This window comes from Grampus griseus, assembly GCF_964374135.1.
Source record: "Grampus griseus genome assembly, chromosome: 5".
Lineage (NCBI taxonomy): Eukaryota > Metazoa > Chordata > Mammalia > Artiodactyla > Delphinidae > Grampus > Grampus griseus.
Window position 1 is genome coordinate 117,761,369 of NC_138998.1, and position 72,089 is coordinate 117,833,457.

Consider the following 72,089-nt stretch of genomic DNA (forward strand, 5'->3'; position numbering starts at 1 on the left):
ATTTACAACCTTTAGCTTGGAAGTTGGAAAAAGAACATCTGATGCCCTCTTGTGGCCAATAATTTTTATAAAGTGATTTATTCTTTTTCATTGAAATCCAGTCTAAGCTAAGAGAATAATATCAAAATATCTATTCTATTGCTTTCTAAAAAATATTGCTTACACACTATTATTAACAGTTTAAGGGTAACTATTAGAAACAGTGTAGTGTATCTTTCCAACCCCCTATCTTGCTCTTAAAAGCATGTGTCCTTTAGTCATACTGCTTGGGTTCGAAGCCCTGCTCGTTTAGGTCACTGGGAAAACTTAACTTGAATACTCTGAGACTCAGTTTCCTTGTGTGTAAGGTGAGGATAATACTAGAACACACAAAAGTTTATCATCAAATGGAAAGCACTTAAGTACCTATCAAATGGAATTTCATTTTGCTTGATGAAATGCTTTATAAACATGTATGCAGGGCTTCCCTGGTGGCACAGTGGTTAAGAATCCACCTGCCAATGCAGGGGACACGGGTTCAGGCCCTGGTCCAGAAAGATCCCACATGCCGTGGAGCAACTAAGCCCGTGTACCACGACTACTGAGCCTGCGCTCTAGAGCCCATGAGCCACAACTACTGGAGACCGTGAACCTAGAGCCCATGCTCCACAACAAAAGAAGCCACCACAATGAGAAGCCCATGCACCTCAATGAAGAGTAGACCCCGCTCACTGCAACTAGAGAAGGCCCACGCGTGCACACAGCAACAAAGACCCAACACAGCCATACATAAATAAATAAATAAAATCTGTTAAAAAAAACAAGTATGCATATGAACTATTAATGGTTAACATTATCCTGTGATAACCTACCTAGATTCTATTGCCCTCACTTTTTGTACCTATTTTCATCCTTCATACATCTTATGTAAACATAATAAAATTTATTGAGCATTTGATATTTGCCATGTATTGGAGTGTTTTATATTAATCATCTTATTTCATTCCATGATAAACCTATCAAGTTCTATTACTATCCTCACTTTTTGTACCATTTTTACCCCTCACACAATATGGTGGACATCTTTCCACAACAGATACAGATCATTCTTTTATTGGGCTCATGCTCTTACATAGTATAAATGAATTATAATCTTTTATTATATAAAAAAAAGGCTGCCCCCATTGTACATTAATTTTTATACATTTGTGAAAGTATTTCCATAGGCTATCTTCTATATATATAGCATTTGAATTACTGGGTAAGAGAATACATACATTAAAAAAAATTTTTTTTTTTTTTTTTTGCGGTACACGGGCCTCTCACTGTTGTGGCCTCTCCCGTTGCGGAGCACAGGCTCCGGACGCGCAGGTCCAGCGGCCATGGCTCACGGGACCAGCCGCTCCGCGGCATGTGGGATCCTCCCGGACCGGGGCACGAACCCGTGTCCCCTGCATCGGCAGGCAGACTCTCAACCACTGCGCCACCAGGGAAGCCCCCCAAAAAAAAAATTTTGACATTGTTAAATTGGCTTCCACAAAGAATGCAAGCCACTGTCTTTTCAATATCAATTTGTTAGGTGAAAAATGGTATTTCGTGGTTTCAACTTATACTTCGTCATTAGTGTGCCATTAGCACCTCTTTTAATTTTTTAGCCATTTGTATTTCTTTATATATATTTGGCTCTGCTAAATAATTTAATTATATGTAGAAGCTCTTTGTATATTAAGAATACTAATTCATTTTCTTTTAAACATTCTGTAGAAAATTTCTCCCTCTTTGGAGTTTGTCTTTTTTTAACTTTTCTGAAGATTTAAATTTACTTATTTATGGCTGTGTTGGGTCTTCATTGCTGCGTGCAGGCTTTCTCTAGTTGCGGTGAGCAGGGGCTACTCTTCGTACTCTTCGTTGTGGTACACAGGCTTCTCATTGCAGTGGCTTCTCGTTGCAGAGCATGGGCTCTAGGTACACAGGCTTCAGTAGTTGCGGCACACAGGCTCAGTAGTTGTGGCTCACGGGCTCTAGAGCACAGGCTCAGTAGTTGTGGTACACAGGCTTAGTTGCTCTGCGGCATGTGTGATCTTCCCAGACCAGGGCTCGAACCCGTGTCCCCTGCATTGGCAGGTGGATTCTTAACTATTGTGCCACCAGGGAAGTCCCAGAGGTTGTCTTTTTAAGTGTATTTATGTTTTTTAATATGCAATTAAAAATTTTTTTCAATTCCAAAATGCCAATTTTTCTATCTTCACGGGGAAATTTTTCCTAAGCTAAAAGTATGAATATCTCCTTCCATATTTCCTCTCAGTACTTTTATAGTTTCATATTTTACATTTTGTCTTTAATCTATCTGGAATTTATTTTTATGGTTTGAAGTAGGAATTTAACTTTAAAAATGGCATAGCCAGGGCTTCCCTGGTGGCGCAGTGGTTGAGAGTCCACCTGCCGATGCAGGGGACGTGGGTTCATGCCCTGGTCCAGGAAGATCTCACATGCCGCGGAGCGGCTGGGCCAGTGAGCCATGGCTGCTGAGCCTGCACGTCCAGAGCCTGTGCTCCACAATGGGAGAGGCCACAACAGTGAGAGGCCCGCGTACTGCAGGAAAAAATAAAAAATAAAAAAAATAAAAATTGCATAGCCAAATATAGTTCACAATTAAGTTTTTTATTAGTGAATTATTTTCAATTTGAAAAGCCACATTCACCATACAGTAAACTTATGTATCTAAATGTTTCTGGTTCTGCACTTGTATTGTTTCATTGGTATATTCACTCCTATGTTATATTGGGTTGGCCAAAAAGTGCCTTCCGTTTTTAAGTAAAAATAAAAGACACATTTTTCATTTTCACTAAGAACTTTATTGAACAACGTAGTCACCCTTTTGTTCCACTACCTTCTGCCATTTTTCAGGCGACTGCATAATTCCATCTTCCCAAAACTTTTTATCTTTTCGAGCAAAGAACTGTTCCAGGTGCCTTTTACACTCTTCCAGGGAATTGAAATTTTTTTTCTATTAAGAGAATTTTGTAAAGACCTAAATAAATGGAAATCTGAAAGTTCAGTGTCTGGTGAATACGGTGGATGAATCAGAACTTCCCAGCCAAGCTGTAACAGTTTTTGCCTGGTCATCAAAGAAACATGCAGTCTTGCGTTATCCTGATGGAAGATTATGCGTTTTCTGTTGACTAATAATTCTGTACGCTTTTCGTCAAGTGCCGCTTTCAGTTGGTGTAACTGGGAGCAGTACTTGTTGGAGTTAATTGTTCGGTTTTCCGCAAGGAGCTCGTAATAGAGGACTTCCTTCCAATCCTACCATATACACAATATCACCTTATTTGCATGAAGACCGACCAGCCTTTAGTGTGGTTGGTGGTGGTTCATTTCACTTGCTCCATGATGTCTTCTGTTCCACATTTATTGCACAGTATCCACTTTCCATCACTCGTCATAGTTTGTTTTAAAAATCGGACGTTTTCATTACATTTAACTAGAGAATCGCATGCGGACATATGGTCAAGAAGGATTTTTTCATTTAACTTATGTGGAACCCAAACATCAAAGTGATTAACATAACCAAGCTGGTGCAAATGATTTTCAACGCTTGATTTAGATATTTTGAGTATGTTGGCTATCTCCTGCCTGGTATAACGTTGATTGTTCTCAATTAATATCTCGATTGCTATCAACTTCAACTGGTCAACCTGACTGTGGAGCATTGTCCAATGAGGAATCTCCAGCACGAAACTTCACAAACCACTTTTGACAGGTTCAGTCAGTCACAACACCTCCATACGGTGCACAAATCTTCTTTTGCGTTTCAGTTGTGTTTTTACCTTTCTTGAAATAATAAAGCATAATAGGCCGAAAATGTTGTTTTTCTTCCATCTTCAATATTAAAATGGTTACACAAAAATTAACCAATTTTGATGTCTTTTTTTAAATGGATGCTGATATGACAGCTGTCACATATAATCTAACAAAATTGTTTCGAATGAAATTAAAAACAACTAAGTGCTACTAGAGCCATCTTATGGAAAAAAGCGAACGCACCTTTTGGCCAACCCAATACTTTAGAGTATATATTGATAAATTACTTAAAAGGAAGAACACTCCCTGTCCATTGTTTTTTTTTAAAAAAAAATTCCTGGTTATTGAGAATTATTCTTCTATGTAAACTTAAAATCAGGCTTTCAAGTTCCACTAAAATTTCAGTGGGATTTTAATTGATTTATATTGGCTTTACATATTAATTTGAAAAGTAAAGTTTTTTTTATAGCATTGTATCCATTTAAATATGGCATATTCTTCTAGTCAGTTATTTTTGACTTTAGGCAAATTCTTATAAATTTTTCTTCTCTGTGGGATGCACTTCCTTCTGTTGTTAAAGTTTATTTCCAGGTATTTAATACCCTTGCTTAGTAACAGGGATTTTTCTCCCACAAAGTACTATTTAAAATTTTTCTCATGAAATTAATATATATCATATATTGGAACATTGGAGAAGTATGTAATACAACCAGTTTATTACAAGCATTTATTTTGGAATATTTCCTTCTAGAAATATTTGTATGATCAGCAAATAAAATCAGAAATGTACCAGATGGTCCATATGTGCAATTTGGTTATCAGTGATGTATAGTATTTGTATTTGCTAAAAATAAATCCACTGAACTTGTCTTAAATTGAGTGCTCTTTAAGAAATATTTGTCCTTTCACTTCTCCAGTTACAAAGTCATAATAGTATAAATATCTGAAATGTGTAATGTAGGAAAATGGAGGTTCTCTGTATCTGCCCCCCACCCCCGCCTCTGAGAACCCTACTTTTAACAATTTGATGTTTATTTTCCAGACAATATTGGCGCTATCCTAGATGTAACATTTCTTTCCCCACTTGGAGTATTTTCCCAACTTTCAACATTTTATCCCACGTCATTAGAAATTGATGCACTTTTGTGTGTGTGGCTACATGGTATTTTCCACAGTATTTTCTTGAACAGATGTTCAAATTTAACTGTTCATCTATTGGGTTTTTATTTTTGCTGTTTACAAACATTTTGAAATGAACACTTTTACATAGGTAACAGCCCCTTGTTTTCGAGTATTTCTGTAGATACATTCCTAGAAGTATATTTGCTTAGTCAAAGGATATGCATATTTACATTTTTAACTGCCCTTCAAAAAGGTTATACTCTTTCAAGCCTGTACTAACACTATGTGTGTGACTGCTTCCCCACACACTCTCACCAACATTGGGCATTTTTAATCTTATGATTATCAAGATAAACCTGCTTTAATTGCTAGTGAAGTTCACTTAACAGTCATGACACTAAAATTATGTATAGAAGTTAGCCATTAAACCTTTACCATCTTTAATGCAGGGATATTGTGTTTCCCGTAGAGCCTTACAGTGTTACTGCTTCACAACTGGGATACAAACTCCAGAGAATACATGAGAACATCATATACCACGTCAAATCAACAGATGTTTGATACTAAGAAAAAAAGAAGTCCTGTGATAAACTTGGGCCATACTAATACCACTAACTCTCTTTCCCTTGACCAATCATTGGTAGTTTGCTTTGTCATCTCAATCCTCAATCAGTTGGGCTGTAGAAATATTGCAATTTGATTTAGAGTTCAAGCGAATAAAATGGCTGTCAAGTTATTAGTCAGCCCCTTTTCAAAATATCTTAATAGTTTGTGAAAAGGAACTTCGTCAAGGCTTTATTAGTTATTAATCAAGATACTCTGATGTCTCATATTCGCACTCAATATAATTTTTGCATCTGTTCCTTTTTTTCCAAATCTTGGCTTGATACCGAACCTTTCCTCAAGTTTTAAGAGTTGGTAGACTTTATAGACTTTAGTTGGTAGACTTTATATATGGTAGACTTTACGAAGTCCAGCTTGGATTTAAGTCAGGGCTTCATTACTTAGCTCTCTGTGATCTTTAGCATTTTTAGCTTCTCTGAGAGCCTTTATCTTACCTGGGATAATAATGGTACGCACCTCAGGGAGTTATTAGGATTAAATAAGTTGTTGGCATATAGTAATACAAATTTTTTAAACTTACTGTTTAATATTATCTGTAAAATGGATAGAATGGTTACTCTAGCAAGGTAAATGCACATAAGTGATTTAAAGTTTTTTTCCTCTTCCAAATCACCAAATAAGAAATCACTTTAACAGTGTAGCTGAGTAGAAGCCAATATAAATGTGTTAACATCTTAGTTTGAAGTCATTGAAGTTTACCAGAAAGTTAAATACTCTGAGATAAATATTACACTAAAAACCCAGAAATAAGCACTTTGGTATTGATGTAATATAACTTACCAATTTATATTTTTCTCTTATTTTTGATATTTCCATGTCCAAGTTTAACCTCTAAATTTAGAGCTTTACAGCTATGGCTACACATATAAAATAAAATGGAGAATTAAAACAAATTATCATTCAGTCACAAACCACTCCTTCTTCAAACAGCCTCATAACACTGTCAAGCTGAAATTATGCAGCAACATTTTGTCTTCATTAGAGCAGTCCTGCAGTCTGAGGGAGACAGACTTAGAGATGTTACAACTCCTAGAGTCCTAATTACTAGTTAAAAAGTTTGACACACTTTGAACTGCATACTTACTAGACTGAGTTTAAGATGTAGCTTCTGAAAGAAAGATGGTTTTATTTCATTAGGAATGGATTGGAAAAGCTATATTGATGAGAGCTTTCTTTTGCTTTAAATAAATTTTGGAACAAGGTGACGTGGATAGTCAATAAAGGGCAGAATCTTCTACAGGTAACATATCTAATATGCAGTCAACTTCAAAATTAGCATTTTTCCTGAGACACTCTGCCATTTAGTTGTCAACACTAATGAATAAGAGATTTAGGAGATTTTTATAGTAATCTGATGTGGAAAGAAAGGTGTAGCTGGCTAGGTACTACCGAAAATATTTCCCTCAGCAATATAGCTATTATGCTTCTGATTTTCCCAACAGACTTATAACTATGACATGTGCAAACTAACAGAACAAATGCTATCTGCTAACTCCATGATAAAAATACTTGAAACTTGCCACTTTTACAATTGCCTAGGAATCTGCCATTATCACCCAAACTCTAGGATCTATAAGGGAACAGTAACAAATTTTTTTTTTCCAACTTAAATAAAACTAATCTCCCTTGTGATGCCAGTTACCCCTAGGAAAATATGCTCGTTTGAATAAGCATTCACTATAAATCTCAGGGAAAAAAAAGTAGATATGGTTTAGAAATATATTAAAAGTTGCATATGGCTTATCAAAGAGTACAATAACATTAAAACCACAGGCCTCTAAAGTTTAAAAGTAAGTTTTCTGTTGAAGTTGCAGACATTTTGAATTCCACATACTTCAAACCTTTGAGAGCTATGTATCCTTACGATTTGTGCACTTTTCTGGTAGTCTGTACATCAACAGAATTTATCAGCAAACACAACAGAAATATCTGGAACAGCCAAGGACATCCAATGATATATTAGCAAGTTGTGATTTTTCTGGTAAGTCAAGTAAGTTAAGACTAGAAATCTAAAGATGCAGGTAATGAGAAAACATAATGATCTTTTAGTTTTTAAAAATTTACCTTCGGGAAAAAACCTAAATTCTTATATCTTTTTTTCTCTTTTCGTAGTTCAAGTACACTTATGAGACTGCTGGCATTACAAGTGGTATAAATATGGACTACTGAAGAATCTGAAGTACTGTACTATTTGGCTTTATTTTAGACCTCTAATAAAGACTTTAACATGTTGAAAAAAAGCACAAGGCAGAGATTAGCGTAGCTATAAGAACATTTCTGCTTTATGCCATGGCACTAGGCGTATAAGTCAGATGTCATATCAAAATTTGTACAGGCCAAATTCTTGGTTAGGAAAATCCTACGTATAGTGACTCTAATGGTTGAAAGATGTTTCATTATATTTATATTTTCAGTTATCTACTACTAACAAACTTTAGACGTTTTATATGAATCTTTTGATACTATAGCCTTTGGGAAAGGTATGGCTAATAAAAAGTCAATTTTTTAAAGAAAAGTTAAAATTGTTAGTTTTATTCTTTGCTAAATATTTAATTAAACATATGGAAGTGAGATACCCTTTGCCCTTTCTCCCTTTTTATGCACAGAACAGAAGCACACATTGTCATGCCTCAAACTACTTTTTATTTGCAACTACATGATTTCACGCAATTCTTCTAAACAATGACATAAAATAGATTTCCTTGTGTATAAATAACTTACATACTCTCCATAAAGTAAATGCTCAAAGGTGCTAGAACAGATCGTCCACTCCTACAGTGTTCTCATATCCAACAGAGTTGATGCACAATATATAAATACTCAAGTCCAATATTAAAAACTCAGGCACTTGACTAACTTTAATAAAGTTTCTCAAACTATATCAATATATCTAAAGTGCATATATATTTTTTAAGAAAGATTATTCTCAATAACTTCTCTATAAAAATAAGTTTGATGGTTTAGCCCATCTAACTTTACTACTTTGAGTATGAACTTTTAATATGCAGTCAGGCTTATTCTACCTTCTCTCAACATGACACCAACAGAATCAAAGCAGCTAGTGAGGTGCTAACATGTGAGGATTAATCCAGTGATTCCGGTCACAATGCATTCCAGGAGGAGGTACCCATGTTACTGGAATTGGGCGATATGGTTTATTCTTCCTTCCCTGATTTGGATAACCAAATGGAACAGGAGGAGGGTAGTGACTTTGATGACCATTCCCTCGGTACATTCCTGGTTTTTTTCTGGGTAAAGGGTGCCACATTGGAAGAGGTGGGAATATCACCTCTGAAATCTGTAAAGAAGAGAAAACAGTAAGTTAATAAAAAGAAAAAATTAATCATGTGTTATATAAAAACTAGGTGACCTTCCAGATTACTCATTAAAGAAAAACAAAATCACCCACCCACAACCTTAAGAGTAGGTCTAAGGCACATTCCTACAATCAAGTCTAAATATGTTAAAAACCTCAAATATAATAGGTGATCAATCAGCGTTTTTCCACTAAATGAGTGAAAATGAATAAACTCAAATACAGCACTCTAAAGCAACCGGATATTTTCTGGCTATTTCAACCAAAGAAGATAAAAACACGGAATGAATAGAAGCTTGTAAGGACACATCATGTTTTAGACCACTGGTTTCCACAGCTGGCTAAAGAGTCACCTAAGAAGCTTTTAAATACAGAATGTTCATGCCCCAGCCCTGGTCTACTGAACAATATTAACAAAACTTTAGGAAGAAAGGCCAAGTATTTTGATGACCCTGCAGGTGATTCTAATGTAGCCAGTTCAGCATTTTGGAAAACAGTCTTAGGTCATCCCATAAGTCAAGTGGGACATCAAGTTCACATCATTCAAAATGTTATCAGCAGTTTCAGACCTCTCTGCTCAGAATGCCACACTCTGTGACTATGAGTTTCAGAGTTCTCTGATTTCTAATCTGCTCTTCCTAGTATAGGCATTTAAAAATTTATATTCTGTGTAACAGCACTGCATTCATGATAGAAAATTCAAAAGGTACAAAATTGTTTACAGTGGAAAAAAGTCTCTCTTCTTTATGTGATTACCAGCTACCCTCTCAGAGGCAGCTGACACTAATCAATTGTTTGATCATCTTTAGAGATATTCTGTGAATATACTTGGCATACATCTATGTATACATTTATAAAAACTCACAAAATTCTGTATACTGCTTTTTGCACTTGATAAATACATCTCAGAGACATTCATCTCAGTACATAATGACTTTTTTTGTCATTTTACAGCTAGACAGTAATGCAATGACTATGCCATAACTAAATTAACTGGTGTCTTGTTGATAGTACATTTAGGCTGCTTTCAGTCTTTTAATATCAAAAAAACAATGCACAAAAGCAAACGAAACAATGCAGCAGTGAATAACCTTAGCACAGTTAATTCTTGATTATCTACAATAATGGGGAAATAAAGAATTTAGAGTTCAAACTAATTGACCTATACTACAAACCAGTAGCAAAGTGGAATGTTTTCATTTCTTTGTACATTGGGGTGTTGATAAGCTTTTAAAACTGTCAGAAAGACACAATCCCACAGATAACCACTGTTCTGATTTTTATCACCAGACTGAGTTTTCCCTGTTTGTGAACTTAATATAAATGGAATCATGTGGCATGTATTCTTTTGTATCTGGCAAAAATTTTTTTTTGGCCACACCGCCTGGCTTGTGGGATCTTAGTTCCCCAATCAGGGATCAAACCCACGCCCTCCGCAGTGAAAGAGGGGAGTCCTAATCACTGGACCACCAAGAAATCCCCGGCAAAATTCTTTTGCTCAATCAGATATTTTTTAGGTCCTTCCGTATTGTGTCTATTATTAGTTCTTTCTGTTTTAATGCTATTATCCTACTGTGTGAATGAATACACAATTTCCTCCCATTCACTTGTTAATGGGTATTTAGGTTGTTTTCCTTTTTTTAATTAAATGATTATGAAAAAAGCTGTTATAAACATTCTAATATGAGGCTTTGTAGATATTTGTTTTTTTCATTTCTCTTGTTAAATACTTAGGAGTGGAACTGTTGGGTTATAGGGCAGATGCATATTTAACTTTGTAAATGCCAGTTTTCCAAAGTGGTTATACCATTTTACACTCCCATCAACAGTTTATGAATCCAGCTGCTTCACATCCTTGCCAACATTTGGTATTGTCAGACGTTTTAATTTTAGCCATTCTGGAAGTAGTGTTTCACTGCAGTTTCAATTTGAATTTTCCTGATGACAAATAAGGTTGAGCACCTTTTTCATTTGCTTACTGGCCATTTATATAACTTCTTTTGTACAGTGTTTATTCTCATCTTTTGCCCACTGTTTTTAATTGGATCATGTCTTTTATTATTGATTTATAGGAGTGATTTTTAAAGTATATTCTGGAAACAAGTCCATTGACAAATATATGTATTAAGAATATTTTGTCCCAGTCTATGCTTTTGCCCATTCGTTTTCTTAATGGTTTCTTTTTATTTATTTATTTATTTTTATTTATTATTTGGCTGTACTGGGTCTTTGTTGCTGCGCGTGGGCTTTCTCTAGTTGCAGCGAGCAGGGGCTACTCTTTGTTGCAGTGTGCGGGCTTCTCATTGAGGTGGGTTCTCTTGTTGCAGAGCTCGGGCTCTAGGCACAAGGGCTTCAGTAGTTGTGGCGCATGGACTTAGTGGCTCCACGGCACGTGAGATCTTCCCAGACCAGGGATCGAACCCGTGTCCCCTGCAATGGCAGGTGGATTCTTAACCACTGTGCCATCAGGGAAGTCCCTCAAATTAGTTTTCTAATGTATGGTATCAGGTAGCAGTTAGGTTCACTTTTTTTTTTTTTTTAATATATAGATTATCCAATTGTTCCAGTACTAGTTCTTGTATACTTACCCTACTGAATTGCTTTGGCACTTTTATTTAAAAAAAACAAAAACGAAATTGTACATACATGGGTCTACTTCTGGACTCTCTATCTGTTCCAATAATATATTTATATATCTTTAAATCATTATCACACTATCTTGATAAACATAATGACTTAATATTAGTGTGAGATCTCTGAATTGATTCTCCTTTCTTTAAATTTTATCTAGAAAAAGCCTTTTGGGATTTTGATTGATAGCAAGTTGAAACTATAATCAATTTGGGGAGAAATAACATAATTTTCATTCTTAATTAGTAGAATTATCTCTGGAGGTTCCTTTCAGAAAACACAGACCCCCCCTCAGAGAACAAAGCTCAGAATTACTTTGCCCATACTTTGATAACCTCTTTTTTAAGGCTCTTGGTAATGCCAGGTTCAAGATGGAAAAATGTATAGGTAAAAAAGATTAAAGTGGACCATCTGCACCAGCTTTCTACACAATGATTTTAAGAACTATGCTTCTCAGTCATGAAATGTTTTGTAAGTGAATATAATGTCAAGGAGAAAAGCACATAAAGGACAGTTCAATTTCTATGCCTTTCTGTTATAATTTTATCCTAATAGTCTTTCAACATAGGGGAAAACAAATACAATTTAATTTTAAAAGAAAATCTAAAAATTAAAGGTCAATTTACTTGAAAAAATTAGCAGCAATCACTTCAATTTGGAATTTACATTCTTGCTTTGCTGTGTAACAAATAAAATTCTTGAGGTAAAATTAGCACACACCTGAATGAATTCCAGGCAATTTAACAGCTGTAATCTGTAGTACATAATACATCATACAGAGGAAAAAAATGTCCAAAATATTTATGGCCATGGTCTTAAAAATGATCCCTGAATTACAAATATTATGTCTACTTATCTATATAGGGAATCTCTTGGGAAGAATATAAAAATAACTGGTAATGAAAACCTCCATGCAAGGGCACAAGACTGGTCATTGTGGGAAGAGGAGGACGTGTCACTATTATACTCTTTTTTTTTAAAATAAATTTATTTATTTATGGCTCTGTTGGGTCTTTGTTGCTGTGTGTGGGCTTTCTCTAGTTGCGGTGAGTGGGGGCTACTCTTCATTGTGGTGCGCGGGATTGTCATTGCAGTGTCTTCTCTTGTTGCGGAGCACGGGCTCTAGGTGTGCAGGCTTCAGTAGTTGTGGCACGTGGGCTCAGTAGTTGTGGCTTGCGGGCTCTAGAGTGCAGGCTCAGTAGTTGTGGCACACGGGCTTAGTTGCTCGGCGGCATGTGGGATCTTCCCAGACCAGGGCTCGACCCAGTGTCCCCAACATTGGCAGGTGGATTCTTAACCACTGCACTACCAGGGAAGCCTCTATACTTTTTCATACTGTTTCAACTTTTTGTTTTGGTTTGTATTTTTTTTTAAAGCAGGTGCATATGTTATAATATACACATATACATATACCCCTAAGAATGTGACAATCTTCAGAACTAAGCTTCCTCTCAAGCCTAAGAAGGGTAATTCAACAATTAAAAAAAAATAGGGCTTCCCTGGTGGCGCAGTGGTTGAGAGTCCGCCTGCTGATGCAGGGGACGCGGGTTTGTGCCCTGGTCCGGGAAGATCCCACATGCCGCGGAGCGGCTGGGCCCGTGAGCCATGGCTGCTGAGCCTGCGTGTCCGGAGCCTGTGCTCCGCAACGGGAGAGGCCACAACAGTGAGAGGCCTGCGTACCGCAAAATAAATAAATAAATAATTAAGAACTCAAAAATTAAGTTATACTGAAAGGATGTTCATTATATAAATGTATCCTGGATTTAAAGGTTCAGTTTCTCATACTCATGATACTCTGATTTCTTACTCATTAAGGTCTAAATTCTCATTTTAGCCCAAATCAAACCCTACCAGAAACCTGGTATGTTTAATTATGTCTAATTAAGTCCAAATTAATAAAAATAGGTATATTTAAAAATATACTCAAAATTAGAAAAACTACACGTACAGAATAAGGCTCAACTCAAAGGACTTCTTTAAATTTTAGTATTAGTAGCTATATGACTCTTTAAATGTTAAAGCAAAGAAAGATATTGTTCTGGCTTGAGTGAAAAATTAAAGAATAATTTAGTGAGGTTTCTCTTTAATCATAGAAAGGGAAAGAACATGAAAGTTAGGTACAAATTGGAAGTGTTAAAGGCTACAAAAAAATGAGTAGCTATTTTTGAATGCAATAAGGATTTTTAAAACATCAGGAATGTTTTATCACCATTATTTTTTCTATTGTTTTTACAATGTATTCATCCCACTTATTTAGTAAAGCAGACCTTTGATAATATGACTCAGGATGCCTATTTCATCTCAGAGGTAGCAGCTTCCCCTTAGCGTGGGAAGGCAAGAACTGTGATCCAGAATTTCAACTCAGAAACTTTGGGCAACATAAGCAGGACTACCTAGAATGCCCTTGCAAGCCTTGCTCATGACCTTCAATATGGAGCCACTTCATAGTTACCTGGTACACGGGGCTGGGGGTCGCAGCCACTGAATTGGGTTTCACTTCTACTTCCTTACTTGTTTCTTCATCTGAAGAAGAGGACCCTGAATGATAATCAGAGGTAACCTTATCAAGGGCCCTGGTCACTTTCTTGGAAATCTCATCCTTGTTCTCATCCTCATTTTCAAAGCTGGCAACAATGAATGCGTTGTTTTTCTCTCCATACCTAAGAATAAAAAAACCAAAAAACTTACACACCTTGAAGTCACATCAACAAAGCAAGGAATGTCCACAAAAACAACTGAACAGGTCTGGACATGCCATCAGTTCCAGGCAAAGAAGGAACTCTCCCAGAACTTGATTCTACATCTATAGTATCCTAACCCAGCTCCATGCCAACAGGCAGGCCACAATTTTCTACTCCTGGTCTATTAAAGTACAAATAAAAAGTGACCTCATTCTCTTTTCCAATTTTCTTTTCTACTGCCTCCTGACAAAAATAGTTGTCTACGATATCAGAGAAACTCATTGTTTTGATTACATTTTTGTACGTACCACTGAAACTGGCCATACAGAACTTTCTAACAAATTTTTAACTGACCCTTATAACAGATCCTAGTAATTCAAGTCAAAAATCAACCAGACATTTCCTATGGGATTTACTTTTACCATGATTAAATAAAAAAGAGGCCTCTATTTCCTATATCCACACTGACAAAAACGAGAACTGAGGCAACTGTTGAAGTACTACTGTTGAGGAAAATAAAAGGATTTTGCTTGAATTTTTCTGCTGATTTCATAGAGATTCCTATGATAAATGCTTACCCCTCATCTTATTTTTTTAAAATTAAGCAAATGTTTTTATCCTTCCAAAACATTTTTAAAGCTTTGATCTAAGAAAAATAATTGTCAGAACATGTAACTTCGGCTGTTGGGTACTAGAAAAAAAGGAAAATAAATTCTGAAATGAGGGAAAATAGCACAACACACAGTAAAACTAGGAGTTTTCATTGAGAGGACAGAGGAGAAACCCACAAATCCATTCAAATAGATTGCACAACATAAACAATATGAAACAATTTCTAGGAAGTTAGGACAAAGGAAATGAATTGTTAAGCAGTCTTACATAGCATGTAATTAAACAAAGTGATTCTAATCTTAAAAAATATAAAAACATCAACAGAAAATAGGGTTAATTGACTATGATGTCAATTAATTTCATTCATGATAATTCTTATCTCAAATTATTTCTGAATCAGGATTATATCTACAATTAAGTAAAAGGCCTAACTGCAACAAAGCCTTTGAAAGTTTAAATGGCCATCAAGTAGTCTCACAGGTGAGTTCTGTTTCTTTCAACTGTGCTATCTTCCGTTCTCATAGGCTGGATGAGGCCATAAATGCAATCTAAATATGGTACATAATTTCCTTTTCTATTCTTTTTCAGTCTCTCATAAAAGGAGTTGCTGCAGGATGGTGGAAAGAGCACTAGACATGTCTCTGGTTCTGTTCTGTCATTAACTAGCTCTGTTACCAGGAGCAAGTTATTTAATCTCTCCTGGCCTTAGTTTCCTATCTGCAGAATGAGGAAGCTGAAGATAGCTGGCTAGTGGTTAGTCTTCAGCTGGTGATTCTTCTTAGAAGATGCCTGAACAGTGGGAAGGGTTCTTCACAACACAGAATTCATGAAGTATAATTTCAAGATTACTTAGCCTTGGGTTGTAGCAGTGGAAATCTACCCCTTGGTCCTCTCCAGGTTTAAAGACGCAACAAATTTCAATAAAATCAAAGGTTAATTCATATATTAATACCAGCAGTATTAACAATGGGCTTAGGCCTACCTTCAGTATTGCCCATTAATGGAGTCAAAATTCAAGCAAAACAGAAAGGCAAGAAATTTGAGAAAAATCCCTGCCTCTGTAGAAACAGAAACCTAATCCAAGGGCAGACATCTAATGATTGAAGGATCAGCTTTATTAACTCAGGTTTCTTCGACACTCAAGCTCAGTTAGGTTCTGCATTTTTCCCGTGGTAGTATTTTGGTATGAGGGCTCTCTTCAGGGTAAGTGAAGCTACTTACTATATTACTGTACATTAGAATGTGCAGGTAATTCCTCAGAATTCGTAATGGACAACTTTTAAATTTTCCAAATTTCAATGACACACTGCTAAAACATTCAGGTCTACTGAGTTAATTTGAAACAAATCAATAGTATCTATTGCTCTTTATCAGGAAAAGAAAGGATTACAGAAATTACAAACAAAAAAAGAAGTGTAGAATATTGAGTAGATAATAAAGCTGCCAGCTATTTGCAGGCCTTCTCCTTATAGGATCTGTTGTCTATTCAGTATCTTCTAAAATATTTCACTTAGTGAAATATTTGTAACTATATAACATGTTGCACTCTTCCAATATTTATCCTGATGGAATAACTATGAAGAATGTTCTCTTTGAGTGCATTTCAATTTTTTTCATAACCTTAGTCTTTAGTATACCAATGAGTTATTATTTTTAATGACTCAGATATTTATTCAATTATATAACTGCTATATCAGCTTTAATTTTCAGAATAGTTCCAGTTTTGGTCCAAAAGCACTAATATCTCAGTCTCCTCTATTAATTTATAGCAATCACCTCTACCCAATCACTAACAGGTCTTTCTTTCTGGGATTTCTATCATTACTGAATGAGCACTCATATTCTGAAAATATCAATAATTTCTATTAACTGTGAAAAACCTCACATCATAGCCACTTTGGGGCAAAATTCTGATCATATATAAAATAATTAGAAGGCTACTGAATGCAAAGATTTTCTTATATTAACAAGATTAAAGCACAGGAATTTTTTATTATCTGGCATCATCAAGTAATGAAGTATCCACTTAAGTAGAATGTCCATGTAACTAAAGCTTTTATCTTCAGGTGCCAAGATGTAGTTTAAGCATTTCAAATAAATATGTCCAAAATGTTTATATAATTAGCCAACTTCTTAAACATCCTTGGATATGGAAACTTTTCCCTAATGACTTAAGATCGTTGTATTAAGTATTCATTATTTGATGTTGTGATAATACATTTGGGTCAACTCTTTTGCTTTTTTGTTCCTGCCTCTATGTCAGACTATTACTTTTTTTTGTAGCTTTATGACAACAGTATCCTGGGGGATTGGTTCCAGGACCATCCCTTCCTCCATCCAATGCCAAAATCTGTGGATGCCCAAGTACCTTAAATAAAATGGCATGGTACTTTGCATACAACCTATGCACACTCTCCCATACACTTTAAATCATCTCTAGATTACTTATCATATCTAATACAATGTAAATGTTATATAAATAGTTGCATAGCATGGCAAATTCAAGTTTTGCTTTTTGGAACTTCTTTTCCGCCCCCTCAAATATTTTTGAACTAAAGTTGGTTGAATTCATGGATGTGGAACCCTCAGATACAGAAGGCCAACTGTACTAGGAACAATCCCCTTTCAAATGCCACATAATTTTTTATGGGCTGAAAAACTACACAACTAACTTAAAAGAACTGTGTGTTAAGTAAGAGTAAGTCATGATCAAAGTGTGGGCCTCATATAAAGTAAACATTTCAATATAGTAACTTTGTGATAGCTATTTCTTGTATACTGAGGTCTTCTGCAGGGATTCATTCAGTGGTCCAAGTCTATAAAACAAAGTCTGATCCTGGCCTATGGTAAGTGCTTAATTAGTCCCAGACTCTAAAAATGTTTGACCTTCTTAGACCAAAAATTGAGGTATCTTGCTCTTCCTTTTTCTGAGAAATAAGTATTGGAGAATCTACTACCTACACCCGGTTTCCCAAAGCAATAAGCTTATATAAGCCACCAGCTTATATCAAGCAGCTCCAGGGTGGTCCAGAAAATTGTTGCAGGATTACCATGTATTTTTCCAACATGTCTTCACCACCACTTTCACTGCTGGAGATCAGGTCAAAGGCTATGACCACCTTTGGAACATATTAGGGTTGCATCAAAAAGCACCTCTACTATAATCAATGCGTGAACTGTACCTCTAAACCAAAGAGAAAACCCTAAAGGAACAGCTGTAGGAAATTACTCACAGGGGTTCCATGCATCTATTTATCCTGTTCCTCCTGCCTGGAAATGTCCTTCCAACCTTGTCATCTAGTCAACTGCAACTCATCCTTCCCCACTCAGCTCAAGTATCACCTACTCTACAGTCAGCCCTACTTATCCATGGGTTCTGCATCCATGCATTCAACCAACCACAGACCAAAAACATTTGGGGAAAAACAATCCAGAAGTTCCTAAAAGCAAAACTTGATTTTTTTTCAATTCAAGCAACTATTTACATAGCATTCACATTGTACTTACAACTATTTACACAGCATTTACATTGCATTAGGTACTATAAGAAATCTAGAGATGATTTAAAGTATATGGGAGGTTATGCATAGGTTATATGCAAATACTACACTATTTTATATAAGGGACTTGAGCATCCGAGGATATTGCCTCTGTGTGTGTGTGTGCATGTGGCCGGGGCGGGGGCATGTTCTGGAACTAATCCCTCACCAATACCAAGGGCTGACTATAGTCTTTCCTGAGGCAGTGACTTTCTCCTTTGTGCCACCAACTACTGCATTTTGTACATAATTCTATTATAGCACAAATCACACTCTGTTGTAATCTGCTTATTCTTTCTTCTCCCTTATTACACTCTGAACTACCTGAAAGAAGAATGTCACTTTCATTTTTTAAAAACCTTTCAACTAAGAATGCCTGGTCCAAAATGAGTATTTTTATTTTATTTATTTATTTATCTATTTATCTATGGCTGTGTTGTGTCTTTGTTGCTGCGCGCGGGCTTTCTGTAGTTGCAGGGAGCGGGGGCTACTCTTCGTTGCGGTCCACGGGCTTCTCATTGCAGTGGCTTCTCTTGTTGCAGAGCACGGGCTCTAGGCACGTGGGCTTCAGTAGTTGCAGCACTTGGGCTCAGTAGTTGTGGCTCGCAGACTCTAGAGCACAGGCTCAGTAGTTGTGGCGCATGGGCTTAGTTGCTCCACAGCGTGTGGAATCTTCCTGGACCAGGGCTCAAACCCGTGTCCCCTGCCTTAGCAGGCCGATTCTTAACCACTGCACCACCAGGGAAGCCCACAATGAGTATTTTTAGAATGAAGTTCAATTAGATTTCATACCTAACACTCACCTTTTACAATTCTGCTCATTAGGAGATGAGAAATAATTTCCATTATGAAAATAAAACCATGAAAATATCACTCAGCCACTTAAAAACCAAAAAGGGGGAGGGAGGCAAGAGTAGAAACAAACAGAAACAGAAATCAACCAAAAGTTAATATCCAGTATTATTTGGGATTAGCATCTTTCCTAATTTGAAGAGGGGAAAGACAAGGGCACCACCAATGAAAGGAGATATAATTGACCTATAGGGAGTCTAGGTGTCTAAATTCTACAATAGCGTTCTTGGTAAAGCTCTAAAAAAAAAAACCCTGCTCTGTCAGTTTTTGAGTTCCAAGAAGAATAGTTTACAAAATTCACAGCTGAGAAAGCCAAACAACCAGCTCCTGGCTATAAAAATACATGTGTAGGCAGTACCTGAGAGAATTTCATAAAATCAGTTCCAGCATGGTAATCAGTTAAGCTGCCAAACTCAAGAACTCACCGACAGCACACCTCACATGGGTCCACCCATAGAGTGAGTTCCTTTGGCAAGCCCAGGTCACTGTACAAAATGCAGCTGTTCTCACAGGCTTTCAGGACATCAGGATCAACTCTCTGAAACTTATTGACACGAATGCATCTACAACAAAGTGGAGTAATGTTAATAGCTTTAAATAAATGTAAATCAGAAACTTTGTTATATCTATTAGTTTTTGCCAACATGAATTTAAAAAAATAAAATGAACCCTGGCAAAGAACCCAGGAATATCTATCCTAAATAGATAATAAATCTGAACTAAAGGCAAAGAGGCAGCAGCATCAAGACTACCCAGCCTGGTGGAAAGAAGAGTCTGTGTGAGCACAGGGGAATCACTAGAACTGGCTCTACTTCATTTCACACAGAAACTACTCAATCTCACACGTACATTAAATGAGCAAGGAGTATGAAAGTTGCAAGAAATTACTTAGAGCTTTGAAGTAAAAGTTTTAATAGGTCAAATTCCTATATAACAAAATCTCCAACTCACAAAAGACCTCGACCAATGGTTCAAATAATATTTGGAAATTCTTGTGACAAGTTATGATCTGTTGTTACCTTGCTTAAGAAGGGTATCCTATGCCTTACCTATAATTGTTCTCTAAATACCGAATCAGTCAAGGACACAGAACCATTCATACCATGTACTTAAGATTAAAATATAATCCAGGGACTTCCCTGGCAGTTCAGTGGTTTAGAATCCGTCTTCCAATGCAGGGGACGCGGGTTTGGTCCCTGGTCAGGGAACTAAGACCTCACACCGCAACTACTGAGCCGGTGCACTCTGGAGCCCGCATGCCGTGATGAGAGAGAAGCCCGCGCACCACAACAGAAGATCCTGCATGCCACAATGAAGATCCTGCATGCCACAACTAAGACCCGATGCAGCCAAATAAATTAATTAGAAAAAAAATCCAAAAGTGTTATTGGCTTATTTCACTTAACCTCTGTTACTCGAGTTTTCCTTTTTTTTTTTTTTAAGTTATTGAAAGAGAGAAAAAAATTCTAAACCACTAAAGACTGTTCCTTTTTTTTTTTTTTGGTCGTACCACATGGCTTGCAGGGATCTTAGTTCCCCAACCAGGAATCTAACCCATGCCCACAGCAGTGAAAGCACAGAGTCCTAACCACTGGACTGCCAGGGAATTCCCATCTGTTCCAATTTTTCTAACCTAAGAAATACCATTCACAGCTACCTATCAGAATGCTCAAAGATGGTTCTCAGTATGAATGCAAAAATACCTGTTAAAGTAAGTATTCTGCTTAGATAGAGAAACGTTAGCTACAATGAAAGTATTTACTGCCTACAACTAAGAAATCAATCAAGAGAACCCAGGTTTTAGTACGAGTCCTGAGTACTAGTATTATTGGGTGAATTTAGATTAAGTCATTTTACTTCTTCAGACCCCAAAAATATGGAAAATATAAGTTAATTGACAAATACTGATTATATCACTAAATACAATACTGTAACATCAACAGAATATACTATTTAAATTTTTTTAAACTTTAATTATTAGTTAATTTCAACTTTCATTTAAAACAGTGAAAAAAGTTCTCATTAGGTAACAGCTAATATGTATTTCTAAATAATAATAATAACTCTTTTTGAAGGTTTACCATGCAATAGAGAGTCTTCTGAACGCTCTGCATGTACAGGCATACCTCAGACATTGCAGGTTTGGTTCCAGACCACAGCAATAAAGCGAGTATCTCAATAGAGCTAGTCACACAAATTTTTGGTTTCCCAGTATATATAAAAGTTGTATTACAGTACACTGTAGTCTATTAAGTGTGCAATAGCATTATGTCTAAAAAACAATGTACATAGCTTAATTAAAAACTACTTTATTGCTAAAAAATGGTAACCATCTGAGCCTTCAGCAAGTCTTTGTAACAGTAACACCAAAGATCACTGATCACAGATCACCAAAACAAATATAATAATGAAAAAGTTTGAAATACTGTAAGAATTACCAAAATGTGACACAGAGACACAAAGTGAGCAACTGCTGTTGGAAAACTGGCACTGACAGCCTTGCTCAATGCAGCTGCACAAACCTTCAGTTTATAAAAAACGCAATGTCTGTGATGCGCAATAAAGCAAAGCACAATAAAATAAGGTATGCCTATGTTAACTTTTTAAATTTTCACAATGATCCTGTGAGTTAGATACTATTTTCTCCACTGTAAAAAAGAAAGGAGGCAGAGAGAGTTTGAGTAACTTGCCCAAAATTACACAGCTAGAAAGTAATGAATCCAGAGCTCAGATCCAGACGAGATGCCAAAGTTCACTTTATTAGACAACCCTATTATGCCTGTACTTATCGTAACATCACCGTTAACAATTTAGCGAATTCAGAGTAAAAAAAAATATTTTAAGCCATGTAAGATACTCTTTATTCCTTTCTATAAGATGGTCCTATGTTACAGATTCTAATGTTGTGTAGGTTGATTCAAAAGTCCCACGTGCACCAGGATCAAAAGCAATTAAGCGTAAGGTAGATCTTAGATGTATGTGTTTGTTTTTTTTATCTACAATGAGGGAGATGTAGGCTCTAAGCTTAAAAAAATATATGTAAATATAGATGCTTAAATAGAGACTCGCTTCAACAAAATTTGCATACCTTACATATTTTTATGCTATTTTTTTCAGTCTAGATACTGCAACGATTTACCCATTAACCACTCTTCAAAAACAAGATTTTAAAAGCTGCATAAAAATAGTCCATTGTTTACTTAATGTTGACAGTGTAGCGCTTTCCAAGTTTTTTGCAATTATAAAGTGTAAGAAATATCCATATTCATACATATTTGTCTGCATTTCTGATTATGCTTCTAGAATAGATTTTAGGAGATTTACTTTTCAAAGACTGTGAATATTTTTATAGATCTTGATAATGTTACCAAATTGCTCTTATTTGTATAAGAGAAACATACCTCCCTGCAGAGAAACATACTAATTTATAAAAACTTTAGAAGAAAAAGAACTTTACGGATTGAAGAGTCTACTAACTCTGGTTAATCCTATAGTCTATTCATTTTTATAAAAGAAACGACCCACAATTAACTCTAATAGTTTTCTACTTCAAAGACGGCTTCAAAATGACTCAATAATGATACTTCTGATTATATGCCAATTTAATCCTGTGGATAACTTTTTTCCTCAAGTTTTCAGAATTAATGGAAATAAAATTGTACACTGTCTGACCTTTAAGCATTTACTTGATAGTGTCTCCTTTTTCAGTAATAGTACGGTGGCTTGGCACTTCCAAAAGCCTTAGTCCAATGTCAATTACATCAGTGTAAAAAGCTTGAACAGCTCTAATTCACAAAAGCTGTTCACTCTATCAGAAATGAAGATGTGCAGAAAAAAATTAAGAGAATCAAGTGAGAGGATAAAAAACAGTAACTTGAGTGCTTTATATAGAACATCCACATTTCTACTTTCACTCACCACATTTTCCAATATACTAGGAAACCTCTTTGGATAGAAATGAAGAGGAAAATATATCAATTACTTTGATTCTTTTCTTTTCAACAGATCATATGCTCACCTGGCTTTTAGCAAATGAGAACTAAACAAATCATATTTTCACCTCCCTTGCACACTCCGTGAACAGTCTTACACTTTCAAGAGCTCAGCGACTGAAAGGAAGTTCTTTTTACTGTGAAGGGCTGATTTGTGGAGGAATCTTTGGGGACAGCAATATGCATAAATAAAAGAATTTCTGTATTCATGATAGTCACAACTGTTCCACTTTTATTTTTTTGGTCACATCCACTAATGGGGCATGGTTTGAACAGCTGAGTTTAGCAGAATATTCTCAACTCAGGTTCCCAAGTAGTCACATAAATACTAAAGAGTGAGCATGCCAGGACATGTTTTACAGGAGGCTGCTCTTCTTTAAACTGTAAATGTAACTTATAAACCACAGTACAAAAGATAGCTGGGAGTGAGAATTGCCTTCACTCTCAGAGACAAGGCTGTGGGAGGACTGTGGTATACAGAAAGCTCATAAGAATTTAGGGTCAGTGAGACCTGAATTCAAATCCCAGAGCTAAACTTACCAGATGTGAATCATAGGTAAGTTACCTTCATCTATAAAATGGTTACAATGGCTTCTACTACAACGAATTATGCACAGTACAAATGAAATTATTCCTGTGTCAAGAACATGTTAGGTGTCTAATAACCTTAGTTCTAATTTGCCAAAAAACTTCTAACACGTAACATGTAATTTACTTTTAAATACAAGGAACTCATTTCCCTCAACCCTTACCATGCCCCCTTTTAAGTGACAGTTTTAGGGGTTCTCTACAATTGGGAAAGCCCTCAACTACCTGTGATACTTAAAGAAAAACACTCAGGAACCACACTATGACCACAAGACTAACTCCCATGAGCCTATACTATTGGCCCCCCAAGTCCAGGCAGTGGGACTCGAACAACGAATACTTGTATTTTAAAGTGAATAAGGAAAAAATAAAACTGACACACTCCTGAGCTGGGTATTTTGCAGATAAACTGTGAAAGGCATGGACTGGACACACCCATCATTCCTCTGGCCTGGCACTCATTTGAGGAGCTGATCAGCCTCTTCATTTAGTCCAATCTAACTGTCCAAGCTATTCCTTTACCTGTAGGCCTGTCCTTTTGATGGTTTTTCCGGATACCAGTGATTTTTATATTTTTCTTGAAGTATTAGAGTCAATTTCTCAGCAAACCTCTCGACTGCTTCTTTTTTCAACTTATCGTGTTTTCGAACTAGCCTTGTGAAAAAGAAGACTACGGCAGCAATTTCGTTCTTCATCTTTCCCTGCAAAGATAAAATAGTTTTTCTCAAAAAACCAAAACATCAAAACTTGAAGATAAAGCTCTGCAAAATATCCCTCCTTTACAGCAGCACCCCTTCCTCCTCCTAATTTTATCTTGTTTCACTGGTTCATATCTGGAGTAGGGAACAGTCACTAATTTATGCCATAAAGACCTTATTATAAAATACTGTTCAAGAGTCTTATCACCTAGCTTTGTAAAGGAGTTCAGTAAAGAGAGCACACCAAATTGCTCCTGTTAGCTAAAATAAAATCAGAGATATCACTCAAAGAGAAGCATTACAATGATACCATTATATAGTTTTTACTTAAATGTGTCAATATTTAGCTACAATAATTCAAGTTTAAAGTTCTATAAAATAACTTGTATTTTAAAACATAAAAAAGTCCACTTTAAAATCCAGTATTGTAGTCACTACTTTGGCAGTTCCTAAAAAGGTCATATATATAGCTACCATATGACCCAGCAATTCTACTCCTAGCTCTATACCCAAGAGAAATGAAACCATATGTTCACACAAAAACTTGTACACAAATGTCCACAGAAACATTATTCATAATAACTAAAAAGTAGAAATAAACTAAATGTTGATCAACTGATAAATGGACAAATAAAGTGTGGTATATTATTCAGCAACAAAAAGAAATGACATACTGATATGTGCTACAACATGTATGAAACTTGAATACATTATGCGAAGGGAAAGAAGCCAAAAGACCAAATACTGTATGACACCAATTATATGAAATGTCCAGAATAAGCAAATCTATATAAACAGAAAGTAGATTAGTGGCCTAGGGGTAGGAGGATGGGGGGGAAGGAGTGATGTCAGTGAGTATAAGATTTCCTTTTGAGGTGATGAAAATGTCCTAAAATTGACTGTGCTGATGGTTGTACAACTCTGTGAATGTACTAAAACTGAAGACCTGTACATTTTAAATGTGTGAATCGTATAGTATGTGAATTATATTTCAATAAAGCTGTTATACACAAAGAAAAAAAATCCATTATCGAGCTTCTGTAAGCACTCTTTCAAGAACAGAGATATATTTACCTAAAAAATATGACCAAAAAACCCCAACTCTATCAAAACATATTTAAGAGAGTGGAAATTCAGGGTCATTCACAGAAAATCTAAAAGAAATAATCGGAGATTCAGCTGCATATTGGAACTGCCTCAAGAAGGACTCTTTTTAAATGACAGATCTGATTTATCACTGATTAATGCATAAAGGCAAAAACCTTGTACTGGGATTGTTTCGATGTATATTCTTTCTTTGCTTGATGAGCTCATTCATTTGGCTGCTGTAAGTAACTTGGAGTTATTCAGATGCTGCGTTTATTAAGCAACATCACCTTTTCAGAGCCAATTATTAAAGACATACAGCCCCTGTTATGTTTAGTGCAAAAACTGACCAACCCAGCCTATAGTTTGTGTTCTTTCACATTTAAAAAATACAGCTGATTCTGTTAGCTTCCTTTTTCTTTTCTCAAAGTTGCTCTTAAAGTCCGTCTTCATAAGATTCCTTTCCTCCTTGTGCAAATTCAAACAAGGGACCTCAGTGTGAAATAAATTCTATATGTTATTTGAGAGGTGTGCTGGCAGCCATGGCCACCCTGATGCTAGATGGGAAGACACCCAGACCTTCCTCCTGGAAACCCTAGAATGCCAAGTCTACCTTCTATGGCCAGCTGCACACAATCCCAGCCCTCCACAACTGCTGTGCAGCCTCCTCCTGAAAAAAAGTCAGCAATTTCCACTTATAAAGCTATATTTATGCTCCACCACCTTATGATGGAAAAGAAAACCCACTGCAATTTAATACATGGTTTGGGATGAAACTTGCTGATGGAACTCCATTAGCCTCCACACCACCAAAGAAAACTAGAAAGGTACTCAATCCCTAACTAGCTCATTCTCCTTATTCATTAAATTGGCCAACTATGTTCCACATATCTGAGTTTTGTTTTCCTTTTATTTTTTCTTCTTTGTTTCATATCAAAAAATAAAAGGAAGAAAGGAAGGAAAAGAACCACTTAGTGGTGGCTTTGGGTTGTAACACAAGATGAGTCATATGGAATTACTTTTTTTTTTTTTCAGTTTGAGGGAATGATGCCTGGAAGAGCTGAGAATTTAACCCACCTCCACCGGTCAGTATTCTAGGAGTACCAAAAGGGCAGCCCTAGAGGGGAGAGTTATGAGGTCAGGGAGAGAGAAACCAGAAGCCAGCAGGGCCAAGAAGCCCTTAGGCGCCCCGAGTAAGTCGCCGCAATTCCTCCACCCACACTCGGAGCGAAAAGCTCCCATTTTAAACATCGCACGGTGACGTCATCCTCGGACGTAGTCACCGAGGCGGCTGCCCCTCAAGTTCTACTTTGTTCCACAGGGTCCTCTGCTCACGGCGGCGGGGAGAGAACCCAAAGGAAAACCCAGTCCTGCCTTCCAGGAGTTCATAACTTTGTACTTTTCCCTCTCTTGTAACGAAGAGCTTCATCGCGGCCGTTTCTAGAAACAAGTATTTCTCCCGACAGACGTTCCCAAGGTTGAGGAAGGGGGGGTGGCGGGGGGAGGTCCCGGCCGCGGGGGGTGACGAGCCCTCGACCAGGCTCCGCGGCGACACAAAGCGGGCTCTGGACCGCGAGCGACAGGATTCCCACGGGGCCGGGAGTTGGGCTTTGTAAGCCCTCCAAGCCTGCTGCTCGGCACTCGCGCTTGGGTTTGAAGAGCGCCGGGTGAGTAGGCACCAAACGTCCCCACCCACTCTTGGAAGAACGGCCTGCACGCGCGTCCAACTTCTGCAATCGCGGGTTTTCCTGAGTTAAGGGGGCAGCGCCCCGAGCCCCCTTCCCTTCCTCCCGCGAACAGCCTCGCAGGGTCCGCAGCCCCCGGGAAGGCTCCAGCCTCCGGCAGCTCCGGGTTCAAGGACCGGGCTCCCCTCAGGCGCGACTCCCCCCCGCCCACCCAGACAGCGAGCCGGATCCCCGGCTCCAGAAAACCCACAGACGCGGAGGGGGAGGGGGCGTGGGCAGGCGCAGGGCTGTCGCCCACCGCGAGCAGAAGATAACGCGCGGTGAAAACGTGGCAGGAGCCTCGAGGCGGCGTCTCCTCCGTCGCGATGCCGCTGAGGGTCCCGCGGAAACGCTCGCGGGCCGCCCCCCTCCGTCCCCAGCCCTTCCTTCGCGCCGGGCCAGAGCCGATGCAAGCAGGTTCGACCCCGCACTCCTCCTGGTTCCCCCGCGCGCTGCCCGCCCGCGAGCCTTCGACGTGGCCGCAAAGGCGCCCGGACCACCCTCCTCCCGAAGCCCTCAGCCCCGCCATGTCCGCCTCCTCCCGGCCCGGTATCCTCACCGCCGCCGCCTCCGCTCTGGGGCCACAGATTCCCTCCTGGCCGGGAACCGAGGGCGCCGCCTCAGCTGGCCGGCGCTCGGCGGCAGTGAGCGCGGCGAGCCTAGTCTGGCGCGTGCGGCTCCCGCGTCGTCGGGCGGGCGAGCGCGCGCTGAGAGGGCGGGCTGGTGGGCGCGCGCGAGCGAGCGAGCGAGCGAGCGAACGCGGCTCTGAAGCGGCGCGCGGGGGGCTCGCGGCCCGGAAGAGGGGAGGGGCGATGACCCGGGAAAGGGATGGCGCCGCGCGGGACCGGCTCGCGCTCCTGGGGGGGAGGAGCCAGAGGCAGGGCTTCGTCGACGTCCCGCCCCCAAGGCTCCGGCCTCGCTGTGCGAGCCTCGAAGCGCCTTCAGTCTTGCGACGCGCCAGCGGAGCTTCAGGTCAGACGGCGAGGGCCGCAGCACCGCGGGCTTCCCTCCTCGGGAAGGAACGGCGCTGAGAGCCGAGCGGACCCTCGCCAGCCCGCCCTACCTGCTGCAGCGTCTTCGGGGGTCGCGTGGGCCACTTCCCCTCTGCTGCCTAGGCCTCTGCTTCCCCCTCTCGTTTCTCCTTGTCGCCCTGCGCCCTGACACCCTCCGGCCGGGAGGGCGAATACTAGACCCTGCTCTGTAGAGGTCCAGTTCTCTAGACCTGGGGCTTCGGGGGCGGGTTGGGGGGCGTGGGGGTCTACACAGATCAGACGGAAGGCGGACTTTGCCTTTGTGGACTGATGCTCTTCCTTGCTGTGATAGTTACGGGCACGTCAGCTGTGCAGCTGCCTTGTGATCTTTCAGTTTGTTTCGAAGTCCTAGTTGGGCCCCTCCCTGGCCGGGCTGGTGGCTCCCTCAGAGCAGGGACTGCCTCCTGTTGACCCTTGTGTCCCAGCTTGGCACTGAGTACAGTGTCTTGCACAAAGGAGGGGCTGCAGGGATGTTGGCTGAATGAAACCTTCAGAGTCCAAGCTTTCTATTTCCCAGCCACTTCTAGTCAAGGACTTCCAGATACAAAGCTTAATCTTTGAACAAATGTGGAAAAGGTACGTTAACTTAATGAAAAAAAAGAGGAACATCTTTCCAACCTTTTGTATTGAACTGGCGCCACGGTATTAGTTTTGTGAAAGCACTTTAATACATTAAACAGGCCAGAAAAAGACAAGATATTTCTACTTTTTTTTAATTAAAAGAGAGCCAGCTTTCACTGTTTCTAGCCAAAACATATTGTAAATTACTCAAGAAATGATTGTTCAAGTTATACGTTGACCAGATATTTCACTGCCTGCTATGCCTGGGAGCATGTTTTCAGCTCAGTTCTATGAATATTTAAAATTTGTGTTACTGATGGTGAGTATAGCCTATTTGCAATTCAAAACGTTAATGCTTTTAGCAGTAAAAAATATGCAATTCCCAAACCAGTACAATAAACTTTATTTGTATTTAAAAAAAAAAAAGTATACTGTTCTACCCAGAGCTACTCACTGGTCAATTTAAGGAGGATACTTATATTCACACCCTAGTCTATTCTAGGAGATATGAAGGTGTTTTCATTCTAATCTCATAACAATCTGATTGAGGTTATTTTACTGATGAAGGCTTTTCTCTCTACAATTTCATAAAATAGCTAGGCAGGGCTTCCCTGGTGGCGCAGTGGTTGAGGGTCCGCCTGTCGATGCAGGGGACGCGGGTTCGTGCCCCGGTCCGGGAAGATCCCACATGCCGCGGAGCGGCTGCGCCCGTGAGCCATGGCCTCTGAGCCTGCGCGTCCGGAGCCTGTGCTCCGCAATGGGAGAGGCCACAACAGTGAGAGGCCCGTGTACCGCAAAAAAACAAAAATAGCTAGGCAGTGACAAACACTACTCAGAATTTGTCCAGAAATTTCTAAAGCTCAAGATTAGTATTTTGTGTGATGTTTATAAATCTGTGACCCGCATGGCCCAGTCTTACTTAGAGCACTACTGTACTCAAAACACACAGGCAAGTACCTGAAACCTAATTTCAAAATACAAAAAATTCTTATAGCCTAGGCACTTCGAAGCAGGTAAATAACAAACAAGGGATCTTAAACACTTCTCTTTTCTCTCTCACCCACTGTTCTCACACAAGGTAGCTGCTTGTGTGCCTGTCTTTCAAAACGCCCTACTCTTCTCCAGTCCTGGCTGCGTGCTTTAGATCTTTCCCCCCAGCTCTCTTTCCTCCTAATTCAGAATCACACAAGCCCAAAAGAATTGGTCTCAAGTCAGGACCCTCCTCTTTAGGAGGCTGGAAAAGGGGAGCAGAGCTGATACAAACAGTTACCCATTAATATGGATTTTTCCTTTGACAGTTTCTTTCTTTTCTCAGTTAACTCTAAATGTTCACTAAGATCGTGTGTTAATAGATGTAGTTTGCTTTTAGCACAGGCTGTTTCTTTGGAAAATGAGCCACCTAAATAGGGCAGGGCCTCTATAATCCCATACATCCTGTGGTTGTATCACAAAGTCACAGAGACCACGACTCAACAATCACCAAAATCTATGACTAGCTTCCAAAATCAGGACTTATTTTTTCACTAAATGAGTGTAACTCTTTCAAATCTGTTATTCCTTTTGAGCTCAGAGAAGGTCAGCATTGAAAACAGAACAGTGTCAGGCAACACCTTCTCAATCCACATGCGTCAAGTTTGAATCTGAATACAAAACCATCCACTTTTATAGTGGACAGAGAGAGTTCTGTTATGTAACATCAGGGGAAAGTGTGCAGCCTTTGGGGGCCTCTGGAGGTCTACCAAGTGGGATTTAAGACTTTTTAATTCTAAAAACACTTCAATGTATTTCTTCAAAAATTTCCAGGACCTAACCACCTGGATAAATTAAAACAAACTAAATCTATAATACTTTCTTTGCTTTGACTTCTTCAATATCCACAAACTGGCAGTGGTTTAAAAAAACATAAGCATAAAGAAAATTTGTAATCTTCATTATTTTCTCCATTACATCATGCAATAAAACTGACTTCCAAGAGTCGCAGCAGAAACTCTCCTGATGAATGAAGCAATGGAAACTGGGCAAACCAACCTCTTATATTGAGTTGCATTAACTCTTAAAACCCTCCTCCCTGCCCCCCCCCAACTATAGCCCATCTTTTTTGGAAGAAAATGTTTTCATTAAACTTCTCAGTTTCTTTATTGGAAATTGGTTAGGATTTGTCAATTCATATGAACTAGCTTAGGCAAATGTATACGTTATAGTACTTAGGTAGGCTGTACACTCTGGACTCAAATAGAACTTCGTACTGGAAACCTCTGGTGTAAGATTTCCATGCTTGCCAGAAGAGGTGCCATTGTTGTTGGGTTCCTTTGACAATACTCTCTTGTTCTTCATACCAACAGAGAAACAGACTTCCATTAATTAGTATATAAACTCCTACCCTTATTCAGTATAACAAAAGTAAGAATATAGATATATTCATTTAGCAAAACATTCAGAAATATTGTAAAAGAACTGCTTAGAAACACAACTGTGTTAGAGCTCTCTGGATACATATATGGATACAGAGATTTATTTTAAGGTATTGGCTCATTCAATTGTGGAAGCTGGCAAGTCTGAAATTTGTAGGGCAGGGGGCAGGCTGGAAACTTACACAAGAGTTAAAGTTGTAGTCTTGAGTCCAGAATCCATAGGGGTGATTTTTATGTTAAGGTGTTGAGGAAGGAATGGTATTCCTTCCACTGTGGAAAACCTCATTTTTTGCTCTGAAGGCCTTCAACTTGTTGAAGCCCACCTACATTATTGAGGGTAATCTCCTCGTTTAAAGTTCATTGATTGTAAATGTTAATCACGTCTACAAAATACCAATCACAGCATCATCTAGACTAGTGTTTGACCAAACAACTGGGCACCATAGTCTAACCAAGTTGACACATAAGATTAACCATCACAATGACCTTCATTCAATAGTATTTCCTCAAAGGCATGTGATAAGTAGGTTTAAAAAGATAGATCCCTTAGTGAACACTGTAAAGCATGCTTTCAATAAGAAAACAACTCCCTTTGTTTTTATTTTTCTTTGCTCTTTTCAGTCAGTTGTGTGGTGATGGGGATGGTTGGGGACGGGGTGGGGGAGGGAAGATTGGATGTTGGTCTTCAGGTGGCTTCTTCTGCTTAATATTAAATATTTGTGCTAGAGTATTGGGGACAGTGTGTCCATTAGGGAGGATCAAAAGATGAACAAATAAGTTGCTCACAATCTAGTGGGAGTTAGAGACGTGAACAATCTACCTTACATATTACAAGTTGTACTATATTGATAAATTAAGTGCCACGGAAAGGTATAAAGGCAATAGTAATGTAGGCATAAAAAAGGTTTTGGATGTGATTGGGCTCCCAGCTAAAAGGAAGTTTCACAGACTTGGAGGGCAGCATTGCAAACCTTCCTTAATACTTTTTCAGTACAGGAAGGTGGAGGGGGAGATGCCATACGCATAAGGAAATTGCTCCCAAGGCAGTCAGTCCCTTGATGCGGCAACATCAGTTGCACCACAGAGATGGCTAGAGTTAATCAAATTCACACAGCAAGTCCTGACACTTGATGGCTTAATTAGGGCGATTATGGGTAAGCTTTAAAAAATCTGCTTTGTCAGCAGATGATCCAATAGATGTTACCATAAAGAGCATATTCCCAACCCACACCCAGCCCAGGAGAGGCTCAAAACATGGAACTAAAGTTAGTACATTAATATTTTGTGATGTAGTTGGAGAAAATATTTTGTAATTGTGTTTATAGGAGTATTTTAGGTACTTTAGATAATTGCAGCAGGTCAGGAATTTTTCTATCTTGTAGGAAGATTTCAGCAACTCTTTGTGATACAAAACGTTATATATATATATATATATATATATGACATATATGTATATATACAGATATATATTTAGATGTATATTTGTAATACATATAGATAGATATTTATGTAACATACATAACATACATAAATAAATAAAAACTTTATCTCTGAGAGAAAGAATAAGACAGAGAATGAAAGAGTCATGATACAGAGAGAAAGATTTATGACAGAGTTGGGTTTTTTTTTAAGTGTTTTAATGTTTTTATACTAGCCTAAAGTGCTCACGAATACTTATTTTTTTTTTTCCCAGAAGGAAAGTTGGTGAGAGTAATAAGCTAGCTATGTCCCCTGCATTGTCAGGTGGATCCTTAACCACTGCACCACCAGAGAAGTCTCCAATTTTATTATTTTTAAGGCAGGTAATTCATTAAATACATAACTAAATATTTTTAAAATATTTTGGTTTGTGGGATTGTTCATTTATTTGTGTTTACAAATCAGAGAAAAAAAATACGATCTAGGAGAGATTTTCAGAAAGGGGTAAGCCGGGAGGTACTATTCTTCGCTCTTTACACTCTTTTCCATGGTATTTGAACTCATCATCTTAAGGCTTTGAACACCGTTGATGTGAGAGTCCCTAATTAATAGTTCCAGTTCCAGACAATCCTCTGAACTCTAGACTTGTGTATCTAACAGCTTAATGAACATCTCCACTTGGATTCTGATTGGCATTTCGTACATAATAAGTCCCAAGATGAACCCTTCTCTGCCCCTGGTCCCCAATCTTCCTCTAGACTTGCTCCTCCTGCATTGTTTGTTATCTCAGTACCACTCTTCTACCCTTGGCTCAAGATGGTTTGGGGATCAACAATGACTCCTCTCTCCCAAGCATGCCATAGGCCATCTATGAGCAAATCCTCTTGACTCATCCTTTGATTTTCTACTCTTTTTTGACCCACTCAAAGGGCAGTTTTATATAGTTCAGCCTAATGTACCCAGAACCCGACATCCTCTCTCTCTTACAATTTCCCCAAGTTTATACAGTTGTGTGAACTATTGCAACATCCATCTAACTGGATTCTTATACAGGGTAGTTCAAAATGATCCTTTTACAACGTAAGTTTGATTATGTTATGCCTGCCCCAATCCCCCACTGACTCCCCATTTCACCCACAGTAAAAGATAAAGGCCTTACAATGGTCTGCAAGACCCCATAGGAGCTGCCCCCCCTTGTTCACCTTCTTCCAATCCACCCTTTCATCTCCTATTACACTCCCCCCTCATTTCAATCCATTGTCATGGTCTATTAGTATTCTATTGCTGCCATAACAAAAGGCCACAAATTGCCACAAACTTAGCAGCTAAAGCAATACAGATTTATTATTTCATAATTCTGCTGGTCAGAAGTTCCTTTGGTTTAGCTGTTTTTTCTGGTTGTTAGCAGAATCTAATGCTTCATGTTTATAGGACTGAGGTCCCTGTTTCCTCTCTGGCTGTCAGCTAAGGCCTCTCTCTGGTCCTTGCTCAGGGGACTGCACATCTCAGAGCCAGCAACAGTGTGTGGCATTATTCTCACACTTGGAATTTCTCTGATTTCCTTTTCTGCCAAATCTCTCTTGCTGCCAGAGAAAGTTCTCTGCCTTAAGGACTCATGTGATTAGATGGGACCCACCTGGATAATCCAGGATAATCTATTTTAAGGTCTGGAACTTTAATTCTATCTGCAAAGTCCCTTTGCCTTAATATAATATAGCAAATTCACAGGTTCTGGGAATTAATCACATGACATCTTTGGGGGACCGTCATTCCGCCTATCAGAGGGCCTCTTGGCCAAGCATGCTTCCATCTCAGGGCTCATATACTTGCTGTCCTGCTACCTGGAATATTCTTCCCCTGATAACTGAACAGCTCATTACATCTGTTCAGGTCTCTGAACTAAAGATCTGTTATAACCATATCCTATCAGCCTCTCTAAACAGCCTTTAGAAGAAATCCCTCCTTACTCTTTTTTCCCTTTAGCCTTTTTATTTTTTTCTTTTTCTCACCAGTACCTGACACAGAATATAATCGTTTACTTGTCTATTATCTGTCTCCCTCTACCAAGTCCCTTGAGATGAGGGACTTTGATTTATTCACCATTGGCTTCCCACTACCAACAGCAGTTCCTGGCACATGGTGAAATGTTCAATAAATATTTGTTGAATTAATGAAAATCACCAAGAAAGCCCCAGAGGCTTCACTCCGTTAATCACGTCTGAAAAAAATTAGTCAACTAACTCTGAATTGACCTAATAGAAGAACTTAAAAAAAAATCTTATTCATAAGAATATCGTTAGTTTGTCAAATGCCTTGCTGAAATCATTAGTTGTAACTTCTATAGCATCTCCCCATCTATCATAAAAGAAAACAAGGAGCTTGACGTTCATGTCCTTGGCATACCTAAACTACCTCAAAGTTTTCATCTCTTCCATCGCTAAGAGCTGACAAGCTTTTTAATAATCTGTTTTAAAATCATGAAAGAGCTCAAGTCTGTAATTTTCAGAACCCACTTTCTTCCTTCTCTCAAAATTGGGATATATCTCATTTTCAAATTCTTTAGACTTCTCTTATTTTAAATATTTCCTCAAAGATGATTGACAATACACCCTCAATCTATAAGTGACTCTATGATCCGAGATATGAATCCCCTCAAAGTTACCATTCCTTCTTTTTCTTTAACCCCCACCATCCCACCCCAACCCTCTGTGAGGTTTGTTTTGTTTTTTCTTATTTAAGTTTGCTTGGGGCAAAGTAGGAACACAAAATGAAATTTTGAAGATTTTGCTGTCTGTCTCCATCTGCAGCTGAGCAGGGATCTGAACTCTTTCTCTGGACTTAGCTAAACAGCTGCTTGAGAAGTATCAGCTCATCCTGACAGCCTTTCCTTCACCATTGTTGAGGGTTTCAGCTGATGTCTTTTTTATTTGTAGCTGATCCATCAGGCAGCACCTTGTGCAGTCTCTTTTGTTTCCTATGCATTTTCTCCTTTTCTTTCCTCTTGGATAATATTATTGATAACATGGGCAGAAAATTTTAGAATTTCCCCTTCCTCCTGAGCCATTTTCTAGTTTAGATCTGTGTCAGTGCAAGTATACCTCTCCTTCTGAATTAAAAGACTTTCAAAAAAAAAGTTTTTTGAGCCCAAGTGCAAGCAAGAGGATGTGCTATATACAACAGAAAACAACTTTGAGTTGTTTTCTAAGTGTGCTCCCTGGACCACCTGAATCAGAATCATTGGATGGGGTGGGGTGGTGTTTATTACAATGTAGATTATCAATTACTGAATCAGAATTGGAAAGAGGTGGATGGGAGGCTTGGGAATCAGCATTTTAACAAGTTTCTCAGGTTATACTCTTCAAAGTTTGAGAACTTAATCTGTCAAGGATATGCAGAAGTGTAAGTTCTTGCTATTAAGGAGCTAATACTATATTTAAGATACGGTGTAAAAATAATATATGTCAAATGAATGACATAGACAGTAAGTACATGGGAGTCAGCAAGTCAAGCTGTTAGGGGTGGGGTAGGGCTGTTCTGGTTGGCTTCATGGAGCAGGCATTCATTGCTCATAAGTGATACTCAAGAACTGTTTGTTCTGTGTTCAAAAAATGACACAGCTGTCCTGAAAGGTGAAGAAACCGTAACTTTTTTTTTAATTGTGAAAGAACGAAGGATCCTCTTGTCTTATCTCATTTTCATGCAGATAAGGAAACTGAGTTCCAGAGAAGTTATTTGACAATTGACCCATTTCACACAACATGGCGGTATTGGAAAAGACTAGAACCAAAGTTTTCTAATTCCAGAATTTGGAGTGGATAAGAGTAAGGGGGAAGGCATTCTAAGAACTGGAGTAAATTTAGTTCAGTGTGTCAAAGGGGAAGGGCAGAGGATTTGATTGAAAGTTTAATGACAGACAAGCCTGAAAAGGTAGGTTGGAATCAGTTTGTGAGCAACTTTGAATACCAGAATAAAGGATGTAGATAGTGGAGACCTGCTGAAAATCTTAGGATAAGATAAAAGCAGTTTATTAGGAAACTGCTACTGAGAAAGATGAGAGGGATGAAAGGCCAGGGAGACACGTGAGAAGGAGCCAGATTCATGGTCCATGATGAGAAAATTCAGACCCAGTTTGATAAAAAATGGATGTGACAAAATTTAAAGAATGGATCAATGAAATATGGAAACTGTTTGAATTTTGGTCTACTTCAGTAGTTTCCTTCTTTTTTTTAGTTGATTAACTTTTTAGTTGCATTTTTTAAAAAGCAAGGAATTCACATTTTCTCATTCCAATGTAGGGCCCAACTTTTCCTTTTTTAAAAAATAAGTAAACAAATAAATAATCAAATCTAAGTCTTACACTCAGGAGGTAATAAAAACACTGTATTAAAATACCAGTTCAGGGACTTCCCTGGTGGCGCATTGGTTAAGAATCCTCCTGCCAATGCAGGGGACACGGGTTCGAGCCCTGATCCGGGAAGATCCCACATGCTGTGGAGCAACTAAGCCCGTGTGCCACTAGAGCCCACGAGCCACAACTACTGAAGCCCATGCACCTACAGCCCGTGCTCCGCAACAAGAGAAGCCACTGCGATGGGAAGCCCGCGCACCGCAACAAAGAGTAGCCCCTGCTCGCTGCAACTAGAGGAAGCCCACACGCAGCAACGAAGACCCAACACAGCCAAAATTAAACAAATAAACTAACTAATTAAAAAAAAAAGAGAGAGAGAGAGCAGATTGCTCCATCTCCTATTAAAAAAAAAAAAAAAGAAGTTTAAAAAAATGAAATACCAATTCATTCAGCAAACCTTTAAAAGAAACATCTCTCTGTTAGGCACTGTACCAGTTCTGGGTTCTTTAGAAATACATAAAATATGGTCTCTATATTAGTCAGAATCCTCCAGAGGAACAGAACCAATAGGGGGTGTGTGTGTGTGCATAAAGATTTATTATAAGGAATTGGCTCATGTGATCACGGAGGCTGAGAAATCCCAAGATCTTCAGGGTGAGTCAGCAAGCTAGAGACCCAAGTGTATTTCGAGTCCAGTGGTTAGCAGGCTTGAGACCCAGTAAGAGCCAATGTTCCAGTTTGAGTCTAGAGGCAGGAAAAAGCAGATGTCCCAGTTTGAAGGCAGGAATTCTCTCTGACTTAAGGGAGGGTCAGCATTTTTGTTCTATTCTGGCCTTCAACTGATTGAATGAAGCGCACCCACATCATGGAAGACAATCTGTTTTGCCCAGTCTACTGATTTAATGTTAATCTCATTCAAAAACACCCACACAGAAACACTCAGAATAATGTTTGACCAAATAATTGGTCACCAGGTGGCCCAGTCAAGTTGACACATAAAATTAACCACCACGGTAGCTGTCTTCAAGGAGGTTATACTTTACTGGGAGAAAACAGACAAGTAAAATAATAACACATCTTTTTTTTTTTTTGCAATACGCGGGCCTCTCACTGTCGTGGCCTCTCCCGTTGCGGAGCACAGGCTCTGGACGCGCAGGCTTAGTGGCCATGGCTCACGGGCCTAGCTGCTCCGCGGCATGATAACACATCATTTTAATGCTCCAATATAGGTGTTTTAAAAGTATTTTTAAAGGGCGAATGATGAGAGAGAGAAAAGGGAAATCAATGATGTTACAGGACAAATAGGAAAACACCTGGATGGACAATTTTGTTTATGGATATCAGGTTCTCTGAGTATAGCCATATTAACCCAGGATACTCCAAATTGCCCTGGGTGGGAAATAAATGTACATTTGAGGTTTGGTTGTAGGCAAGAGATTAAGAGCTAGATTCTAGGGAGAAATCAAGGCAACCCAAAAATATGTTGGGCTAGTTCTTAAATGGAGAAGAAACGCCAGTGAAAATTTCTAAGATTCAGGATTAATGAGAAGTTCTAAGAACAGGAATATGTTATTTTTTATTTTTAAATTAGAAAGTTGTATGAAATTTAAACACATACAAAAGAGAATAGCACAACAAAGCCCCCATATCCATAAAGATTTGACGGTTATCAAGTTTGCCCCACGCTCACTTAATCTGTTTTCTCTCTTTGCTGAATATTTGAAAACAAATCTCAGAAATGCTGTCATTTCACTTCCATATACTTCAAGATGCATTTCTAAAAATATGTTTTTTTATAAAACTTAGTAACTTTTAAAAATAACTGCGATTTTCACACCTAACAAAATTAATAATAATTCTTGGATATCATTTTGATACTGTCAAATATCCAGTTCATATTAAAATGTCCTTGGTTGTCTCAAAGATTGCATTTGAATAATTTGACTCTTGAGTTTTTTTAATCTAGAGAAGACCTTCTTCCTTCTCTTTTTCTTTGTTTCTCATGCTATTGTCTTATCGAAGAAACTGGGTTGTCATTTAAAATATCCCACATGCTGAGTTTGTTCTAACATTTATTTATAATTTATTTTCCATATTGCTCTGCAGTATAATCCTCTATCTTTTGCTCTGTACCATCAGTAAATTCTGCTCCCCACTCAGCTTTGAGTCAGCTTCTTATGGGAGCAGAAGAATTGGAGAGATGCTTTCCAAAAGAGGGTGGTGGGTTATGGAAAAGGGAATGCCTGTGTAGAAAGTGAAATGGCATAGATCAAGAAGACAAAGGAAGCAGAAATGGAAAGTGAGAGAGAGAGACGATGCAGAGAAACATAAAGCCTCACCCCAACTCCCCTACACCTACCAAAGAAAGTGAATCAAATTTGAAAAAATGGAGACATCAAGTGTAGATGTTAAGATAATTGTAGAAAGATCAGTATTAAGAGGGTGATGGAAATCTGAATAGTAAAAATGTATTAAGCCCACTAAATAGATTACTGTTAAATTGGCATTGTGGGTTCTTTGACTGAAATATAAAGCTGACAATTTTTTTTTTCTTAGGAAAAGGATAGATTATGACACACTGTAGAAGCATGTATTATAGAATTCAGTGGTAAATGGTTTAGTATAGTTTTACAGTTTGTTGCTTTTATAGTCCTAGACTATAAAATAAAACAGTTGGACTGCAAATGTCTTGCTCTTAGCCAATTTCATCACCCCGCTGCTTTCCACGCTCTTTTGCTTTTTGTTGGCCAGCACACTACTTCATTTTAAGCCAAGTATTTGAAAGTGTCAAATAAAAGTTCTGCTGCAGCCAGGCAGCAGCTGACTTTATTTTTACTCAAGTGTGAGATAGCGCTCACAGATGTCAACTTGTATTCATTTTTAATGAAATAAGTTTTGTGGCTAAAACACTGCCACAACTACTTTAGAAACCTAGTGTACAGTAATCAATGTAGATTCCAGCAACACCTCAAATGTATCAAATATCTATTTTCATAGAGACCTGGTGAGATCAACGTGACAGTATTAATGATTTTAGTTTTTTTAAAAAATTCACTCTTGATATCATTTTCATTTTATACATTTCTTTACAGATTGTCATTTTATACATTTCTCCATATTACTACCATCTAAGACAGAGTGAAGCTAAAGACATTTGTTTGTGCTGCCTAACACTCCCAAGTGCAGTAAACTAGACACCACTTGATTGAGGTGACAATAAAGGGAAGATGAGGTGTATTTCACACTATTCTAAAAAGTCTGAATTTGGAAAACTTTCAACAGGAAGTAGCAAACACATTTGTGGATTTGGGTATAAATAACTTATGTATTTCCAGTTTTAGTACCACATAGTAAGAGATTCAGAGTGGACCATTTGAAGTTGACAAAATTCACATATCTCTTCAAGAGTGAAGGGTTGTACAATCTGCAGGTTAAAACTGGGTCCTGAGGGACTTCCCTGCCAGTCCAGTGGTTAAGACTTTGCCTTCCAATGTGGGGTGGTGCGGGTTCCATCCCTGGTCGGGGGAGCTCTGATCCCACATGCCTCGCAGCCAAAAAACCAAATCATAAAACAGAGGCAATATTGTAACAAATTCAGTAAAGACTTTAAAAATGGTCCACATCAAAAAAATCTTTTAAAAAAATAAACAAAATTGGGACCTGAGTTTAAAAGTCTGTGACATACAAAGTTTAAGGGCTTAGAGGGAAATCTAAGACAATACACTTTGAGTTAACAGCTTTAGGAAAGATCAAGGATGGGAAGAATTATACAAAGAACAGGTAAGGAAAGCAAGCAGAATAACAGAGTTGCATATTGGTGTGGAGGCTCAGCTAAAAGGAGATTAGGACAAACCGGTCAAGGTTTCCAAAGGGCGATATTTAGGAGACACAAGCCAACTTGGTAATTCAGTTGGTCATCAGAGGTTTTACTTCTACTTAAAACTAAAAGGAAGAGGGGCTTCCCTGGTGGCGCAGTGGTTAAGAGTCAGCCTGACAATACAGGGACACAGGTTCGAATCCTGGTCCAGGAAGATCCTACATGCCGCGAAGCAGCTAAGCCCATGCGCCACAGCTACTGATCCTGTGCTCTAGAGCCCGCGAGCCACAACTACTGAGACCACATGCCACAACTACTGAAGCCCGAGCACCTAGAGCCCGTGCTCCGCAACAAGAGAAGCCATCGCAATGAAAAGCCCGCACACCGCAACAAACAGTAAACCCCGCTCGCCACAACTAGAGAAAGCCCGTGCACAGCAACAAAGATCCAACGCAGCCAAAATTAAATAAATAAAATAAATAAATTTATATAAAAAAAGGAAGAGACTTAGGTCAAAGCCCGTGTCTGTAGGTATGAAGGGTTTGAAGCAGGGGGTTTAGATTCTGGCTAGAGCTACGATTAAGATGGTCCCAAGGTTTAAGTCTAATTCTTTAAACCTGTGCTAAGGTAATTGTGTACCATGAGACCACGTCTGGAATTTTCTTTAACTATATGAAGCTAATATCTCAAAATAGCCTCACACGCACTAGTAAAGATTAGCAGGTCTTTTGGACCGAAGGTTTGTTCTGGAATAAAGTGAACAGAAGAGGAAGGAAAATTGCAAAAGGTCATGAACCCAGAAGTATGATCTTCAGAGGAGAGATTTCATTTCTCCTAAACTCTACCTAATAGTGGAGCTCTATATGGGAGGATCTGCCATCTGGGACCTGCCTAGGGCAGAATAAGGTAGGGGTACCTCATTCTACCACAGTGAAAAGAAAAAGTACTTTAAGACTTTGCAAAATTTTGTTCATGTTACATATCTTTTTAAAATTCTAGCTTTATACACTAAAAAGAGATAGCCTAAATAAGCTATATTTTTGAATTAAGAGCCTGATAAGCGCAATAGCTCTTCCAGTTAAGTCAGGAATCAGACTTACAAAAATATCAGAGGGAGCTTTTCAGATGTAGCTAGAGAAAGGTCGGCTGGTGAACTTGAAGCAGTTATTTTTATTTAGAATCTTGAACCTTTTTTAGTTTACTCATGTATCCTCCAATACTCTAGCTTTCTCTAGAAATCAGTAGAGAGAAATAACGGTGCTATTTCAGGCATGTAATGTGTCAAAGACTACATATTGGAGGACTGCAGAAAGAAGAAAAAATAGAAGTACCCATAATCAACGACGGAAACATGCTAAATGCCTTCTTTACTCTTCCTGGATGGTGAAAGGGAAAACCATTTCATAGCCTCTCATTCCTTGAACACAACCACAATAATCTCAGAGTAATATTCTACAATAAAAGTATGTAAATTAGGGCTTCACTGGTGGCGCAGTGGTTGGGGTCCGCCTGCCGATGCAGGGGGCGCGGGTTCATGCCCCGGTCCGGGAGGATCCCGCGTGCCGCGGAGCAGCTGGGCCCGTGAGCCATGGCCGCTGAGCCTGCGCATCAGGAGCCTGTGCTCCGCAACGGGAGAGGCCGCAACAGTGACAGGCCCGCGTACCGCAAAAAAAAAAAAAAAAAAAAAGTAAATTACAAGGAGTTGGAGTCTACAGAGAAGAAATGAACGGAAATTATCTCAAAAACACAGAGAGTCTAAATAGAATTTTTAGCATAGATCTGGAAAGAGCTCTTAGAAATTTTTTCCTTCAGTAGCCTCCTTTTTTTAAAAAAAAATATTTTATATTGGAGTACAGTTGATTAACAATGTTGTGTTAGTTTCAGGTGTACAGCAAAGTGATTCAGTTATACATATACGTGTATCTATTCTTTTTCAAATTCTTTCCCCATTTAGGTTATTACAGAGTATTGAGCAGAGTTCCCTGTGCTACACAGTAGGTCCTTGTTGGTTATCTATTTTATTTTATTATTTTATTTTTTGGCTGTGCTGGGTCTTAGTTGTGACACGCAGAATCTTCATTGCGGCATGCAGGATCTTTAGTTGTGGCATGCAGGCTCTAAGCTGTGTCATGCGGGATCTAGTTCCCTGACCAGGGATCAAACCCGGACCCCCTGTATTGGGAGCACAGAGTCTTAACCACTGGGCCCCCAGGGAAGTCTCTGGGGGAAGCCTATTTTAAATGTAGCAGTGTGTACATGTCAATCACAAACTCCCAGTCTATCCCTCCCCCACACCCCCCACTCTTCCCCCTGGTAACCATAAATTTGTTTTTTAAGTCTGTGAGTCTGTGTCTGTTTTGTAAATAAGTTTGTTTGCATCATTTTTTTTTTTTTAGATTCTGCATATAAGCAATATCATATGATATCCTTCTTTCTCTGTCTGATTTACTTCACTTAGTATGATAATCTCCAGGCCCATCCATGTTGCTACAAATGGCATTATTTCATTTTTTTTAATGGAGTAGGCTCCTTTTGAAAATATCAAGGCTCAGACCCAGATAGGTAAAGTGATCTGCCCAAGTGCTGATAAGTGATAGGCCCAGTACTAAAGTTTTAGATCGGCAGATTCCCAGTTCAGTGCAGTTTCTGGAGCTTCTAAAAATTGATGTTGTTACTTTTTGCTGAATTAAAGCATAATTAATAAGCATCAAATATTTGTAAAATATCTTCTGTGTAATAGGGTATGTTTCTTTTACTTATTAGTAAATTTACCACTATATTAACTTATTTAGTAACTTAGATTTTTCTCCCTGTCCATCATATACTTCACTTGCCACACTCTCACTCCTTCCCTCTTCCTTCTCACCTGGTCTGAAGGATAGAGTCTCTCAGGCATTTCTCAAGCTCGTTACAACGACTAATTTACTTTTAAAATATTGTAAATCTAAAACAGTTTTTATCTGCAAAATTTACTTTAATAAGATTGGTTTTTCTTAAAGATGTTTCTAGCCTTTTATCCAATAATTATACTCCTAGAAATGACTTCCTAGAAAAATACTTTTAAAAACCCAAAATGTCCTGTAACTTTGTTCTTTTCTCCTCAAGTTGTTTTGGCTATTCTGAACCTTTTACATTTTCATATATATTTTAAAATCAACTTGCCACTTCTACAAAGTAGCCTCCTGGGATTTTGACTAGGATGCCTTGAATCTATTTGCAGATTTTGGAGAGAATTAGCATCTTAATAATACTGAGTCTTCTAATCTATGAACACATTTTATCTCTCAACTTACTTGTCTTTTAAAATTTTTCTTAGCAATGTTTGTAATTTTTAGTGTTTGAGTCACACACAGCTTTTGTCAAATTTATTCTTAAGCATTTCATGTTTTTGATGCCATTGTAAATGGTAAATTTTAACTTCAGTGTCTGTTTATTGCTAATGCATAGAAATATAATTTTTTTATATTGACTTTAAACTTGCCATCTTACTAAACTCAGTTTTAGTTCTAGTAGCTTATTTGCAGATTCTTTACGATTTGTACATAGATAACCGTGTTGTTTGTGAATATATAGGGATTTGTTTCTTCCTTTACAATCTGTTTGCTTTTATTTTCTTCTCTTACCTTATTATAGTGTTAGAACCTCCAGTACAACACTGAGTGGAAATGATGAGAGTGGACATCTTTGCCTTGTTCCCCATCTTAGGAGCGATGTGTTCAATCTTTCACCATTTGTATGACACTAGCTGTAGTATTTTCATATATGCCTCTTATCAGGTTGAGAAAGTTCCCTTCTGTTTTTCTGAAGTAATATGCAGACTGCAAAAGTAATTGTCAGGTTGGTATAATTTTGAGTAATTAAAATATTATATCTCAATTACGTTCTTCATCCTTGATGTACATCATCTTTTCAATAACATTTTCATTGGTAATAATAGCTGAATCAGTTGCAACTCTTTTCTTGCCTTGGACAGAAAACTCAACCAACGTTGGCTGAAGTAAAAAGGGAGGTTATTTGATCACATAACTAAAAGGCGCAGGGACTTGTGATGCCATGAGGGTCCAGTTTCTCTCTCCCAGGCTCTCTGCTCTTCTCTCTGACGCCGTTCTTAGACATCTTCTCTTCCTGTGATGTTAAAAGGGCTACAACACTTACATTACTTCTTTTAATCTTCACAACTACTGAAGAGAAAGGCACTATCCCCACTTTATAGATGAGGAAACTAAGATTTAGAGATGTTTAGTAACTTGCCCAAATACAGACAGTAAATGGCATAACCAGGAATCCAACTAGGCTGATTACAAAGCTGGTAGATTTTATTACTAAGTTAAACTTACTTATTGTTTCTTAAATTCTTTCAAAGAATGAGTGATGACTCTCAACCTAAATGAAATTATAACAAATTAGTAAAATATGCATGAATAAGGGTTTTAGAACCAGAGACATAAATAAGGGTAATAAATCAGAGACATAAATGATATTTTTAGTTTCCACAATTTACTTTATGCTCTCTTTCTTCCAAAGGCTGGACTTGATAATAATTTCTTTGAAATAAAATGTACCCCAGGATGTTCTCTGAACTAATCTTATCAAATGTCTCATAAACCATTGATTCCTTGCTATGGACTGAATGTTTACATCCTCCCCAAATCAGATGTTGAAGCCTAAATCCCCAATGTGATGGAATTTGGAGGTGGGGCCTTCGGGAGGTAATTAGGTCATGAGGGTGGAGGGCCCATGAATGAGATTAGTGCCCTTATAAGAATAGACTTGAGAAGGATGATTGCTTTCTCTCTCTCTCCACCATGTGAGGACACAGCAAGAAAATTACCATTGGCAAACCAGAAAGTGGACTCTCACCAGACACTGGATCTACTGGCATTGATCTTGGACTTCTCAAGAAATAAATTTCTTTTGTTTACAATTCCCCTCCTTCCCCCCCAAAAAAAGAAAAGGGCTACAGCAGCTCCAGACCTTACATTTTCTCAGCCTTAAGGCCACTAGAAAAGAGTGCCTGGACTTCCCTGGTGGCACAGTTGTTAAGAATCCACCTGCCAATGCAGGGGACACGTGTTCGAGTCCTGGTCCGGGAAGATCCCACATGCCATGGAGCAACTAAGCCTAAGAGCCACAACTACTGAAGCCCACGTGCCTAGAGCCCATGCTCCGCAACAAGAGAAGCCACGTCAGTGAGAAGCCCGCACACCACACAATGAAGAGTAGCCCCTGCTCACCGCAACTAGAGAAAGCCCGCACAGCAACAAAGACCCAACACAACCAAAAATAAAATAAATAAATAAATAAATAAATAATTTCTTTTAAAAAAAAAAGAAAAGAAAAGAGTGCCTGATGCTGTCCAGAAGTTTCAGCAAAAGTCTTACTATATTCTCAGCCTGAGTTGGGTTGCTTGTCCATCCCTAAATGAATTGGCCTGGCCTGGGGAATGTGATGAGTTGACTGGCTCTGGCTTGTGTCCAGCATACCAGCTGGAGTTGGGGTGGGGCCAGCATCAAGAAAACCACGTGGTCTGAGATTGGCAGAGGTACTGCCCTGAAGGGAAATAGGGATGTGGTTACCAAACTTAGAGGGAATGGATTATGAATGGCCAGAATCAATAACAGTCCACTGTACTAATGTTTATTCAGCACACAATATGTGCAAGGTACCTTAAATCTCCTCATTTACTCCTCCTCAGAACAAGTCTATAACAATGACTGTTACTATTCCAGTTCTCCAAATAAGGAGACTGAGGTTCAGAGGTGTCATACAGACCCAAACTCATATGGTCAAATTGTCTGATTGTCTGACTTCAAAGGCCAAGCAATTAAGTTCTCTGCCTGACTGCCTCTCAGTTAACTCACTGCCAAGATGATATGTAATCTGCCCATGTTCAAGAAATAAGAGAATACAACACAAGTCAAATCTAGCAGGAGAAACCCCAAAAGGAAAGAAGTATTTGTGTAAAATATACGTAAAGGTGATACATTAAAATGTATAAAATTGTTTTTATAAAAAATGTTTTTGAATAGTTTCTTTTTAATACACTTTATTTTTTTTCATTTTTATTTATTTATTTATTTATTTTTATGTGGTACGTGGGCCTCTCACTGTTGTGGCCTCTCCCGTTGTGGAGCACAGGCTCCGGACGCGCAGGCTCAGTGGCCACGGCTCATGGGCCCAGCCGCTCCGCGGCATGTGGGATCCTCCCGGACCAGGGCACGAACCCATGTCCCCTGCATCGGCAGGCAGACTCTCAACCACTGCGCCACCAGGGGAGCCCTTTTTTTTATTTTTTAAACACTATTTTTTAGAGTAGTTTTAAGTTCACAGCAAAATTGAGTGGAAACTACAGAGATTCCCTGAATGCTCTCAGCTCTCCCCAGCCTCCCCCAGTATCAACATCCCCCCACAAAAGTGGTATGTCTGTGACAATCAATGAACCTACAGTGACACATTATCACCCAAAGTTCATGGCTTACATTAGGGTTCACTTGTGGTGGTGTACATTCAATGGCTTTTGGCAAGTGTATCCATTATTATAGTATTATACAGAATAGTTTCAGTGCCCTAAAATTCCTGGGCAGAGCACATTTTTGGGATTGGTTCCAGGACCAATACCAAAATCTGCGGATGCTCAAGTCCCTTATTTAAAATGGTGTAGTATTTGCATATAATACTTTTTTTTCTCCTTATTCTTTAAATCATCTCTAGATTACTTATAATACCTAATACAATATAAATGCTGTGTAAACGGTTGCTGGCACACAGCAAATTTAAGCTTTGCTTTCTGGAAATTTCTGGAATTTTTTTCAAATATTTTTGATCCATGGTTGGTTGAATCCATGGATGTAGAACCCATGGATATGGAGAGCTGTACTGTCCCGAAACCTGGAAAAAAGATAAGCATGCATAGGTCTGGTTTCCTAATCAAGCTATACAGGTATAATAAAACTGTTCGACAAAACCACATACCAAGGTGTCATTCTTGGGCTGATGGCAAACCTGAGGTGACAGTTAGTAATTGTTCACAGTTACATTTATCAAACGTTTATTGACTCTCCCCTAAAGTGTGTTAGCTTTATAATTTTAATTAATGCATTGTATGGAACAATCTTTTTATGTGTCTGCGGCAGAGTCCTATCTTTAACATGGTGCCTAGAATTAGGAGATGCCCCTGAATGAAAGTTCTGTTCTAAAGTCCACAGAGAACACACAGGTCAGTGAGAAATGCCTTGGCTCTTACGTATTGATAGATTCCTATAGTGTAACAAGGGAAACTTTGATACCCAGTTATATTAATCTAAGATAGCAGGGGTGAGTGCTAAAGAGGGTATCAGCAACATTGAGCTCTGCTGGAGTGACTTAAGCAAGAAAGTGGGTTATTTCCTTCATGTCAACAAGAAGCACCAAGGGCAGAAGTCTGCTCTTCTATTCCAATAAGACTTCAGGGGAACTAGCTCCTTCTAACTTCCAGCTCTTAGTGCGAGACCAGTGCTGGCTACGTAACTTGTGGGGCCCAGTGCAAAATGAAAATGGTGGGGGGGGGGGCTTGTTCAAATATTAAAAATTTCAAGAACATTAAACTACAACTTAGGGCCCTGTGCAACTACATGGGTTGCACGCCCATGAAGCTAGACCTTTACTACTGCAAGATGGTTCCAGGTTTTGTATTCAAGTTCTGGGCAATAAGGTGGGAAACATGGAGGCAAAAGATACCTGTTAACTGAGACTGTCCCTTTTTTTTCAGAAATACAATAGCTTTTCTGGAAGCCCTAACAATAAATGTCCACTTACATTTCATTAGCTAGAAATGAATCACATGTCAACCCTTAGCTGCAAGCTATCTAGGGAAATAAGTTCTTCTGGCTGGTTATTTTGCTGCTCCAAAGAAAACTGTGGCTCTGATTCTAAAAAGGAAGGGGAGAGATACTATTGGATAGGCAATTAGCAGACATGATATTAATACTAACACTTACTTCTTCATTTTTCGAATGCTGTGCAACCAACCACCTCCAAATCTAGTGGCTTAAAACAATGACAACATTTAATTTGTTTACAAGTCTGCATTTTGGTAGGGTTTGGCAGGGACAGGTTCTCTCTGCTTTACTCTGCATCACTTAGAGTGGCTCAAAGCTGAAGGCTAGAATCACCTGAAGGCTCACTTACTCAAGGGTCTAGAGGTTGGTTCCAGCTGTTACCTGGTATCTCTACTGGGCAGTGGCTCTAACACCTTCCTGTGGCTCTTCCATGTAGCTGCTTGGCTTCCTCACCCCATGGTGGGTGGGTTTCAGTGACAAAGCTCTACTGTCTTTTATGCCTTAGCCTGGGCAGTCACATGGTATCACTACTGCTCTAGTCATAGGCCCACCTCAATCAGAGGAAGGGGACCTAGACTCCACCTCTTGACAGCAGAGTGCCAACATCACATTGTAAGAAGAGCATGAGAGATGGGCTATATTGGTGCTGGCACCTTTGGAAGATACAATTTTCCAGTAAGTGCTTACCTGCCCCGTGCTAATATGTGAACATGGTTGTTTCATTTCTACGAACATCAGCATCCATTTTTCTTTCTTTCTTTTCTTTTCTTTCTTTCTCTCTTCCTTTCTTCCTTCCTTCCTCCCTCCCTCCCTCCCTCTCTCTTTCTTTCTTTCCCTTTCTTTCTTTCTTTCTTTTTTCCTTTCTCCCTCCCTCCCTCCCTTTCTCTTTCCTTCCTTTTTTTCCCCAGAGCATTCTTTTAAAAACAAAATTTGGACAATGTTGTTTTTCCACTTAAAATGTTTCAATTCTTCCCAGTAAAACGCAAATGTAATAAAATCTTTTTACCGTCGTTCATGAACCGGGTTTCTCTCTCCAATTTCATCTCAGTTTCTTCTCCCCTTCACTTGCTAGGCTTCTGCTACAGCACATGGCAGTTCTGCAAATATCCCATTTCTTTCATTCTTCTAGTCCTTTGCACTGTTTGCTCCACCTGGGGCACTCTTCCTTCAGCACTTTGAATGGATCAGCCCTGCTCATTTTCCACCTTCTTAGAGGGCTTTTAAATAGTAATCAGCTGAGACGTTAAATAGTAATTAGCTAAGACAGGGGGTTCGAGCCATAGAATGAGACTAGACCGAGCTCAGTTCAGAAGCAAAGGAAAGCATTCTCAGATCAGAGAATGGAAAGTGTGCTCCCGCTCTAGAGCACATGCTCTACCTAACAGGCCGTGGGCGGGGCTGCTTTATAAGGATCTCCTCACTGGGGAGAGGAAGAAGGTAGAGTTCTCGCAGGGCCGCTGCGGCTGCGCGGCTCAGGCTCCAGATCGCAGCGCCAGGCCTGCCGTCTCTGCACACCGCCCGCTGCCGCCGTCTTGCGTCACCGTGTTGTGTGCAGCGTCTGCACACGGTCCCAAGATGAGGTGTCGGCACAGCCGTTTCATACCAGGAACTCTGGTCTGAAGGGCCGGGTGTGAGGCCTCTGCACGGGCACCCTATGAGCAAGTGAGACTAGACTAAGCACAAAGGAAGAAAAAGGTTAGACTTTATTTTATTACCCAGATTCTAACTTTATTTCCTGGGAATTGTTAATGGGCTTTGCTGTTGACATTTATATATCCACATTTATTTTTACTCATTTATTTTTATTTCCCCCTCTGAGTGAAGCTTCATAGCTGCAGAAACCTTATCAGTTTTGTCACTGCTGTGTATCTGTGTTTAGTCCTGTGCCTGGTATTTCATCATAACCTAATGAGCTGGGTACTATTATCGTTCTCGCTTCACTGATAGGAACTGAAGCCCAAGGCCCATAGGTGGTAAATGACACAGCCAGGCCTAGCACCCAGGGGCAGACTCCAGAAGCAATGCTCTGATTCACCGTGCTCTAAATTACTTGGTAAAAGAGAGAAAGCATGCATTAATTTGGCCTGCCTTTGGTGATAGGGTAGGGGTTTCTTGGTGGTGAGGCCATTTGAGCAGGGCCTTGAGTGTTGGGGAAAAGGGCATTGCAGGTGGTGGTGGGAACAGTGTGAATAGGAGAAGAATTGGGAAAGCACTGGAACATTCTGGGAATAGTGAGTAATTGCAGAGTAGGGTGTAGGGGAGTTAAAACTGGAAAGGTGGGTTGCATCATTCTGTAGGGGCTTAGAAGACATCAACGTTGTTTCATTTTGTTTTGTTAAGAGGAGGCTGTATCTGTATTTTAGGAAGAGACAGCTGCACAGGATAAGTATAAGAAGTCAGCTGTTGGTTTTGAACAAATCATATAAATACTTAGAATCCCATTTTACTTATTTATAAAATGGATATAACACCATGCTCATAGTTTTTCTGGGTTTTTTTGTTTTGTTTTTCTTCTGAGGGTTAAATAAGATAATCCTTGTGGAATTACTCTGTAAACCTTATACTATACAGAAATGTTAGTTAGGATTTTCATCATAAGTTCCTTGATTGAAGAGAGTGTAGAAGTAAGCAGGTGACCAGAGCAGTTGGGCAGTAGCAGAGATCCAAGTAAAAAGTGACCAGAGTCTATAAGGGGGCAAGATAATTAGATAATATTGTCCAAAAAGGGCAAGTTTAAATGAGTTTACATTTGTAAAGCTCCTAGAAGAATACTTGTCTCATAACTCATCATAAGTGATTATCATCTATTTATCATTCTCTGTTTTTTAAGTAATAAGAATGCAAAAGACGTTTTAAGGGATGGAACAAATTACGACTATCGTGTGAAGGTCAGTTGCAGAGAAAAAGGAATCAAAGTTAACAACAGCAACAAAGTATAACCCCAGGTGCCTGGGAAAGTGTTCATTAATTGTTATAAGGAAGAAAGAACAGAGAGAAGAGATCAAGACTTCCTTTGAACATGATACATTGTCCATTGAAAACCCATAGCAGATGTTCAAAAGCTTATTGAAAAAGGTTGGAAGGAACTCGTGGTCAGAGGAATAAATTTGGGAATTTTTGTTTAGAATGGTTACTCGGAGTTTGGGATCAGATCAAGAATAGAGTGAACAAAGGTTAGAGAAAATGGCCAAGGGCAGAAAATTAGAGCAACGCTTCTGAAGCTTTACCATGTATATGAATCACCTGGGCATGTTATTGAAAGACAGACTGACTCAGTAGGTCTGAGGCGGGCCCCTGAGATCCTGTATGCCTGACAAACTCCCAGATAACACAGCAGTATTGCTATTCCCAGTCTGAGGTACTGAGGTATGGTCAGAAAATTGAGAGCCAGAAGAGACAGAGGCAGAAAAGAGAGGCGGGGGCAGAAATAAAATTGAGAATGCAATGCTGCAACATAATGAAAAACAGGCGAAAGAAAGGAGAGTGCTCCTTCCTGCAAGCACAATGAATAAAGCTTAATTTTGACAAGTAATCCAGTATATATAAATAAGAGCATGGTTTCAGCAGATGGATGTTGGAAGTCACATTACAGCGATGAGGTAGAAACCCTGAGGCAGTGATTGTAAACCTTGCAATAGACAAATTAAAAAGAGAGAGAAAAGTGGGTGGTGATTAGTGAGTTAATAGGGCTGTAATTGTAAGGGAAGCATTGCATTCAGGATGGGAAAAACTCCTAAATTTGTAGGCAGAGAGGGAAATGGCAGTAGAGGAGAAATGCCTGACTGGAGAAAGAGGGGGAGACAGAGAAAACATATATCAGAGAAAAAAAAGGGGGGGCGGTGTTAAATCTAATCACAGGCAAAAGTTAGACATGAAAAAAGAATAGATGAAAATATAGAGGTGATTTCAGGCAGAGGAGAGGCTAGGGAAATAGATGGCATTAATTTCAGATGGTTTAATCGGCCTAGGGGTTACAGAGCTAAGGCAAGTTTGGAGCAACCTCTCTGGGTGACATGAAAAGGAACAAAAAGAGTGAAGTAAGGATGGCCAAGCAGAAGGAGGACATGCTGAGATTAGATAGTGCGAATAGGTTGTGGACCAACAGGCACCATTCAGCAACTTTCTCAAGCAATGCACAGCAACAGTGCACAATGGAACAGAAATAGAAGCTTGGGCTTCCGCAGGGGTTGGGAGCTGGACATGTGGGTCCATGTGAGGGACATGCTGGTCACATTTTGGTATTTTTAATTGTTGCCTTAAGGTTGGGTAAAGAGCCAGGTGAAGCTGAGAGAGAGGACAGAATCATGGGTCAAAGCAACGTGATGCCGGGTAATGAGTACTAGACTCAGAGGCAGGAGACTTGGATTCCTACTTTAGCTTCACTTTCTAGATGGTAGACCTTGGATAATCTTCCTTAGTTCCTTTATCTTTATAACAAAGGTGTTGAAGTAAATTAGCTCTCAACCTTGGCTATACATAGAATTGCCTGGGGAAGTTTAAAAAAATATTATTCTTGGTCCCTATCTTAGAATAATTAAATCAGATTGGGAGGGGTGACCTAGATACCTGGTTTTTTTTGTTGTTGTTTGTTTTTTTAAAAAGCATGTCAGGGGCTTTTTTTCCCAGCTTTATTAAAATATAATTGACATGTAACGTTGTGTAAGTTTAAGGTGTACAAAGTGATGATGTGACATATGTATATATTGTGAAATGATTACCATGTTTGTTAATAAGACTAGTTAATACATCTATCATCTCACATTGCTACATTTTTATTTTTTTTGTACATGGTAAGAAATTTTAAGTTCTCTTAGCAACGTTCATGTATACAATACACTATTTTCTTCTTTTTTTTTAAGTTTTTTTAATTGTGGTAAAAGTCACATAAAACATACTATTTTAACCATACTTAACTGTACAGTTCGGTGGCACTAAGTACATTCACATTTTTGTGCAACTCTCATCATCATCCATCACCCGAATTTTTCACCTTTCTAAACTGAAACTGTCCCCATTAAACACTGACTCCCCATTCCCCCTCCCGGCTCCCACCCTCAGGAATCTACCAATGTATATTGATAACTATGGTCACCATGCTGTGCATTAGATCCCCAGAACGTATTCGTCTTATAACTGGAAGTTTGTCTTTTTTGACCAGCTTCACCCATTTGCCCCTACAGCCCCCATCCCTGGCAACCACGAGTCTCCTCTGTTTCTAGGAGTTTTGTTTTCTTTCTTAAATTCCACATATAATTTCAGTTATAGTGAGTGATTGGGAACATTGGAAAAATTGGTCAGAAAGTGAAATTTCGGGTTGGATGATAAGGTTGGGGGAAAGGCCCTCCATGTGGGTGGCCATCACTACTTAGGGTTGAATTTTGTGGCCGCACAGAAATAATTTTTTTTTTCATTTTAACATCTTTATTGGAGTATAATTGCTTTACAATGGTATGTTAGTTTCAGCTTCACAACAAAATGAATCAGTTATATATATACATATGTTCCCATATCTCTTCCCGCTTGTGTCTCCCTCCCTCCCACCCTCCCTATCCCACCCCTCCAGGCGGTCACAAAGCACCGAGCTGATCTCCCTGTGCTATGCGGCTGCTTCCCACTAGCTATCTACCTTAAGTTTGGTAGTGTATATATGTCCATGCCTCTCTCTCGCTTTGTCACAGTTTACCCTTCCCCCTCCCCATAGCCTCAAGTCCATTCTCTAGTAAGTCTGTGTCTTTATTCCTGTTTCACCCCTAGGTTTTTCATGACATTTTTTTTTCTTAAATTCCATACATATGTGTTAGCATGCGGTATTTGTCTCTCTCTTTCTGACTTACTTCACTCTGTATGACAGACTCTAGGTCTATCCACCTCATTACAAATAGCTCAATTTCGTTTCTTTTTATGGCTGAGTAATATTCCATTGTATATATGTGCCACATCTTCTTTATCCATTCATCCGATGATGGACACTTAGGTGGTTTCCATCTCTGGGCTATTGTAAATAGAGCTGCAATGAACATTTTGGTACATGACTCTTTTTGAATTATGGTTTTCTCAGGGTATATGTCCAGTAGTGGGATTGCTGGGTCATATGGTAGTTCTATTTGTAGTTTTATAAGGAACCTCCATACTGTTCTCCACAGTGGCTGTATCAATTTACATTCCCACCAACAGTGTAAGAGGGTTCCCTTTTCTCCACACCCTCTCCAGCATTTATTGTTTCTAGATTTTTTGATGATGGCCATTCTGACTGGTGTGAGATGATATCTCATTGTAGTTTTGATTTGCATTTCTCTAATGATTAGTGATGTTGAGCATTCTTTCATGTGTTTGTTGGCAGTCTGTATATCTTCTTTGGAGAAATGTCTATTTAGGTCTTCTGCCCATTTTTGGATTGGGTTGTTTGTTTTTTTGTTATTAAGCTGCATGAGCTGCTTATAAATTTTAGAGATTAATCCTTTGTCAGTTGCTTCATTTGCAAATCTTTTCTCCCATTCTGAGGGTTGTCTTTTGGACTTGTTTATGGTTTCCTTTGCTGCGCAAAAGCTTTGAAGTATCATTAGGTCCCATTTGTTTATTTTTGTATTTATTTCCATTTCTCTAGGAGGTGGGTCAAAAAGGACCTTGCTGTGATTTATGTCATAGAGTGTCCTGCCTATGTTTTCTTCTAAGAGTTTGGCCTTACATTTAGGTCTTTAATCCATTTGGAGCTTATTTTTGTGTATGGTGTTAGGGAGTGATCTAATCTCATACTTTTACATGTAGCTGTCCAGTTTTCCCAGCACCACTTATTGAAGAGGCTATCCTTTCTCCACTGTACATTCCTGCCTCCTTTATCAAAGATAAGGTGACCATATGTGTGTGGCTTTATCTCTGGGCTTTCTATCCTCTTCCATTGATCTATATTTCTGTTTTTGTGCCAGTATCATACTGTCTTGATTACTGTAGCTTTGTAGTATAGTCTGAAGTCAGGAAGCCTGATTCCTCCAGTCCTGTTTTTTGTTCTCAAGATTGCTTTGGCTATTCAGGGTCTTTTGTGTTTCCATACAAATTGTGAAATTTTTTGTTCTAGTTCTGTGAAAAATGCCAGTGGTAGTTTGATAGGGATTGCATTGACTCTGTAGATTGCTTTGGGTAGTAGAGTCATTTTCACAATGTTGATTCTTCCAATCCAAGAACATGGTATATCTCTCCATCTATTTGTATCATCTTTAATTTCTTTCATCAGTGTCTTATAATTTTCTGCATACAGGTCTTTTGTCTGTTTAGGTAGGTTTATTCCTAGATATTTTATTCTTTTTGTTGCAGTGGTAAATGGGAGTGTTTTCTTGATTTCACTTTCAGATTTTTCATCCTTAGTGTATAGGAATGCCAGAGATTTCTGTGCATTAATTTTGTATCCTGCTACTTTACCAAATTCATTGATTAGCTCTAGTAGTTTTCTGGTAGCATCTTTAGGATTCTCTATGTATAGTATCATGTCATCTGCAAAGAGTGACAGCTTTATTTCTTCTTTTCCGATTTGGATTCCTTTTATTTCCTTTTCTTCTCTGATTGCTGTGGCTGAAACTTCCAAAACTATGTTGAATAAGAGTGGTGAGAGTGGGCAACCTTGTCTTCTTCCTGATCTTAGTGGAAATGCTTTCAGTTTTTCACCATTGAGGACGATGTTGGCTGTGGGTTTGTCATATATGGCCTTTATTATGTTGAGGAAAGTTCCCTCTATGCCTACTTTCTGCAGGGTTTTTTTTTTTTTTTGTCATAAATGGGTGTTGAATTTTGTCAAAAGCTTTCTCTGCATCTATTGAGATGATCATATGGTTTTTCTCCTTCAATTTGTTAATATAGTGTATCACGTTGATTGATTTGCGTATATTGAAGAATCCTTGCATTCCTGGAATAAACCCCACTTGATCATGGTGTGTGATCCTTTTAATGCGCTGTTGGATTCTGTTTGCTAGTATTTTGTTGAGGATTTTTGCATCTATGTTCATCAGTGATATTGGCCTGTAGTTTTCTTTCTTTGTGACATCCTTGTCTGGTTTTGGTATCAGGGTGATGGTGGCCTCGTAGAATGAGTTGGGGAGTGTTCTTCCCTCTGCTATATTTTGGAAGAGTTTGAGAAGGATAGGTCATGGCTCTTCTCTAAATGTTTGATAGAATTCACCTGTGAAGCCATCTGGTCCTGGGCTTTTGCTTGTTGGAAGATTTTTAATCACAGTTTCAATTTCAGTGCTTGTGATTGGTCTGTTCATATTTTCTATTTCTTCCTGATTCAGTCTTGGCAGGTTGTGCCTTTCTAAGAATTTGTCCATTTCTTCCAGGTTGTCCATTTCATTGGCATAGAGTCGCTTGTAGTAATCTCTCATGATCTTTTGTATTTCTGCAGTGTCAGTTGTTACTTCTCCTTTTTCATTTCTAATTCTATTGATTTCAGTCTTCTCCCTTTTTTTCTTGATGAGTCTGGCTAATGGTTTATCAATTTTGTTTATCCTTTCAAAGAACCAGCTTTTAGTTTTATTGATCTTTGCTATCCTTTCCTTCATTTCTTTTTCATTTATTTCTGATCTGATTTTTATGATTTCTTTCCTTCTGCTAACTTTGGGTTTTTTTTGTTCTTCTTTCTCTAATTGCTTTAGGTGCAAGGTTAGGTTGTTTATTCGAGATGTTTCCTGTTTCTTAAGGTAGGATTGTATTGCTATAAACTTCCCTCTTAGAACTGCTTTTGCTGCATCCCATAGATTTTGAGTCATCGTGTCCCCATTGTCATTTGTTTCTAGGTATTTTGTAATTTCCTCTTTGATTTCTTCAGTGATCACCTCGTTATTAAGTAGTGAATTGTTTAGCCTCCATGTGTTTGTATTTTTTAGAGATCTTTTCCTGTAATTGATATCTAGTCTCATAGCATTGTGGTCGGAAAAGATACTTGATACAATTTCCATTTTCTTAAATTTACCAAGGCTTGATTTGTGACCCAAGATATGATCTATCCTGGAGAATGTTCCATGAGCACTTGAGAAAAATGTGTATTCTGTTGTTTTTGGATGGAATGTCCTATAAATATCAATTAAGTCCATCTTGTTTAATGTATCATTTAAAGCTTGTGTTTCCTTATTTATTTTCATTTTGGATGATTTGTCCATGGGTGAAAGTGGGGTGTTAAAGTCCCCTATTATGAATGTGTTACTGTCGATTTCCCCTTTTATGGATGTCAGTATTTGCCTTATGTATTGAGGTGCTCCTATGTGGGGTGCATAAATATTTATAATTGTTATATCTTCTTCTTGGATCGATCCCTTGATCATTGTGTAGTGTCCTTCTTTGTCTCTTCTAATAGTCTTTATTTTAAAGTCTATTTTGTCTGATATGGGAATTGCTACTCCAGCTTTCTTTTGGTTTCCATTTGCATGAAATACCTTTTTCCATCCGCTTACTTTCAGTCTGTATGTGTCTCTAGGTCTGAAGTGGGTCTCTTGTAGACAGCAAATATATGCGTCTTGTTTTTGTATCCATTCAGCCAATCTGTGTCTTTTGGTGGGAGCATTTAGTCCATTTACATTTAAGGTAATTATCGGTATGTATGTTCCCATTCCCATTTTCTTAATTGTTTTGGGTTCATTATTGTAGGTCTTTTCCTTCTTTTGTGTTTCTTGCCTAGAGAAGTTCCTATAGCAGTTGTTGTAGAGCTGGTTTGGTGGTGCTGAACTCTCTCAGCTTTTGCTTGTCTGTAAAGGTTTTAATTTCTCCGTCAAATCTGAATGAGATCCTTGCTGGGTAGAGTAATCTTGGTTGCAGGTTTTTCTCCTTCAACACTTTCAACATGTCCTGCCACTCCCTTCTGGCTTGCAGAGTTTCTGCTGAAAGATCAGCTGTTAACCTTATGGGGATTCCCTTGTGTGTTATTTGTTGTTTTTCCCTTGCTGCTTTTAATATGTTTTCTTTGTATTTAATTTTTGACAGTTTGACTAATATGTGTCTTGGCATATTTCTCCTTGGATTTATCCTGTATGGGACTCTCTGTGCTTCCTGGACTTGATTAACTATTTCCTTTCTCATATTAGGGAAGTTTTAAACTATAATCTCTTCAAATATTTTCTCAGTCCCTTTCTTTTTCTCTTCTTCTTCTGGAACCCCTATAATTCAAATGTTGGTGCGTTTAATGTTGTCCCAGAGGTCTCTGAGACTGTCCTCAGTTCTTTTCATTCTTTTTTCTTTATTCTGCTCTGCATTAGTTATTTCCAGTATTTTATCTTCCAGGTCACTTATCCGTTCTTCTGCCTCAGTTATTCTGCTATTGATCCCATCTAGAGTATTTTTCATTTCATTTATTGTGTTGTTCATCATTGTTTGTTTCATCTTTGGTTCTTCTAGGTCCTTGTTAACTGTTTCTTGCATTTTGTCTATTCTATTTCCAAGATTTTGGATCATCTTTACTATCATTATTCTGAATTCTTTTTCAGGTAGACTGCCTATTTCCTCTTCATTTGTTAGGTCTGGTGGATTTTTATCTTGCTCCTTCATCTGCTGTGTGTTTTTCTGTCTTTTCATTTTGCTTATCTTATTGTTTTTGGGGTCTCCTTTTTGCAGGCTGAAGGTTCATAGTTCCTGTTGTTTTTAGAGTCTTTCCCCAGTGGCTAAGGTTGGTTCAGTGGGTTGTGTAGGCTTCCTGGTGGAGGGTACTAGTGTCTGTGTTCTGGTGGATGAGGCTGGATCTTGTCTTTCTGGTGGGCAGGTCCACGTCTGGTGGTGTGTTTTGGGGTGTCTGTAGACTTATTATGATTTTGGGCAGCCTCTCTGCTAATGGGTGGGGTTGTGTTCCTGTCTTGCTAGTTGTTTGGCATGGGATGTCCAGCACTGTAGCTTGCTGGTCGTTGAGTGAAGCTGGGTGCTGGCGTTGAGATGGAGATCTCTGGGAGATTTTCGCCGTTTGATATTATGTGCAGCTGGGAGGCCTCTTGTGGACCAGTGTCCTGAAGTTGGCTCTCCCACCTCAGAGACACAGCACTAACTCCTGGCTGCAGCACCAAGAGCCTTTCATCCACACAGCTCCTTAATTTGGGATGATTCGTTGTCTATTCATGTATTCCACAGATGCAGGGTACATCAAGTTGATTGTGGAGCTTTAATCCACTGCTTCTGAGGCTGCTGGGAGAGATTTCCCTTTCTCTTCTTTGTTCTCACAGCTCCCAGGGGCTCAGCTTTGGATTTGGCCCCGCCTGTGCGTGTAGGTCACCGGAGGGCGTCTGTTCTTTGCTCAGACAGGACGGGGTTAAAGGAGCCGCTGATTCGGAAGCTCTGGCTCACTCAGGCCGGGGGTGGGGGGTGGGTAGGGAGGGTCACGGAGTGCGGGGCGGGCCTGTGGCAGCAGAGGCCGGCGAGACGTTGCCAGCCTGAGGCGCGCCGTGCGTTCTCCCGGGGGAGTTGTCCCTGGATCCCGGGACCCTGGCAGTGGCGGGCTGCACAGGCTCCCCGTAAGGGAGGTGTGGATAGTGACCTGTGTTCGCACACAGGCTTCTTGGTGGCGGCAGCAGCGGCCTTAGCGTCTCATGTTTGTCTCTGGGGTCCGCACTTTTAGCCGCGGCTCGTGCCCGTCTCTGGAGGTCCTTTAAGCAGCGATCCCCTCTCTTCGCACACCAGGAAACAAAGAGGGAAGAAAAAGTCTCTTGCCTCTTCGGCAGGTGCAGACTTTTCCCCGGACTCCCTCCCGGCTAGCCGTGGTGCACTAACCCCTTCAGGCTATGTTCAAGCCGCCAAACCCAGTCCTCTCCCTGCGCTCCGACCGAAACGGAAACCCGAGCCTCAGCTCGCAGCCCCGCCCGCCCCAGCGGGTGAGCAGGCAAGCCTCTCGGGCTGGTGAGTGCCGGTTGGCACCGATCCTCTGTGCGGGAATCTCCTCGCTTTGCCCTCCGCACCCGTTGCTGTGCACTCCTCCGCGGTACCAAAACTCCCCCCACCGCCTCCTGCAGTCTCCGCCCGCGAAGGGGCTTCCTAGTGTGTGGAAACATTTCCTCCTTCACAGCTCCCTCCCACTGGTGCAGGTGCCGTCCTTATTCTTTTGTCTCTGTTTTTTCTTTTTTTCTTTTGCCCTACCCAGGTACGTGGGGGAGTTTCTTGCCTTTTGGGAGGTTTGAGGTCTTCTGCCAGTGTTCAGTAGGTGCTCTGTAGGAGTTGTTCCACGTGTAGATGTATTTCTGGTGTATCTGTGGGGAGGAAGGTGATCTCTGCGTCTTCCTCTTCCGCCATCTTCCCGGAAGTCTCAGAAATAATTTTTAATTGAATTTCTATTAGGGACACTGTGCAAAGAGCCTTTTGAATAAATGCCATAGCCTAATAGTTGAGAACACATGGGTTCTAGCCAGTGCCAATCTCAGCACTTACAGACTAGGCCACCAGCTAACACCATTGGGTGACTTGGGGCTTGTGCCCAAACTGATACTGATGAAACCACAGAACCTTGTTAGCTGTTAATTACTTTCATGCCTCTCATGGCTCTTACCCTCAGGTCTAAAATGCAGGCTCCTCAGGCATTTCTTTCTTATTATCTTCTTCACGCTCTGTGCTTCTTTTCCTCTGAGTCATCTTCTCATTGCTTCCCAGTGCTGACCTCTCTCACAACCCTTTCTATTGCTCTCTAGAAATATTATTCCATTCTCCACAAAATCCTCAATCTCTTATCGGAACTCACTGTGTTCTTGTCCTAATGTAAACTTGGCTTTTCCTTGACATCATCACTACTCAGGTAGCTTTCTTTAAACATGTTAGCCATTCTCTCTTCATTTGTATCTCTGAACCAGCAGATGATATTCACTTAGACCCTCATAGTAACTTTCAAACCTTGACTCTCCAATCATATCCAAAAAGCTCTCTGTCTTTGAGTTGTGTGATACACAACTCTAATACCTACTCCCCTGCCTCAAGTAATCGGGTCACTTCCATGATTAATGAGGACTCTGACAAGTAGTTACTCATAAAAAAGTGTGAAATGAAAATTATCTTCTCCCCATGTCTTTCAGTATTCCAGTACCCCTCTCTAGAAGCAACTATTATCACCGATTTTTGGATATCCTTCCAGAAATAGTTTATGAAAATACAATCATATGCATATATATGCATATTTATACATATATGAATATATATGCCTATTTATATATAAATTATTTGTTTTTAGAAATAGACAATAGTACGATATTATATGCACTGTTCTAAAACCTTTCATGTTTTTGCTTAACAAATTATTTTATTTTCATTTAAAATTTTTTATTTATTTATTTTAAATTTATTTATTTATTTATTTATAGCTGCGTTGGGTCTTTGTTGCCGTGCACGGGCTTTTTCTAGTTGCAGTGAGCGGGGGCTACTCTTCCTTGTGGTTTGCAGGCTTCTCATTGCGGTGGCTTCTCTTGTTGCAGAGCACGGGCTCTAGGTGTGCAGGCTTCAGTAGTTGGGGTGCATAGGCTTAGTTGTTCTGCAGCATGTGGGATCTTCCCAGACCAGGGCTCGAACTATGTCCCCTGCATTGGCAGGAGGATTCTTAACCACTGAGCTACCAGGGAAGTCCCTTTATTTTTATTTTTAATTGAAGTATAGTTGATTTACAATATTAGTTTCAGTTGAACAACATAGTGATTCAATATTTTTATAGATTATACTCCATTTAAAGTTATTATAAAATAAGGACTATATTTCCCTGTACTTTACAATATACCTTGTTGCCTATTTATTTTACACATAGTAGTTTTTAATCTCTTAATCTTATACCCCTATTCGCCCCTCTTCTGACTTGTTCCCCATATCTGTGAATCTGTTTTCTTATATATATTTGTTTGTTTTATTTTTTAGATTCCACATATAAATGATAACAGACTATTTGTCTTTTTCTGTCTGACTTATTTCATTAAGCATAATACTTTCTAAGTCCATCTACATTCCTACAAATGGCAGAATTTCATTCTCTTTTATGGCTGAGTAATATTCCATTATATATATATATCCATTATCCATTCATCTGTTGATGGACACTTATGTTACTTCCATATCTTGGCTGTTGTAAATAATGCTGCTGTGAAGATGCGGGTGCATGTATATTTTCAAATTAGTGTTTTAATTTTTTTGGATATATACACAGTAGTGGAATGGCTGGATCATATGGTAGTTCTCTTTTGGGTTTTTTAGAACCTGCATAATGTTTTCCACTCTGGTTGCACCAATTTACATTTCCACTAACAGTGTGCTAGGATTCCCTTTTATCCACATCGTAGCCAACATTTGTTATTTGTGGAAAGGCATTTTATTTTAAATATAACAGTGTGTACATGTCAATCCCAAACTCCCAATCTATCCCTCCCCCACACCCTTCCCCCCTGGCAACCATAAGTTCCTTCTCTAAGTCTGTGAGTCTGTTTCTGTTTTGTAAGTTCATTTGTATTTTTTTTTTTTTTAGATTTCGCATATAAGTGATATCATATGATATGTGTCTTTCTCTGTCTGACTTACTTCACTTAGTATGACAATCTCCAGGTCCATCCATGTTGCTGCAAATGGCATTATTTCATTCATTTTAATGGCTGAGTAATATTCCAGTGTAAATATGTACCACATCTTCTTTATCCATTCATCTATTGATGGACATTTAGGTTGCTTCCATGTCTTGGCTATTGTAAACAGTGCTGCAATGAACATTGGGGTACATGTATCCTTTCGAACAATGTTTTTCTCCAGATATATGCCCAAGAGTGGGACTGCTGGATCATATGGTAGTTCTGTTTTTAGTTTTTTAAGGAACCTCCACACTGTCCTCTGTAATGGTTGTACCAATTTACATTCCCACCAACCGTGTAGGAGGGTGCCCTTTTCGCCACAGCCATTGATGACAGTCATTTTGATAGGTGTGAGGCGATATTTCATTGTGGGTTTGATCTGCATTTCTCTGATGATTAACGATGTTGAGCATTTTTCATGTGCCTGTTTGCCATCTGTATATCTTCTTTGGAAAAACATCTATTTAGATCTTCTACCCATTTTTAAATTTTTTGTTGTTTTTTCTTGGCATTAAGTTGTATGAGCTGTTAATATCTTTTGAATATTAACTTCTTATTGGTCATTTTATTTGCAAAGATTTTCTCCCATTCAGTATGTTGTCTTTTTGTTTTGTTGATGGTTTCCTTTGCTGTGCAAAAGCTTTTAAGTTTAATTAGGTCCCACTTGTCTATTTTTGCTTTTATTTCTTTTCCTTTAGGAGACAGATCAAAAATAAATTGCTACAATTTATGTAAATCATGTTCTGCCTATGTTCTCTTCTAGGGGTTTTATGGTTTCTGGTCTTACATTTAGGTCTTTAATCCATTTTGAGTTGTTTGTTTGTTTATAGTATGAGGAAATGTTCTTATCTCATTCCTTTACATGAAGGTGTCCAGTTTTCCCAGCACAACTTATTGAAGAGACTGTCTTTTCTCCATTATATATTATTGCCTACTTGGTTATAGATTAATTAACATAAGTTCATGGGTTTATTTCTGGGTTCTTTATTCTGTTCCATTAATCTGTGTGTTTTTGTGCCAGTACCATACTGTCTTGATTACTGTAGCTGTGTATATAGTCTGAAGTCAGGGAGTGTGATACCTTCAGCTTTGTTTTCTTTTCTCAAGATTGCTTCAGCAATTTTGGGTCTTTATAAATTTTAGGTTCTATATAAATTTTAGGATTATTTGTTCTAGTTATGTGAAAAATGTCATGGGCATTTGATAGTAAGTGCATTAAATCTGTAGATTGCTTTGGGTAGTATGAACATTTTAACAATATTAATTCTTCTGATACAAAAACAGTATATCTTTCTATTTCTTTGTATCATTTTCAAATTCCTTCATCAGTCTTTTATAGTTTTTCAGAGTATAGGTCTTTTACTCATTGGTTTAGTTTATTCCTAGGTATTTTATTCTTTTTGATGTGATTGTTAATGGGGTTGTTTCATTAATTTCTCTTTGTGATAGTTCACTGTTAGTGTATAGAAAAGCAACAGATTTCTGTATATTAACCTCACATCCTGCAACTTTGCTGAATTCATTTATTAGTTCTAATAGTCTTTTTTGGAAACTTCAGGTTTTCTATGTATAATATGTTATTTGCAAATAGTGACAACTTCTTCCCTTCCAATTTGAATTCTTTTTATTTATTTCTTGTCTGATTTCTGTGGCTAGGCTTTCCATACTACATTAAATAGAAGTGGCAAGAGTGTGCATCCTTGTCTTTATCCTGATTTTAGAGGAAAAACTTTCAGCTTTTTATCACTGAGTATGATGTTAGCTGTGGGTTTGTCATAAGTGGCCTTTATTATGTTGAAACATATTCCCTCTAAACCAACTTTGATAAGAGTTTTTATCATGAATGGATGTTGAATTTTGTCAAAAGCTTTTTCTGTGTGTATTGATATGATCATGTAATTTTTATCCTTCCTTTTGTTAATGTGGTGTATCATGTTGATTGATTTGCAGATATTGAACTATCTTTGCATCCCTGGAATAAATCCCACGATTATGGTGTATTATCCTTTTTATATATTGTTGAATTCGATTTGCTAATTTTTTTTTTTTTTGCGGTATGCGGGCCTCTCACTGCCACGGCCTCTCCCGTCGTGGAGCACAGGCTCCGGACGCGCAGGCCCAGCGGCCATGGCTCACGGGCCTAGCAGCTCCACGGCACGTGGGGTCTTCCCAGACCGGGGCACGAACCCGTATCCTCTGCATCAGCAGGCGGACTCTCAACCACTGTGCCACCAGGGAAGCCCCCGATTTGCTAATATTTTGTTGAGGATTTTTGCATCTGTATTTATCAAAGATATTGGCCTGTAATTTTCTTTTTTGGTAGTGGTTTTTGTATCATGGTAATGGTGGCCTTGTACAATGGATTTGGGAGTGTTCCCATCTCTTCAATTTTCTGGAATAGTTTGAGAACGATAGTTATTAGCTCTTCTTTATATGTTTGGTAGAATTCCCCTGTGAAGTTGCCTAGTCCTGGACTTGTGTTTTCTAGAAGTTTTTTTAAATTGCAAATTATTTTACTACTAGTGATTGGTCTGTTCAGATTATCAATTTCTCCCTGATTCAGTCTTGGAAGTTTGTATGTTTCTAGAAATTTGTTCATTTCTTCTAGGTTGTTCAATTTGTTGGCACACAACTGTTCATAGTATTCTCTTATGATTTTTTCTATCTCTGTGGTATCAGTTGTTGTTTCTCCTCTTTCCTTTCTTATTTTATTTATTTAAGTCCTCTCTCTTTTCTTGATGAGCATAGCTAATGGTTTATCAATTTTGTTTGTCTTTTCAAAGAACCAGTTCCTGGTTTCATTGATCTTTTCTATTTTTTGTCTCTATTTTATTTATTTCCTCTCTGGTCTTTATTATTTCCTTTCTTCTTTGGGCTTTATTTGTCCTTCTTTTTCTAATTCCTTTAGATAGGAGGTTAGTTTGTTTATTTGAGATTTTTCATGCTTCTTGAGAAAGGCCTGTATCACTATAAACTTCCCTCTTAGAACTACTTTCACTGCATCCCATACATTTTGGAAAGTTGTGTTTCCATTTTCATTTGTTTTGAGGTATTTTCTGATTTCCTGATTGAGTTCTTCATTGACCCATTGGTTTTTTAGTAGTGTATTGTTTTATCTCCATGTGTTTGTGCTTTTCCCGTTTTTCTTCCTGTAAGAGATTTCTAGTTTCATACTGTTGTGGTGGTTGGAAAAAATGCTGGATATAATATCTATCCTCCTACATTTGTTAAGACTTGTTTTGTGGCCCAGCATATGATCTATAATGGAGAATGTCCCATCTATACTTGAAAAGAATGTCTACTATGCTGCTTTGGGATGGAAGGTCCTATAGATATCTATTAATTTCAACTGGTGTATTGTATATTTTAAGGCCACTGTTGCCTCATTGATTTTTTTTTTTTTGTCCATTGATGTAAGTGGGGTGTTAAAGTTCCCTACTATTATTGTATTCTTGGCAATTTCTCCCTTTACGTCTGTTAATATTTGCTTTATATATTTAGGTGCTTCTGTATTGGGTGCGTAAATGTTAACCAGAGTAATATACTCTTCTTGTATTGATCCCTTTATCAGTATATAATGTCCTTCTTTTTTCTTGTTATAGACTTTTGTTTTAAAGTCTATTTTGTCTGATATGAGTATTGGTACCCTCAATTTCCTGCTATTTTCATTTGTATGGGATATCTTCTTCCATCTCCTCACTTTCAGTCCCTGTGTGTCTTTAGTTCTAAAGTGAGTCTGTTGTAAGCATCATATAGATGGGTCTTGTTTGTTTGTTCATTTGCTTGTTTGTTTTAATCAAACCAACCACCCTATGTCTTTTGATAAGGGTATTTAGTCCACTGACATTTAAAGTAATTATTGATAGGTACTAACAAAAGATTAAAAAAAATTTTTTTATCAGTATATACAAATTTTCCTTTAAAAAACTTTCTACCATTGCAAATGAGGCTGCTATAAATAGCACTTTACCTGTGTCACCTTTTATATTTGCAAGTTATTTGTGGTGTCAGTTCCTAGAAGTGAGATTGCTGGGTCAAAATTATTTGCTTTTTAAAAGTTGTGGTAGAAAATGTTCTGGTTTCTATTCAAGAATTTCTAGAGCTCTCTGTCCTTTCTCTTTCCAAAGAAATGTTAGACAGGAAAATGTGTGTGTGTGTACGCAGGTGTGTGCAGGGTGGGGGTGGGGAATTGTGTGTATATATTTACATGTGTAATAAGATATTCCCACATAAATATTCCATTGTTACCAAAAAAGAAAAAGTTGTGGTAGATATTAACAAAATTGCTCTCCATAGGCTGTGTACTGATTTACATACCCATCAGTGATATTTGAGTCTGTTTCCCATTATCCTTGCCAACACCATATTTTATTCATTCTTTTACCTTTGCCAATTTGATAATTGAAAAATATTTCATTGAAATTTTAGTTTGTGATTCTCCTATGTTGAGTGAGGATGAGCAACTTTTTAAATGTTTAACAGCATATTTCCTTTTCTGTGAATTGTTGGCCATCTCCTTTGCCTATTTTGATAGTGTGATTTATAAGATATATATGTATCTTATTAAACATATCATATGTGTGTGTGTATATATATATATATATATATATATATATATATATATATATATATATATATATATCTGTAACGGTCCCGTTTTTTCACACAGAGCTAAAACTCTTGGAACTTCCTAAGTAATGAAAGTGATTAAAAAGTATCTTTTGTTTTGTTAATGAGATGACTTTTAGTCCACACCTAAGGATGGGAGCTGGTTGCCAGGAGAATCAACCATGTGATTAGAGGGTTAGGGCTTTCAGTCCTATCCCCTGACCTCCAGAGAAGAGAGAAGAGTGGGGTGGAGGTTGGATTAATCATCAAAGATCAATGATTTAATCATGCCTAAGTAATTCAGCCTCCATAAAACTCCAAAAGGAGGGGGTTTGTAGAACTTCCAGGTTGGTAAAACAGAACTCTTCCATGTGCCACCATGCTGGACCCCAAACTCCATGAAGATAGAAGCTTCTTTGTTCAGGACATTGCCCTATGTATCTTTTCACCTGGCTATTGATTGTATCCTTTAATATACTTTGTAGTAAACTGGTAATCTAGTGAACAAATAGGTTTCCTGAGTTCTGTAAACTCCTCTAGCAAATTAATCAAACCTAAGGGTAGAGTTGTGGGAACCTCCAATTTATAGCCGGTAGGTCAGTAGCACAGGTAATAACTTGAACTTATGATTGGTATCTGAAGTAGAGGGCATCCTTGTGGCACTGAACCTTTAATCTGTGGAATCTGATGCTACCTCCAGGTAGATAGTGTCAGAATTGAGTTGAATCTGTAGAAGAACACACAACTTGTGTCAGAGAATTGTTTGGTAGTGTGGGGACCGCCACCCCTGCACCATGGTGTAACTGGGTACAGACCCTTACCTGTTTTCCTGTTATTTTGTTGCACAATCTTTATATAATAAGGAAAATAGACCTCTACTGAAATACGAGTTGCAATATATATTTTTTTAGTTTATTAAGTTGCCATTTTGGTTTTGGTGTTTGTCAGGCAGAACAATTTTATTCACATGGGTTTAGTTTATTAATCTCTCCAATTGCATATTTTATATCGTACCTATACAGTCCCTGTTTTGGGATAATTTAAAAAATTTCTGTACAGCATGATGACTATAGTTAATCATTCTGTATTGCATATTTGAAAGTTGCTAAGAGAATAGATCTTAAAAGTTCTCATCACAAGAAATAAACTTTTGTAACTATGTGTAGTGACAGACGTTAACTAGACTTATTGTGGTGATCATTTAGTAGTACATACAAACATCAAATCATTATGATGAACAGCTGAAATTAATGTAATGTTATATGTCCATTACATCAATTAAACACAAAAAGAAAGAAGTTCACATATTTTTTTGGCAGAAAAGAAATACTTAAAATAGATTTCATTATTATAAAACTTTATTAAGGAGCTTCTCAAAATTCCTCGTAATGTGAATTTTGTAAACAAGTGAGAAAACATTTCCTTTGTTTCTTATAGAACTTCAAATTTTTTGGTGTTTATTTTTCTACATAAATCTTTGGTCCATCTGTAATCCTAGTCTTTCTAACCTTTGCACCATCCTGGATCACTTCAGCATTAATGACCTTCTCAACCTCCTACTATCATGGTCCTCGATCTCCTTTACTACAACAGCCGCCTCCCTTCCACCTTTCACCACAACATCCCAGAGCTTCTCATCATCTGTAAGACCCTTCTCCATTTCTGAAAACTTAAAACTCTTACATTCCATCCCTCATCACAATCATCTTTTATTCTTCTAGGTCTTTTGCTCTCTTAATTTGACTATAAATTCATAATAGTTTCATTAAGATCTCTGATTTGTTGACTGAAATAAAAATGCACAATTATATTTGGAATCTAAAAAAAAAAGATACAAATGAACTTATTTACAAAACATAAATAGACCCACAGACATAGAAAACAAACTTATGGCTACCAAAGGGGAAAGGGGCGGGAGGGATAAATTAGGAGGCTGGGATTAACATACACATACTACTATATATAAAATAGATAACCAACAAGGACCGACTGTATAACACAGGGAACCATATGCAATATTTTGTAACTGTATAACATAGGGAACCATATGCAATATTTTGTAATATCCTATAAGAGAAAAGAATCTGAGAAAGAATATATATATCTATCTGAATCACTGTGCTGTACATCTGAAACTAAGACAACATGTAAATCAACTATACTTCAATAATTAATATATATATGTTAAAAATGCAGTGTTAGAGTTGTGAGTTTCAGTTTTATTTGGGGACTTACTGAGGACTATACCAGAAGATGGTTTCTCAGATAACTCTGGAGAACTTCTCCAAAGAGGTAAGGGGGGAGGTCAGCATATATGTGATTTGGGAGAACGAGTACGTGCAATCAAACACACATCTTGGCAGAAGGTCACTGTTAGTCACGAGGAACAGATTGTCTCTGTTAATGATTTTAGTGCTTTTCTAAGTATGGGAAGATGCAAAAATTGGGGTTCATAAAATTTTCTCCTGAAAGTATCTAACTAGCAGAAAGTCTGTTCCGTCAGTGTTCCCAGAGCACAGAGTGCCTCATTCCTGATCTCTGTCCTGAATTCCTCTCAGGTTGTGTTGAAGGTCAGCAACTGCAGTGGCTAGTGACTTAATTCTTGTAGAACCGGGTGGCGAGCAACATTCTTTAGTGGCCGCCTTTATTTTTAAAATTTTTAAAGTGTTTTTTGTCATGCTGCATGGCCGGCATGTGGGATCTTAGTTCCCTGACCAGGGATCAAACCCGTGCCCCCTGCAGTGGAAGTGTGGAGTCTTAACCACTGGACTGCCAGGGAAGTCCCTAGTTGGTGCCTTTAATATTACCCTTTTTTCTTATATTATTTGCCCCTCCTAGGCAGGACCACATAATGACTTTCATAAGCCCTATGCATTTTTGCCTTCATGGGCCCCCCTCTTCCATAAAAAAATGATTTTACATTTATATTTTACAATTGCACTTATATAAAGATAAACATATTAATATATATTAAAACACTTTCTTTGACCTAAAAGTTAATGTTTTCATTAGATTCCAAAATAAATTAAAACAATTTTGTGGGTCCTAGGTTCTGTGCCTAAAGCGTCAGTTGTGTACAAACGTGATTTTTGAAAACTGAGTCTAGTCTTACTAATTTTGTCTTTCTAACTTCCAATTCACTGCTCAATCTACTGGATACTGGATATGGACTGACACCCCTACTACCATATTGAACTATTCTTCTTATGGTTACTAAAGACTTCGTAATTGCCTAATCCAATAGGCACTTTAAAATCTCTATCTCAACCTTTTGGTAATATTTAAAGATATTGATATTACTCCCTTGTTCTTGAGAGTATTCATGGGCTTTTGTTAGTCCTTCTCTACTGGTTTTCTATATGACTTCTTGGCACTATATAGATGGTTGAGTCTTAGGGAATGAAGGTAAAGAATTGGATAGTATATTAGTTTCCTATGGCTTTGTAATACCACACACTTGATGTCTTAAAACAACAGAAATTTATTCTTTCTCAGTTCTGGAGGCCACAAGTTCAAAATCAGTATCACTAGGTTGAAATCAAGGTGTAGGCAGGGCTATGCTCACTCCAGAGGTTCTAAGGGAGAATAGATTTCTCTTTTCTTCTAGCTTCTGATAACTACTGGCATTCCTTGTCTTGTGGCTGCATCACTCCAATCTTTAAGGTCAGCATCTTCAAATCCCTCTGTCTGTCTTCACATTGTCTTCTCCTTTGTGTGTGTGTCAAATCTCCCTCCGCCTCTCTCTTGTAAGGACACCTATGACAAAACCAAACTTGGATCCGCTCACCCATGAGCAGTGAAGCCAATATACTGACACTGGTTATGGTGAAGGAAATTACAACATTTATTTCAGGGCACCCAGCAAGGAGTCCAGGACAGCTAGTGCTCAAAAAGCCAGAATTCCCCAATGAGTTTCAGGAAGGCACTTTTAAGGCCAGGTGAGGGAGGGGAGTTACAGGGTATGTGATTAGCTTATGCACAATTCTCCGATAGGTTAATCGTGAGGTAACAGGGCAATGTCACAGGGGTTAGCATTATCAATCCTTAGGCTCCAGTAGGCCTGGGGGCTATGTGCTCATGATCATCAAGTAGTTAATGTCTTCCATTTGGTGGGGCTTTCAGCATCTGTAAGATAACTCAGGAAATGTTCATCAGATACTGTTATCCTGGGTCTTCAGAGAGAAGCTAAAGAAGAGGATATAGAGGGAGGGTCTGTCCTGGGAAGGCCCCAAAGTGCCCTGCTCCGTTACACACCTGTGACAGCACTTAGGACTCACCTAGATGATTTAAGA

The 72,089-nt window shown here is 38.7% G+C and overlaps 1 protein-coding gene across 2 annotated transcripts; it reads right to left on the minus strand.

Moving 5' to 3' along the window:
- Positions 1-8,162: 8,162 nt before the first annotated feature.
- Positions 8,163-27,933, minus strand: BTG3 (BTG anti-proliferation factor 3). Of its 2 annotated transcripts, XM_082655657.1 has the most exons (5): positions 27,808-27,933; positions 24,263-24,441; positions 19,586-19,723; positions 13,929-14,136; positions 8,163-8,827 (listed from the first exon to the last, which is right to left on the minus strand). In XM_082655657.1, exons 2-5 carry the CDS (start codon positions 24,433-24,435, stop codon positions 8,588-8,590), a joined length of 759 nt encoding a protein of 252 aa, XP_082511783.1. In that variant the 5' UTR covers positions 24,436-24,441; positions 27,808-27,933; the 3' UTR covers positions 8,163-8,587. The 2 variants fall into 2 exon arrangements, with proteins under 2 accessions (XP_082511783.1, XP_082511784.1); XM_082655658.1 differs by lacking the exon at positions 19,586-19,723.
- Positions 27,934-72,089: the final 44,156 nt, after the last annotated feature.

Coding starts and splice junctions, on each gene's coding strand:
- BTG3 (XM_082655657.1), bottom strand. CDS start 24,435: ATGAAGAACGAAATTGCTGCCGTAGTCTTCTTTTTCACAAGGCTAGTT. Junction 14,137..19,585: donor CCATGTGAGGTGTGCTGTCG/GTGAGTTCTTGA, acceptor TTTTATTCTTAG/GTATGGAGAGAAAAACAACG. Junction 8,828..13,928: donor CCCCCAGCCCCGTGTACCAG/GTAACTATGAAG, acceptor TCTTCTTTACAG/ATTTCAGAGGTGATATTCCC.